Source organism: Camelus bactrianus, chromosome 6, assembly GCF_048773025.1.
Source record: "Camelus bactrianus isolate YW-2024 breed Bactrian camel chromosome 6, ASM4877302v1, whole genome shotgun sequence".
NCBI classification, from domain to species: domain Eukaryota; kingdom Metazoa; phylum Chordata; class Mammalia; order Artiodactyla; family Camelidae; genus Camelus; species Camelus bactrianus.
Window position 1 is genome coordinate 65,507,432 of NC_133544.1, and position 61,169 is coordinate 65,568,600.

At 34.1% G+C, this 61,169-nt stretch overlaps 6 protein-coding genes across 7 annotated transcripts; 5 read left to right on the top strand and 1 right to left on the bottom strand.

Moving 5' to 3' along the window:
• The first annotated feature begins 222 nt into the window (after positions 1 to 222).
• Positions 223 to 8,152, top strand: LOC105076139 (olfactory receptor 4K13-like). 2 transcript variants are annotated; one of them, XM_045523487.2, is made up of 2 exons: positions 223 to 1,120; positions 8,109 to 8,152. In XM_045523487.2, exons 1-2 carry the CDS (start codon positions 223 to 225, stop codon positions 8,150 to 8,152), a joined length of 942 nt encoding a protein of 313 aa, XP_045379443.2. The 2 variants fall into 2 exon arrangements, with proteins under 2 accessions (XP_045379443.2, XP_010962457.2); XM_010964155.2 differs by lacking the exon at positions 8,109 to 8,152 and having other exon boundaries at positions 223 to 1,164.
• A 7,819-nt stretch (positions 8,153 to 15,971) lies between these two features.
• Positions 15,972 to 16,895, top strand: LOC105076140 (olfactory receptor 4K14-like). The gene has a single exon (XM_010964156.3). The coding sequence runs from the start codon at positions 15,975 to 15,977 to the stop codon at positions 16,893 to 16,895; it is 921 nt and encodes a 306-aa protein (XP_010962458.2). The 5' UTR covers positions 15,972 to 15,974.
• An 11,757-nt stretch (positions 16,896 to 28,652) lies between these two features.
• On the bottom strand, positions 28,653 to 29,588 carry LOC105076141 (olfactory receptor 4F6-like). Its single transcript, XM_010964157.3, has one exon. The coding sequence runs from the start codon at positions 29,586 to 29,588 to the stop codon at positions 28,653 to 28,655; it is 936 nt and encodes a 311-aa protein (XP_010962459.1).
• An 11,209-nt stretch (positions 29,589 to 40,797) lies between these two features.
• On the top strand, positions 40,798 to 41,709 carry LOC105076135 (olfactory receptor 4K15-like). Its single transcript, XM_010964150.3, has one exon. The coding sequence runs from the start codon at positions 40,798 to 40,800 to the stop codon at positions 41,707 to 41,709; it is 912 nt and encodes a 303-aa protein (XP_010962452.2).
• Positions 41,710 to 50,075: 8,366 nt separating this feature from the next.
• On the top strand, positions 50,076 to 51,209 carry LOC105076142 (olfactory receptor 4F21-like). Its single transcript, XM_010964158.3, has one exon. It carries the CDS (start codon positions 50,274 to 50,276, stop codon positions 51,207 to 51,209), a length of 936 nt encoding a protein of 311 aa, XP_010962460.2. The 5' UTR covers positions 50,076 to 50,273.
• A 7,957-nt stretch (positions 51,210 to 59,166) lies between these two features.
• On the top strand, positions 59,167 to 60,105 carry LOC105076143 (olfactory receptor 4K3-like). The gene has a single exon (XM_010964159.2). The coding sequence runs from the start codon at positions 59,167 to 59,169 to the stop codon at positions 60,103 to 60,105; it is 939 nt and encodes a 312-aa protein (XP_010962461.2).
• Positions 60,106 to 61,169: the final 1,064 nt, after the last annotated feature.

Here is a 61,169-nt window from a genome sequence, read left to right on the forward strand (position 1 = left end):
TTTCTGTCTGAAAATAAATGCAATAATGTGAATGTGTATACAAGTAATGTGCTTGCATTAATCAATTAAATCTATTTTTCAAAAATGTCCATCTCTCTTTCTATAGGAATCAAGTACTACTTTCTATATGACCATATCTTCAAAACTACTACAGACTACATTGTCACCTTTTCCAGATTATCTTCATTTTAAAGAATTTCTGAAAACTCCTACATAGACTAGATGAAAATGGTGAATAGCTCAAAGATATCTGAGTTTGTTTTGTTAGGACTCACCAACACTCGGGAGCTTGAAATTATCTTTTTTTTCATATTTTTGTTGGCATATGCAGCAATTATGGCAGGAAACCTTCTCATTGTGGTCACCATAACCTTTGACTCCCATCTGCACTCCCCACCAATGTACTTCCTCCTTGGTAATCTCTCCTTTCTTGATATGTCTATTTCTACCATCACAACCCCTAAGATGGTCACAGATTTTCTCAGGGAGAATAAAATTATTTCTCTGTGGGGCTGTATGGCTCAGATGTTCTTCCTTCACTTTTTAGGGGGCAGTGAGATGACTCTTCTCATAGTTATGGCTGTTGATCGGTACATTGCAATATGCAAACCTCTTCACTACACGACCATCATGAACCGCCGGGTACTCACAGGCTCTGTGCTGTTGTCTTGGGCTATTGGTTTTGTGCATACGATGAGCCAGATGGTTTTTACAATCACTTTGCCTTTCTGTGGCCCCAATGTAGTGGACAGTATTTTTTGTGACCTTCCTTTAGTTCTAAAGCTTGCCTGCACTGAGACCTATGTTCTGGAGTTGCTAGTAATCGCTGACAGTGGACTGTTGTCTTTCATCTGCTTCATATTGTTGCTCATTTCCTACATTGTCATTCTGGTAACTGTCCAACGTCGATCCTCAGGTGGCCTCTCCAAGGCTCTGTCCACATTGTCTGCTCATATTACCGTGGTCACTCTATTCTTTGGGCCGTGCATTTTCATTTATGCTTGGCCGTTTAGTAGCTTTTCAGTGGATAAATTTCTTTCTGTGTTTTATTCAGTTATCACACCCTTACTGAACCCCATTATCTACACTCTGAGGAATCAGGAGATGAAAGCAGCCATGAGTAGACTGAGGACCCAACACGTCAGCTCCAGACAGACCTTCTAGGCAACAATCATGATGATGAAGTTTTTTAAAGCAAAACCCATATATATATAACATCTCAGAACAAGTTGCTATTAATTTTTGTTTGTAGATTTTAAAGAATATTTATAATATATATTAAAATTACCAACTGCTCCCTCATTACACCTCTATTTGGTAAAAGTGGTTCACTAACTATTGTTGGAAACCCAGAAATATCTAAGACTAAATCTCATTAAATAAAGAGAAATAGAATATGAATTTGTCCATTCTTAAATCAGAATTAAGGCTCTTTCAGCTAAATTCTTTAGTCGACTGTGCAAAAAACAGCATTAACTAAACTCACAAGCATACACACACACAAACTTACATTTTTGTGGGTCCTAAGAATTATTACTTTTTAAACAAGGCAAACAAGCTAGCTTTTATGAGTAGATAGATTCAAATAGCAACTGTCATCTGCTGGCCAGAAGTACGTATTTCTTTCTGTCTTAGGAAAACAGAAATTCCACCTGACATAAGTTACACACAGCTCATTTTACCTTACTCCATCATTCATGCTTGTACTTGTAGGTGTTCTCATATATCAAGAATCAAGTAAGAACATTAATATTGTGTCAATCCATGTGGAACAAGGAATAAATGAAGAAGCCCCTATATATTCAGTCATTCACTTTACAACAAAACACAAAGTATTCAATCTACTTATGTTGCATAATGTGTGCTAAGTTATAAAGTTTGGTCTATGATCCGTGGGCGTTAGAATAAAAAGACATTCTATGACCTCTCTGGTATCAAATTCAAATGTTCTGCTTTTCCCTAAACACTCAGTGATCCTTTTTTAGGCTTCTACCCAATATTTTTTTCTTCATTGCCTTTTGAACAGTATGTGTAATATACTAACTATAGGCTAAAGGGTGATTTAAAAATACATTCCTAGCCATATGTGTGTGACGTATTTTAGACTGAATTTTTATTTTTAAAAATGCTCTAAGGAGGATAGACACTGGGTCCCTGGGGATCACTGAACATATCTGTCTTTCTGATGAACTATTTCAATCATAGAGTTTAATGTAGACACTGACATAACATTTAGTTTTGAAAATGTTTAACATTTATTGTCATTTCCATCCCTTTTACTAAAAAAGCGGATTTTTAGAAACAGTAAAGACCCCTAAGCAACCCTCCACATTCAGTTATTTTATCATACCAAAGACAATCACTATCTTCAACTACATATTATTCCTTTGTATATTTTTAAATTATTTTTCTCATTTTTCACATATTGTGCATAATGCATTTTGCACAGCTTTAATGTGATATAAATGAAATCTATATAAATGCTACTATTCTAAAATTTATTTTTCACTCAATTTAATGTTTTAAAGATTTATCTGTTTAAATACATGCTGCTCTAGTTCACTCTTTTTTAATGTGGTAAAGAATAATATCTTAATAATTTTTAAGTGTACAATAGGGTTAACTATATGTATTTTGTTGTGCAACAGATCTCTAGAACTTTTTCATCTTGCAAAACTGAACCTCTGTACTCACTGTACAAGTGCTCTTTTCACTTCCCCCTAGTCCTTGGCAACTACCAGTCTACTTTCTGTTGCTAAGGGTTTGACTACTTTAGATACCATATATAAGTGGATCGTGTAGTATTTATCTTGTTGTGACTGGTTTATTTCACTTAGAATAATCTTCTCAAAATTCAACCATGTTGTAGCATGACAGGATTTCCTTCTTTTTAAGGTTGAATTGTATGTATATGCCACATTTTCTTTATCCAGTCGTCCATAAATGGACATTTAGGTTGTTTCCACCTCTTGACTATTGTGAGTAGTGCCGCAATGAACACGAGTGTACAAATATCTCTTCAATATCCTACATTCACTTCATTTGTTTATATACTCAGAAGTCAACTACTTGTATCATATGGTAATTCAATTTTTTAAATTCTTGAGGCAACTCCATACTGTTTTCCAGAACAGCTGCACCACCATTTTATGTTCTCATTAACAGTGCAAAGGGCTCCAATTTCTCCAGTTCTTCACATCCTCACCAGTGCTTGTTGTTTTTTGGATTTTGTTTTGACAGAGGCCATCCTAAGAGGTATACGGTAACATCTCATTGTGATTTCGATTTGCATTTCTCTGATGATTTGTAATGCTGAACATTTTTTCACATGCTTGCTGGCTATTTCTATATTGTCTTTGAATAAATATCTATTTAAGTCCTTAACCCATTTTTCACTGGGTTATTTGGTTTTGTATTTTAAGTTGCAAGAGTTTTTCTTTTACTATATTCTGATGTTAACTCCTTATAAAATATATGATTTGCAAATATTTTCTTTCATTCTGTAGGTTGCGTTTTCACTCTGTTGATTGTTTCCTTTGCTACACAGAAGTTTTTAACATTGATGTAGTCCCCTTTGTCTTATTTTTGCATTTGCTGCCTGTGCTTTTGGTGTCATATCTGACCAATAAATGCCAAAATCAGCATCTTGAAAGTTTTTTCCTGTTTCCTTCTACAAGTTTTGTAGTGTCACTTCTTACACTTACGAATTTAATTCATTTTGAGTTAATTTTTATATATGGTGTAAAAGGATGTAACATCAACTTTTATCTGTGGATATATAACTTTTTCACACCACTTCTTGAATTTAGTTCATTCATTTTAGCGGCTACAGTGTCTACTATTTCATGGATATTCCAAAATTTATTTATCTCACCTCTTGGGGAAAATTTAGAATTACCTAATTATTTACTGTTATAAATAATGTCTCAATTGAGTATACATATATATGCTTCTTTGTGTGCATGTGATAATTTCTCTAGGATATTTACCTAAAACTGAAAGTGCTGAGTTGTAAGGTATAATAAACTTCCTAACTTTACTAGAAATTACTAAAGTTCTTTTAAAGTTATAGATATTTATACCCTATGAGGGGTCCTAATTTCTCCATGACTTTTTCAATACAGGATTTTGCAAATTGTTGTGCTTTTTTTTATTTAGATGTATAAAATATTTTTACTTTAAATAAAAATTTTAAATACTAATTTTAAAATATTTATTGCATTTCCTTGGTTAATAATGAATTTGGGCATTAATCTGAGTATTTCTTTGACCCCTTCTTTCATCTTTCCAGTTCATAGTTTTGCTGATTTTTCTTTTGGGATGTTATCTTTTTTATGTTAAAAAAAAAAAAAAGATTATATAAACTGGAAATATCTTCACTCCTGTAGATTATATTAAAATTTTGTGATGTTTATAGATACACAAAATTTAACATAGTTTATCAATTTTTCCCCTTACATTTGTGAGTTTTGTCTCTTATATAGTACATTTTCTACAAATGGCAGCCCAAAATATTTTATTGACTTTACTTTTTAAAATAATTTTTAAAATTTCTTTTTCACACTTAGTTATTTACTTCAACTAGAAACTTTGTATTTATATCTTACAGGAATCTAATTTATTTTATATTGATATAAACAGTTATCCAAATATCATTTATTGAATAGTTTTTCCCTACTAATTATAATGTCATTTTTGCTATATATCAATTATTCGCATATCCTTGGGACTGTCTTAGCCTCTAATTCTGTCACTTTTTCTCTCAGATAAGATACAAAACCTTAACTATGGTTAATATTTAGCATAGTGAATCTACAAGTTCAAAATATTCTACATTATTATATCTAAGTTGTTCTTGTCAATTAACTTTTCCAGATGATTTTAGACTAAGTTGCCAAATTCCTCAAAAACAATTTTAGGACAGCAACTGAAATTGGATAGAATTTATAGATTAATTTGGGAAGAAAAGATAACTTTGTTTTGATTATTCTAATCCATTAACATAGTATATCTCTTTACTTAGTTACATTTTATTTTGTAATATTTAGTGATATTTTAATAGATTTGTTATCAGGCATTATATTTTCTTGCTATTACAATGAATTCTCTCTTACTGTGTCTTTTAGTAGGTCATTACTGATGTAGAAAAACAGCAGATTTTTGTATATTCACTTTATATTCAGCAACTATGTTGAAATTTCCTACCAATCATTTTTATTCTTTCTATAGGTTCCTCTCAATATCCTAATGAGTTTATTTAGAAAACAAATAGTTTTTTCCTGATCTTTTCCAAACCAAGTATTTGATGTTTATTTACATTTATTCATATTGCATTGGTTAGAACCACTAGTACAATGCTGAAGGGAAGATATTTTCTTTTTTCTAATTTTATAATGTTTATTTCTAAAATAGCATCATGGACTATACTTTTTTAAAATTAAGATATGTCTCTTCTATTAATATATTTCTAATCTTTTTTAAAATTATAAATGCTTCTTGAATTCATAAAATTTTTATGCATAATTTGGGATACCTATCTTTATTCATTTAATCTACATACATACACCAATGGATCAAATTATTATTGGCAACATTTCTTTCTTATATATTTTTCTTTTTTTCTAATTGAAATATTGTTGATATAGTATTAGAGTCATATTAGTTTTAGGTGTACAATATAGTGATTTTGACATTTATATACATTAAGAATTGATCACCACAATAAGTCCAATAAACATCTGTCACCATACAAAGTTGTTACAATATCATTGACTACATTTCCTAAGTTGTATATTAAATTCCTTGCCTTATTTATTTTATAACTGTAAGTTTATATCTCTTAATCCCCTTCACCTATTTTTCCAAATCCCCCACCATACTCCAGTCTGAATATAGTGGTGATCAATTCTTAATGTATATCTTAAATGAATTTAATAGATAAAAACAGAACATCCCACCACAATGTAGCAGAATATACAATCTTTTCAAGTATACATGGAATATTCTCCAGGTTAGGTCACATGTTAGGCCACAAAATAAGTCTCAATAGATTTAAGAAGATAGAAATAATATCAAGCATATTTTCTAACCACCACAGTATGAAACTAGAAATAAATTACAATAAGAAAACTGAGAAAAACACAAACACATGGAAGCTAAACATGCTACTAAAGAACCAATGGGGTTTTGATGACATCAAATAGAAAACCAAAAAATACTTTGAGACAAATGAAAATACCAACACAATATAACATAATCTATGGGATGTAGCAAAAGTAGTTCTAATAGGGAAGTTTATAGTTATACAGGCCACCTTAAGAAACAAAAATAAATCTCAGATAACCAATATAACTAGAAAAAGAACAAAGCCCAATGTTAGTAGAAGAAGGAAATAATGAAGATCAGATGAAAATAAATGAAATAGAGACTAAAGAAAATAATAGAAAAGATAAATGGAAACAAAGGTTGCTTCTTTGAAAAGATAAACAGAATTAGTGAATCTTTACCAAGTCTCACCAAGAAAAAGAGAGAAGTCAAGTAAATAAATTGAGAAATGAAAAAGGAAAAACAAATACCAACATTACAAAATTACAGATGATTATGAGACTGCAATAAACAATAATGCACCAACATATATGACTATCAGTTTAAAGCAAACAATTATAAAAATGGGTTCATATACTTAAAAAGCAGGGTAACAAAAAATCAAAAATACACAAGAGTCACAAAAGCCAAAAAGAAACCAAGAAACTACTAAAAAAAATTATCAAACCACACACACACACACACACAAAAGAAAAAAAAGAAAGAAAAAGAAAAAGATAGCAACAAAGAGGAAATATCAAATCAAGTGGAAAACTAAATTCAAAATGGCAATAAAGATACATCTATCAGTAATTACTACAAATATCAATGGACTAAACGCTCCAATCAAAAGACACAGAGCAGCAGATTGAATAATAAAACAAAAGCCTACAATATGCTGCATGCAAGAGACCCACTTTAGGGTGAGGGACACATATAGGTCAAAAGTGGGAGGACTGAATAAGATATTTCACACAAATGGAAAGGACAAGAAAATGAAAGTAGCAATATTCACATCAGACGAAATAAGACTTTAAATCAGAGACCATAAATAAAGAAGGACACTATATAATGATTAAAGGAGCAATACAAGATGATGATATTATACTCGTTAACATATCTGCACTCAATAAAAGAGCACTTAAATATATAAAGCAAATACTAACAGACATAAAGAGAGAAATTGATGGGAACACAATCACAGTAGGAGATTTCAACATCCCATTAACATTATTGGACAGATCTTCCAGACAGAAAATCAATGGAGATACTAAATGGCACAATAGAACAGTTTGAATTGGTTGATATTTTTAGGACATTACATCCCCAGAAAAACAAATATACATCCTTTTCAAGTGTGCATGGAACATTTTCTAGGATAGATCACATACTCAGGCTTAAAAGAAGTCTCAACAAATTTAAGAGAATAGACATTATTTCAAGCATCTTTTCTGACCACAATGCCATGAAACTACAAATCAACCATAAAAAGACAAATGAGAAAAAAAAAACAAAAACAAAAACAAAAAACGACTACACGGAGACTAAACAACATGCTACTAAAAAACAACAGGTCAACAATGAAATCAAAGAAATTAAAAAATACTTTGAGAAGAATGATAATGAAAACACAACCACACAAAATCTATGGGATGCACATGGAAAATGTCCTAAGAGAGAAGTTCACAGCAATACAGGTCTTCCTCAAAAAACAATAAAAATCTCAAATAAACAATCTAACCTATAACCAAAAAGAATTAGAAAAAGAAGACCAAACAAAACCTAAAGTTAGCAGAAGGAAGAAAAAAAATACAGATCAGGGAGGAAATAAATAAAATAGAGATTTAAAAAAAATAGAAAAATATCAATTAAATCAAGAGATGATCTTTTAAAAGAGAAAACAAAATTGAGAAACCTCTGGCCAAGCTCACCAAGAAGAAAAGAGAGAGAACACAAATAAACAAAATAAGAAAAGAAAATGAAGAAGTTATAACCAATACTACAGAAATACAAAAAACCATAAGAGAATACTATGAACAACTATTTGGAAACAAACTGGACAACCTGAAAGAAACTGACAAATCTATGGAAACATACAGTCCACCAAGAGTGAATCAAGAAGAAACAGACCACTTGAAAAGACCAATTACTAGAAATGAAACAGAATTAACAACTAAAAAAAAAAACAAAAAAAACCTCCCTACAAACAAAAGTCCAAGACTAGATGGCTTCACTAGGGAATTCTACCAAACATACAAAGAAAAATTCATACTGGTCCTTCTCAATTTCTTCCAAAGACTGAAAAGGAGGGAATACTCCTAAACTTATTCTATGAAGCCACCATCACCCTGATACCAAAGCCAAAGACACAACCAAAAAAGAAAATTACAGGCCAGTCTCATCCATTGATGAACATAGATGCAAAACTCTGAAACAAAATATTAGCAAACAGAATACAACAACACATAAAAAAGATCATACACCATGATCAAGTTGGATTCATCCTAGGGACACAAGGATGGTTCAACATATGCAAATCAGTATGATACACCACATCAACAAAAAAAAAGGACAAAAATCACATGATCATCTCAACAGATGCAGAAAAAGCATTTGATAAAACTCAACACCAATTTATGATTAAAAACTCCTACCAAAGTGGGTAGAGATGGAACATATTTTAACATAATAAAAGCTATTTATGACAAACCCACAGCCAGCATAATACTCAATGGTGAAAAACTTAACACCTTCCCATTAAAATCTGGAACAAGACAAGGATGCCTAACCTCACCAGTTCAATTCAACATAGTCTTGGAAGTTCTAACCGTAGCAATCAGGCAAGAAAAAGAAATAAATGGAATTCAAATTGGAACAGAAGAGGTAAAATTGTCACTACATGCAGATGACATGGTATCATATATAGACACCCTAAAAGCACCACACTTTTGAGCTGATAAGACAATTTGGCAAGGTAGCAGGATACAAGATTAACATACAGAAATTAGTTGCATTTCTTTACACCAACAATGAAATAGCAGGAAAAGAAAGTAAAGAAACAATCCCTTTTAAAATTGCATTGAAATCAATAAAATACTTAGGAATAAATCTGACCAAGGAGGTGAAAGACTTATACATGGAGAACTACAAAACACTGATTAAAGAAATTAAAGATTATTTAAAGAAATGGAAAGATATCCCACGATCTTGGATTGGAAGAATCAAAATACTTAAAATGGCCATTCTGCCCAAGGCAATCTACAGATTTAATGAGATCAGTATCAAATTACCCAGGACTTTTTTTTTTTATAGAAGTAGAACATATAATTCTAAACTTTACATGGAATCACAAAAGTCCCATAATTGCCAAAGCAATACTGAAGAAAAAGAATGAAGCTGGAAGAATAACTCTCCAAGACTTCAGACAATACTACAGAGCTAACAGTAATCAAACAGCGTGGTATTAGCAAAAAAAACAGACACATGGATCAATGGAACAGAATAGAGAGCCCAGAAATAAACCCACAGACATACAATCAACTAATCTTTGACAAAGGGGGCAAGAATATACAATGGAGAAAAGTCTCTTCAGCAAGTGGTGTTGGGAAAACTGGACAGCAGCATGTAACACGAATGGCACAGAAAAGGCTAGGTTCCCCAATCACAGGCCACCCATCGCATTCTCAAGCTCCTGCTAGAGAAGCCAAACCTTGTCTGATCCAGTTTTACTCAATTGTCTTTCATTTCTTTTCAGTTCAATGTTATTTGCATAATAAATGCCACTCATTTAAATTTTCCATGTGAGCTTTATGTTAGAAAGGACCGTTTTCTTTTTCTAACTCTAACTTAGTTTTACCTGTGTCTGAGTAGAAATATAGATTTTTAAAGATATTTCATATTTGATCATATGTACAAGTTGTCATAATGAATGATTTCATCTACCATATCAGATTTGATTCCTTCTATACGTACATTTAGCTGGATATATTTTATAAATATGCTTGTAAATTTTCAAAAAACCCTAAATCAATAAATATTATTTGATTTTAATTTTCCAATTTTATACAACAAACAGTAAAAATTACTTTTATGATTCTCCTCAGGATTTTTTCTAGTTAGTATTTTGAGATTGAATACTCTCTTACTCTATACACAAAAATAAAATTAGAATGGCTTAAAGACTTAAATATAAGACAAGACACAACAAATCTCCTAGAAGAAAACATAGGCAAAACATTCTCTGACATAAATCTTAGCAATGTTTGCCTAGGGCAGCTACCCAGGCAATAGAAATAAAAGCAAAAATAAACAAATGGGACCTAATTAAACTTATAAGCTTTTGCACAGCAAAGGAAATCACAAGCAAAACAAAATGACAACCTTCAGAATGGAAGATAATATTTGCAAATGATGTGACTAAAAAGGGCTTAGTTTCCAGAATATATAAACAACTCATATAACTTAATAAAAAAAAAAACCCAATCCAAACATTGGCAGAAGATCTAAACAAGCAATTCTCCAAAGAAGACATATAAATGGCCAATAAGCACAAGAAAAAATGCTCAATATCACTAATTATCAGAGAAATGCAAACCAAAACTACAATGAGGTATCAACTCACACCAGTCAGAATGGCCATCATTCAAAAGTTCACAAACCATAAATGCTGGAGAGGTTCGAGAGAAAAGGGAACTCTCTTACACTACTAGCTGGAATGCAGTCTGGTGCAGCCATTATGGAAAACAGTATGTAGATTCCCCAAAAAACTAAATAGACTTACCATATGATCCAGTAATCCCACTCCTGGGCATATATCCAGAGGAACTCCAATTCGAAAAGATACAAGCACCCCAATGTTTATAGCAGCACTATATACAGACATCAAGACATGGAAGCAACCTAAATGTCCTCAACAGATGACTGGATAAAGCTGTTACATATTTATACAATGGAATACTACTCAGTCATAAAAAAAGAATAAAATAATGCCACTTGCAGCAACATGGATGGAACTGGAGATCGTCATTCTAAGTGAAGTAAGCCAGAGAGAGAAAGAAAAATACCATATGATATCACTTATATGTGGAAAAAGAAAGAAAGAAGAAAGGAAAGAAAAGAAAGAAAAGAGAAGAGGACACTAATGAACTTATCTACAAAGCAGAAGCAAACTCGCAGACACAGTAAACAACCTTACGGTTACCGGGGGAAAGACGGTGGGAAGGGATAAATTTGGGAGTTTGAGATTTGTAAATATTAACCACTATACATAAAAATAGAGAAAAAACAAATTTCTTCTGTATAGCACAGGGAACTATATTCAGTATCTTGTAATAACCTTTAATGAAAAAGAATGTGAAAACTAATATATACATGTATGTGCATGACTGGGACATTATGCTGCACAGCAGAAATTTACACGTTGTAACTGATTATATTTCAATAAAAAATACTGTAGGAAAAAAGAATAGATAGATGGCAAATAAGCATATGAAAAGATGTTCAACATTATACATCATTGGGAAATTTAAATTGAAATAATGATCTATCAGTTCACATCTATTATAATGATAAATCCAAAGCACTGACACTATCAAAAGCTGGAAAGTATGCAGAGTAATACGAGCTATCATTCATTATTGATGGGAATACACAAGTAGACAAAAATTTATCACAGATGTAATATAGCTGAGAAACACTGTGAACCAATTTGACATAATTGATATTTATAGATCACTTTAACCAAAAACATCAGAATATTCATCCTTTTGAAGTTCACAAAGAACATTTACTAACTTAGACCATATTCTGGGCCATAAAATAAGTCCTAATAAAAGTTAAAGAATTCAAGCCATACATATATACATACATATATACAGATATGTATATAAATGTTCATATACATAAACATATATAAATGTTCATAACTTTATTTATAAGAGCCAAAAACTGGAAACAACTCAAAAGTCCCTCAGCAGACAAATCATTTAACAAACTGTGGAATATACATAAAATGGAATACTAGTTAGCAATAGGAAGGAACACACTATTGATACACAGAAAAACATGATAAATATCAGATTAAGTATGCTGGGTGAAAAAAGTCAGGCAACAAAAAGTACATTCTACATGTCTCAACTTTTACTAAACTCTAGAAATGCAAACTAATGTATTAGAAAGCAGATTAGGAGTCATCTGGGGAGGGAGGGATGGAAAAGGGGGATTATCAAGGAACACAAAAGCTTTTACAGGCTGATGCGTATGTTCACTATCTTAATCGTGTTTTTAAGTTTGAATATATATGTCAAATTTTATCAATTCATACACTTTTTCTTTTTGTATTGAAATATAGTTGATGCAAAATATTACATAAATTACAGGTATACAATATGGTGATTGACAATTTTTAAAGGTTATACTCAATTTATGGTAATTATAAAATACTGGCTATATTCCCTACATTGTACAATATCTTTGTAGTTTATTTTACACAGAATAGTTTGCATCTCTTAATTCTCTACCCTTGTATTGTCCCTTCTCCCTTCTCTCAAATGTTAACTACTAGTTTGTTATCTGTATCTGTGAGTCTGCTTCTTTTTTGTTATTTTCACTAATTTGTTGAAATTTTTAGATTCCACATATAAGGGATATCATACAATATTTGTCTTTCTCTGTTTATTTAACTTAGCATAATATAGTCCAAGTCCATCCATGTTGCTGCAAATGGTGACATTTCATTCTTTTTACGGCTGAATAGTATTCCATTGTATATATACAACATATCTTCATTAACTTCTCATCTGTTAATGGACACTTAAATTGCTTCCACATCTTGGCAATTGTAAATAATGCTGCTCTGAATATGGGGGTGAGTGTATCTTTTCAAATTAGTGTTTCTGTTTTCATGGATATATACCCAGGAGTGGAATTGCTGGGTCGTATGGTGATTCTATTTTTAGCTTTTAGCGAAAACTGCATACTGTTATCCACAGTGGCTGCCCCAATTTATTTTCCTACCAACAGAGTATGAGGGTTCCCTTTTTTCTGCATTCCTGCAAGCAATTTGTGTACTTTTTGATGATAGCCACTCTGACAAGTGTGAGGTAGTATCTCATTGTGATTTTGATTTGCATTTCCCTGATTAGCAATTTTCATGTGCATCTTTTCCCTGATTAGCATCTTTTCATGTGCCCATTGGCCATCTGCATGTCATCTTTGGAGAAATGTCTACTCATTTCTTCTGTTAAATTTAAACTGGGTTGTTTCTTATTTTGATGTTGAGTTGTATGAGCTATTTATATATTTTGGACATTGACCACTTTAAATACATGTGGTTTGTTATATGTTGATTACACCACAGTAAAGTTATTTTAAAAATCTAAAAGGCCAAAATGAATGTATTTTACTCTAACATCAATGTTCTTTTTTTAATCTAAAGATATCTTAATAATTTGACACTCACTGCCTATCAGGACCTCAAATAATCATAGATAATGTTGAAAGAAATCAGTCAGCCAATCAAGATTACCTGTCTGTTTATAGAACATTAGACGTGCAGTAGAGCATGCCATTCATGGCAGGGTTTTCTTTTGGTGGTTGTATATCACACTGGTTAGGATATGACTGCTCTAGAAACTGGAACTAAACCTTAATTGAATCTGATTATTTAGATCTAGTTAGAGATTAAGACTGCAGAAGACATCTTCTTAGTACTTACAGGTTAAATGAAAAACAATTTAAAACTTCACTGATGTTTAATACTTAGCTGCTTTACATACGATTTTGCTTGTCTCCCTTTTCTGATTTTCAGAATATGCAAAAATTATTACTCTTAACAAAGAAGTCCCCAAGAGATGTCCAATGTAAATTATTTTCATGATTCTTGTTCTGCCCAAAACAGAAAATAGGAAAACTTCACACAAGGGATTCCCTCCAGTGATGAATATATATCAAGCTGACGGAAACTTCTTCCATAGATACTGTCTCTACCCAACAGTGGATGTTATCTCAAGCATCTATCAGAAGAGAGAGTAAAATTTATCCGGTCCTAGAGAAAACTTGTGTATAGTAAGTTATCTCATATTCTCTGTGACTCTCTTCTTAAAAATAATTTTTTTAATATTTATATGCCTCTGTTTCATGCATGCCTATGGTTGAAGATGATTATGCCTTGTTTAGCTTCTAACCTTTAAAGAGATAATTTATGGGTTTTCTGCTCCTATTCTATTCTACTGGAATTTCTATGGTCTCTTTAACAACAGTGTACACACCACCATAATGCTGTGCCTCAGAGATGCTCCCAGGTCTACCTCAGGAGATCATGGTTCTTTGATTATTATCACAGCTACCTGATAATTAGCAACTCCCAGCTATCCTGCTAAATGATTCTTGCCTTACAATTTAAGAAGATAAAGTATTTTATATCAGAGCGAGTAATGCATAATAAGATAACATTTAGCATAGAGATAGAAATAAAATAATAGATATCCAGTGAGAAGTGATATGAAACTCAGTTACTGTAGGATTAATAGGATTTAATAGTATTAAAACTCATAACCTGAGGAAAAAAGGAAGCCAGCTTTGGGTAGAGAAAGGAAGGTAGAGTATCTCTGTATAACTTACCAGTGTATAGCTCAGGCAATCTATTAAATTTTCTCAAGTCCAAGTTTCTCTTTGTACAATTATAAATGTTGATAATCTCACAGTTTCAGGATTACTCTTATTTAAAAATTAATAGAAGGACATTGCATCTAGACCGGAATGAAAAATGTGTGGCTATATTTTAATACTCAAAAAAAAAAAAAAAAACCTCTATTTGTCTTTCTCTAACTTTTCAATGTCCCTAATCCCAAAGTTATCAGTACCTCCTTTTGTGAAAATTCACCCAGAGTTACAAGATTCCAAAGGTACTTTAAGAAAATGTGCTATTGCCTCTTGTAGGTTTCTTAAAATATTAAACCCCTCCTAGACAAAAGCAGATGTGAAAGGTGAAAAAGGTGCTAAGCGCATGGAAAGCAAGAAGCAAGTCTGCTATTTCCCTCCCACCTACATCCTATAGGGCTGCTAAGCATCTGCTTATTAATTTAGAAAAAATATAAGCAGTACGTGTTTTAAAGAAAATTGATTCCATATACTGTACTTACAGAAGATGTGTGGCCGTTAACTAAGATTGTTGCCAGTAAGCTCTGGGAACTGCAGAGCTTGAAGTTGCATTTTAATGAATAAAGAAATATCTAATATTTATTATTCATGCACTGAGTACCAGAAAACTTTCATTGCTTTCTGTATATTTTCTGGCTTGAAGACAAGTCTATTATATTGAGTATTCTCTTTATACAGATGAGGAAATGGAAACAGAAATATTTAAGTCAAGCTCACAAGGTCAACAAGTAATAGAGTTCAGACCAGATTTGACTAATTTAAAAGTCCACATTACTCTACAAGTTATCCCAAATATTGATTAATTTTAATCAAGTAATATAGTCTACCAGTATTATAAAATATTAACAACTTCAAAACTGATTTTAAAAGTAGTTATGATTTCTTATTGGTAAACTGTTCCTCAGCAATGTACACATTCACCTTTTAGCAATTTCTGCACTCAAGCACAGTTGAAATTCTGCTTTTGCTATTAGCTATCTTCTATGTCTCTATTTTTAACAGGTACAAAATTAATTACAGAAAATTAATACTGGAAAGGTTTATCTTGACAAAAAAAGTGCTAATTAACTTTTAGCACTTTCAAATACAGGTGCTAATTTTCAATGAAATTTAAACTTCACTGAGATAGAATTTCAACTGAATTTTAAAAAGTTAAGTGCCCTTTCCCATCACTTGTGAGACTAACAGTCTATCCTTCTCTGTAGGTTATTTTAGAGGACACACTGAATAAAATGGATAAAGGAAATCTGTCTGTAGTGCTTCTGGGACTTTGCTGGGATATGCAGGTCTTACTCCTATTGATATTTTTTATGCTTTACCTGATCATTGTATCTGAAAATATTGCCATCATGGTCTTAGTCATCATTGACGCCCACCTGCATTCCCCCACGTACTTCTTGTTGGTCAACCTGTCCTTTGTTGACACGTGGCTTTCTTCAGTCACCACCCCTAAGATGATTACAGACTTTGTCAGGGAGAACAAGACTACTTCCTTTGGAGGCTGCATGTGCCAGGTCCTCTTTGTGCATTTTGTTGGAGGAGGTGAGATGGTGCTATTGGTGGTAATGGCCTATGACCACTACGTGGCCATCTGCAAGCCACTCCACTATTCGACCATTATGAACCTGCAAAAGTGCATTGGGCTCGTGGCGACTTCCTGGACCATTGGCTTTGTGCATGCCATGAGTCAAATGGTTGTGATTATGCGACTGCCATTCTGTGGCCCCAGGGAAATTGACAGCTTCTTCTGTGATGTATCACTGATAATCAAGCTTGCCTGCATAGATTCCTATAACTTGGGAGTATTGATGAATGCTGACAGTGGGCTTCTAGCCATAACCTGCTTTATAGTATTGCTGATACCCTACACATATATTCTTCTCGCTGTTCGCCAAAGCTCTAAAACTGGTGCTTCCAGGGCCCTCTCTACCTGCACTGCCCACATCACAGTGGTGGTGCTCTTCTTTGGGCCCTGCATCTTCATCTATGTGTGGCCACTCAGCATCACCTGGGTGGACAAATTTCTTGTTGTGTTTTACTCTGTCTTTACACCTCTCCTAAATCCAGCCATTTATAACCTGACAAATAAAGAGATAAAAAATGCTATAAAGAGATTCAGAAGCTACTACATGCATTCCAATGGAGATATGTAATGCCCAGAAACCTCACTGTAAGCATTTCAAATTGACAATATACTGACCTTATAAAAGAGGTTGAGAATTCTAGGCACTCAATTTATATCTACATATTTTGCCTGTCTCCAAGTGCAGGAATAAGATTAATATAATTCAAGAAATTTCAACATTTAATAATCAACCACTACCATGAAATACCATGAAATATTTTCCTAAAGTTCAAACACAAACGATTCTTCTTTGTGAGGGAATTGTCTAATCAATTTTCCTATGCCTTTTAACTACGTTAAATCAGAAAGCTGAAATCCATTCAGCCAACTAATACATCCATACTGATTGTCAGCATCTTAACAAATTTCTCTTGAATTTTCTCCTAACTCCATTTGGAAAGTGTCTCTGTAACACTGAGTCCTTCCCTCAAACCTTTCATTTAACCTCTTCTCAAGAGGCAACTGAATTATTATTTAACGTAATACTTTACCCAAATACTAATGAAAAGCAGTAGGGGAGAAATAAAGAGGGAATGAAATAACAGTGGTACAGTAGATAGGGAACAATAGTGGAGGTTAGAATAACAGCTGAGGTTATTCTCTGTTTTGTTTCCAATAACTCAATAAAAGTGAAAAAATGTAAAACTTAATCATATTTATTTGGGTCATCTCGGTCTCAAGGTCTAATATTTATCCTTTAGATTATAATTAACCATTTGTATAAAGTCTTGAAATGTAAACTCCTTAATGGCTGGAGCTATATCTTACCTTGTTAATTCTTGAAATTATAGTACTTATTACAGTGGTTAACATACAATCAACATTTAAAAAATACATTTTAATTTATACATAAAGGCCGATTTTCCATTCAAATACCATACTATGTATTGATCATGGTGTATTATTTAAGAACAAGCTGTTGTCATTAAATACAGATTCCTAAAAAATTAAAATTATAAATAAAATTTACTTCTAGAATTACAAATTAAGTGGATTAAAATTCATTTATAAGAATCAACAATAAAAGTCCCAAAGTAAAAATATGGTGCATATATCACTTTTATTTCTCTTGCTATAGGAACAAAGTAGAAATAAAGGCAGAATAAAACTAATGTCCCTATCTAACAAGGAAATCTCAGAAAAAGAAAGTAAGAAAATCTGCTTAAAATTGCATCAAAGAATAAAATACCTGAGAATAAACTTAACCAAGGAGGTGAAAGACCTGTACACTGAGAACTATAAAGCATTTATAAAGGAAACCGAAAATGATTCAAAGGAATAGAAAGATACCTCATGCTCTTGGACTGAAAGAATTAATATTGTTAAAATGGCCATACTACCCAAAGCAATCTACAGATTTTCTGTGATCCCTATCAAAATACACATATTTTTCACATTACTAGAACAAATAATCTTAAAATTTATATGTAACCACAAAAGACCCAGAATTGCCAAAGCAATCCTGAGGAAAAAGAACAAAGTGAGAGGCATAACTCTTCTAGACTTCAGACAATATTGTAAAGCTACAGTAATAAAAGCAGCATGGTATTGGTACAAAAACAGACATACAGGTCAATGGAACAAAATAAAGATCCCAGAAATAAAGACATACCCTTATGGTAAATTAATCTGTGACAAAGGAGGCAAGAATATACAGTGGAGAAAGACAGTCTCTTCAAGTGGCATTAGGAAAGGTGTAAATCAATGAAATTAGAAGACTTCTCCTACTATACACAGAAATAAACTCAAACATGGTTTAAACACCTAAATATTAGACATGACACCATAGAAGTCCTTTTGTGAGTTTTATGAAGAGAATATGGGCAAAACATTCTTTGACAAATTGTAGTAATGTCTTCCTAGGTCAGTCTCCCAAGGCAAAAGAAATTAAAGCAAAAATAAACTAATGGGACCTAATTAAAGTTAAAGGCTTCTGCACCTGAAGGGAAAACATAAACAAAATGAAAAAACAACCTACAGACTGGAAGAAAATATTTGCAAACAATGTGAACAACAAGAGGTTAATATCCAGAATATACAAATAGGTCATAGAACTCAATATCCGCCCCCCACCAAAAGCAACCCACTCAAGAAATCAGCAGTAGACCTAAATAGACGTATCTCCAAAGACATACAGATGGCCAACAGAGACATGAAAAGATGCTCAATATCACTAATCATCATGGGAATGCAAATCAAAATCACATTGAGATATCACCTCACACCTGTCAGAGTGGCTATTATAAAAAAAAGTACACAAATGAAAAACATTGGCAAGGATGTGGAGAAAAGGGAAACTTCCTGCATTGGTAGTGGGAATGTAAATTGGTGCACTCACTATGAAAAACAATAATGAAGTTAAAAAACTAAAAATAGAGCTACCATATAAACCAGCAATCCCACTCCTGGGCATATATCCAGAAAATATGAAAACTCTAGTTAGAAAAGCTACATGCACCAAATGTTCACAGTAGTATTATTTACAATAGCTAAGACATGGAAACAACCCAAGTGCCTATCAACAGACAACTGGTTTAAGATGTAGTGTGTGTGCGCACACACACACAATGGAATATTACTCAGCTATATTAAAGAATGAAATATTGCCATTTTCAGCAACATGGATGAACGCAGAGAAAATCATGCTAAGTTAAGTGACTCAGACAAAGGAAAACAAGCATTACATGCTACAACTAATGTGTAGTCTTAAAAATAATACAAATGAATCCAAAATGCAAAACAAAGGCAAACTCACAGACATAGAAAACAAACTTATGGTTACCAAGGAGGAAAGGGGAGGGGGGAGGAATAAATGAGGAGTATGGGATTAACAGACAAAAACTACTATACATAAAATAGATAAGCAACAAGGATTTTCTGTATAGCAAAGGGAATTATACTGAATATCTTGTAATAATCTACAGTGGAAAATAATCTGAAATATATATACACTGAATCACTTTGCTAAGTGAAGCTGCATCACTTTGCTGTACACTTGAAATTAATACAATATTTGTAAATCAGCTATACTTCAACTTAAAAAGTGAAAAAATTAAAACAATTTTTAACAAAAAAAAGTACTTACCTGTCTGTGCCTGCTCTATGCCATTATGTTATGAGTATTACTTTATATGAGTTTATTATTCTTCCCAAATTATGAATAAGAAATTGAGACTCAGAAATATGAAAGAAAGTTCCTTAAGATAACAGAATCTTATTTTTTTCTTCTCTTAGGGTGTTAAAGATCAATTTGATTTCCAAAACTACTCACTTATTAAATGACACTACACAATAGAAAATTATATCCTACGAGAGTGAAAAAATAAATTATGCCAAGAATAACATGAGTACCTCTATCAACCTAACAATTTAAAAAATATTGGAAATACCCTAATTTGCAAGTTAATTTGATTTTAAAGTGTAAACTGAGAACAAGAGAAACATCATCAAGGACATTCCTGCACACAGATCATACCAAAGGACTAAGAGTCAACTACGTGGCTAACTCTATCTTGGGCTGTAGCCTCAGTTCATCCTCATGGGTAAACCCATTCATTCTCTGCACTGTCATCACTGTATTTTTTTAAGTATCTTTTTTCCTACCCAGAATATTGAGTATCTTTTTACTTCTGTCCGTCCTTAAAAACTAAATCTGAGTGTTAAGTACTATTTGTATGGATTTTCTATATCTAAAAGTAGAAGGGCATAAGAATGAAAAATGCAACTTATATTATTTTGTAATGTAATTTGCCACAACAAAATTAAAGTATTACATGCTCTCAACTCAAACATTTTAGTCACTTACTGCCATGCTAAGTAAGGTTATTATTTAGACATTTACCAGAAAGGAAAATTCTCCTTATCTCTCTGGCTTATTTTATAATCATCCTCACAGATATTAATCTAGAATCTTACTGTCATACACATTCTCTAGCCAAGTTTCAAATGGCCAGAATTCAGTCTTAATTTCCAATTTAATAAAAATATTATCTACTCTGGTGGAAGCATTCCTTCCTTAAGAGCTAAGACCTCTCACCCAGCAGAGCTCAAGGTGGTGAAGACAGGGAGTAAACATTTTGTGAGTGAGTTAGCTATAACTGAGAGGATCTACTACCAATTCCACATCTTGATTCCAGAATCAGAGAATGAAGTTCTCATCTCCCAAAATACCCATGAAGAAGTCTTCAGTTTGCCATTCCACCATTCTATTAGACCAGCTGTTCACTGGTGATCAATATATGTTATGATCAGTAAATTCCATGGTCAAAAGCCCATTGCTATACTTGTTTTGCTGTAAAATAAATTTCTTGATCAAATGCAATGTTTAGCAATACCTAATCTCCAACTCTGGTCATTTTGAACAGAAGCCCATTGAGCAAGCCCTGAAGGTGTCTAGAAAAAGAGGTTAACCCGCACAGAACGTGTCATTTGTCTACCTTATTACTAAAGTTTCCTCTGCTGTGGATACCCTATGGTGACAGTTCACATGAGACATATTTTTCATAATCTGTGTCCATTCTGAGAGATCTATTTCCAGAATTCTTCTCCAGGAATTCTTTGCCACCAGTCTCCCAATTCTATTTATCCTAAGCCCTTACTATCTAACCAAACCACTAGCAACTTATCATGAATCAGTATATATACATGCTTCTAGCCAAAGTGGACAACCGCATGTATTTCTTCCCAAAGGGAGAATTTCTCCTCATCACTGTTTTTCATAGCCATAATCACAGTACTAACCATAACTAATATTTAACCATAATACTTCACTAAACTGGGGCTGTACAGCTGCAAACTTTCACTTCTAGTTTCTGCCAACATATCATACAAAACCAATTGCAGATTCAGGACCAAATGTGAAATTTTCAGTCCACTGGTTATAAGGAATTCTCTATGTAGCCATAGGTGTACGTTGAGGGGGAGAAGACAACTGGACAGTAGCAGTTGTTATAGGAATTGAGTTATAAGCTAATGCAACTTCTTTATGCCTCTGGACCTGTTTAAGCCTAATCTCTTATGTACCATTTCCTCTTGATGACATAATGCTCCTTTTTCAGCTCAAGTTAATGGTCTGAATAGTGAGATAGCATCCACTTCCTGATGGTGTTGAGGAAGGTCATCAAGAAGAAGTGACCATCACTGTGGATCCAGACAGTTGAAGGCTTTTCATCCTCTCACCTGCCATTGCAATGTGTGTTCCACTTGCTTTTCCTGCACTGGAAGTTGCCCCAAGGATACATCCTTGAGACAGCAATGTGGTGTTGAGACTATCTGGGCTTTGTACATGCCTGAGCCCAGTTAAGGCCTCTACGTAAATGTTTAAGATTTGGCAGGCAGGTGCTAAAATCTACTCATCTCACAGACACTCAAGACAAGCCTCATATGCAAGTTTCCTTGCTTATTCAACCTGCTACCAACCAATTAAGAGTGGTCTGTCTCTTTCTTCTCTCCTTGCCCTCAGTGAGTACAGCACCAGTTTCTGATCACAATGAAAAGCTCCCAAGAAGGCTGCAGCCCAACAGATAGGTAGCTTAGATCATACAATCACTTGAGGTCCAAATTCAGGTATTTAATAACTACCAGAGCTCAGCAGGATACTAACCTTTGTACTCTTAGAAACTTTACTGAGGTGGTTTATCTCTCACCATCGGTTCAGATATGTCTAAGGCACCCAAAATACTTGCTTTTTTCTCATCATTAGATCAATTAAAATAACCACATCAATGTAGTTGATTGGTAATGTTTCATGGAATGTCAAGACAATTAAGATTTCTGCAGAAAAAAAAAGATTTCTTCAGAATATAAAACAAACAGATGAATTTTATAGTATGTGAATTATATTGCTATAGTAAAAAATACATATATCTCTGGAACTTGAAAAACTGTGTGCATGTTTAATTCCAAATATAGTCCCATTATTTACTAAGAAATGCCTTTAACTTCAGAAGCCAAATTGTAATTCTGCAATGTTAAATTCTGTGACTGATTTCAGCAAGATTACATCTGTAACTACAATAAACAAGATATTCTTTAAGAGCTTCCATTGAATTTTTCTGGTTCTCAGACTCTAACCTGGAATGAACACTTAAGATTTGAGCTTGTCATTTCTTTCTCAAAGCATTCAGAAAAATCCATCACATTCCACACTACTTATAATTATCATCAGTAATGAAATGGTCAAATGCATTAGTCATGTGCTCCAGTTGGCACTTTAATACAATTAACACAATATTCATGATGCCACTGCTTGCCTGTAATGGGGTGACTAGCCTCCTATTTCACACTGGCAAGGAGCTCAGCACTTGGAGATCACTCTGAAGGACAAGACCAATTCAGTTTCAAAACCCCATATTTAAGGGTCTGTTTCCTGGGGAAAATTCTGTTTCAAATTTCTGAATTAGTCAGGAGACAGAAACTTATCCTAGTTCTTTTAATAAAATAATATCATTTAGAGAAGATGGTTAACTAGGTAGGTATTAAAGAACTAAAAATAATAGACATTCTAAAACACTAAGAGATCATTTAAAAATCAACTAAAGAAAAAAAGTGCCAGCTCTGGTGCTAGAGAAATTAAGGGAAGAGTTTGTCATGATTAAAACTTAGAAGCTCAGAGAAGGAGCCCACGGACTTGAAATTCAGACCAATGAAAAGAGGGGAGTAGATGGTATTAGTATTTTTGAGAAGCATAACTTCTCTCAGCCACTTTCTATAAAATATCACTTCATTCTCATGATATATTAAGGATAAAATGCATAATTTATGTAATTGCTTAACAACCTCTTACACATAATAAACACACATACTTATAAAACCTCCCAAAAGCTAGCTATTATTGTTAGGATAAAATTTAAACTGTGATGTTTTCCAAAACCTAAGGACTGTGTATAATGTGATTTCTGTCTGTTAGCCACATCTCAAACCACACTCCTCCTCCTCATTTCAGTATCCCTAGGATATGAAAAGAATCCAGATGATACAATCCTGTAAGTATATAGTACATGCCCAGAGAAAAGATATTTATTTATTTAGGACAATGGTTTCTTTAAAATAACACCAAAGTACACCTAACAAAAGGAAAAACAGATAAATTGGACTTCATCAAAACTAAAATCTTATGTGTGTCAAGGGATTCAATCAAGAGAGTAAAAAGAAAATGTACAGATGAGAGAAAATATTTCTAAATCACATATCTGATAAGGGTCTTGTAGTGGGTTGAATGAAGGCCCTCAAAAAGATAGTTCTACATCCTAACTCCTGAAACTGTTAATGAAACCTTATTTGGAAAAAGGGTCTTTGCAAATATAATAAGGATCTTGAGATCATCCTGGAGAACCTGAATAATAAATGTCCTAATAAGAAACATAAATGTCCTAATAAGAAACAGGAGAATACAAGGATACAGAGGTGAAGCCACATGGAGATGAAGTAGAGGTTGGAGTTATGTAGACACAAACCAGGAAACACCTAGAGTCACCAGCAATCGGAAGTGACAAGGAAGGATTCTCCCCTAGAGCCTTAGGAGGGAGCTTAGCCCTGCCAGCACATTGATTTCCAATTCTAGCCTCCAAAACTGTGAGAGAATAAATTCATGTTGTTTTAAACCACCAAGTTTGTAGTAAATTTTTATTGCAGCCTTAGAAAACTAAACAGGCATGGTAATCAAAATATATAGAGAACTATTAAAACTCAGCAATAAAAAGACAAACAACCCAATTTAAACATGAGAGAAGGATTTGAATAAACATTCCACTCAAGAAGATATACAAATGGCCAACCAACAAGCACATGAAAAGCTGCTCAACCTCATTAGTCATTACAGGAATGAAAATTAAAAGGACAATGATATATAATTTCACACCCAGTAGATTGGCCATAATAAAAACTAATGAAATAAAACATCAAGTGTGGATAAGAATATGGAGAAATTGGATTGCTCATACAGTATTAGAGAGAATGTAAAATTTTATAGGCACTGTGAAAAACAGTTTGATGGTGTCTCAATATGTTGAACATAAAGTTACCATATGACCCAGAAGTTCCACTCGAGAGAACTGAAAACAGGTGTTGAAACAAAAAATTGTACACAGATGTTTTTAGTAACACTATTCACAAGAACCAAAAGGTAGAGACAACCCAAACATCCATCAACTGATGAATAGATAGACAAATAAGGTATATCCATACAATGGAATATTATTCAACCATTAAAAGGGATGACATTCTGATACATGTGACAACATGGATGAACCTTGAAAACATGCTAAGTGAAAGAAGCCATACACACAAAATGCCACATAATATAAGATTCCATTTCTATGGAATTTTTGACCAAAAAAATTTGACCAAAATAGTCAAATCCATAAAGACAGAAAATGGATTAATGGTTGCCAGGAAATGGAAGAAGAAGAAATTTGGGTTTGAATGCTTAACAGGTACAAAGTTTTTAGGGGTGATAAGAATGTTTTTAAAAATATGAAAGGCAGCTAGGAAGTCCTATATTAGCCAGAAGTTATAAAGGTCCAGGAATATCAGTTGTATACCACAAACTATTTTTCTCTAGTTATTGATATTCTGTTTATATAAAATTCCTTATATAAAAGAAAAAACTAAAACTAAGTCTGTTAGAAATGTTGAAAGAAGATTTAAATTGGTTTCAAACTGTGTACTTTAAAAAAGTTATACTACCTGGCACAAGGTGCTTTTTAAAACTTTTAAATTTAAACTTTTAAAATCCATTTATTCAATAAGCTTTCACTGATAGCTCACTGAAAGTACCCAACATATACCACCTGCCTCCAGGAAAGTTACTCTTTGGTGAAGGAACTAGACATTAAATAACCAATAACTGATATGTGCAGTTACATGAACTTGAACATCAAAAAATTCTCCACTGGACCTGGAACACAAATCTGATAAATATCCATACACCCAGAAATCTAGATTTGGGTGATTATATTATTTGGAAATTTTTATTTTCACTTATAGTTCCCACTTGACCTGTCTTAGGTTGAACCAATTCTCATTTGAACACCATCCAGTCAAGCTTTTACATCCACCATTCCACTGATACTTTCTTTTCCAGAGTCACCAATGACCTCCTCATTTTTCAATTCAGTCATTCATTTCCTCTTCCAAAAATGGTTTGTCAGTGCCAGTTAATAGATCTGTCCTATTTTGTTTTTTGTGAAGCTTTGTTTTATGTTATTATTAGCATGTCTTTCATAATTTTGTTCCTTTTATTTCACTTAATTCTTTTAAATTAATTTTTGTATTGTTTTGGTATAAAATTTTATCATTTGTAGCATCTATCTTTCTGTAATTCTCTTAGTTATTACTTCATTTTAAAATATCGGCTTTCATTATTTGCGTTGCCAGTTATTTTTGGACACTTACTGCTGCTGAGAACATCAACACATTTTTCTACTTTTTGCTTCTCTATCTCTCCTCCATTAAAAATGTTTAATTTATCAGATTTAACACTTAACATTCCATTCTTTCATGTGCAGCCTCACTTTTAAGTCCTAAGTCTTTAATAGAAAGTGTTAAATTTTAGGCCCCAGTATTGCTGAAGTTTCCCAAATAGCTCTTGTTGGGATGGAGCTGGTCCTTTAGATGGTTTCCCAGGAAGGGCTTATGCACACAGTCTTCAACAAAAGCTTTCGTACTTAAAATATGTTTAATTAATTTTTATGTACATGAAGGACAGATTGGCTTTACATTAATTTTTTATCTCACATTTTATTTCCTTGACTCTTTTGGAAATGTAGTTCAATCATTATCTCTCTTTATATACTACTATCAGGAAGTCTGACACCAACTCAATTTTCTCTCCTCTATAAGTTACTTATGTTACTTTGATAGGAAGCTCAGAAGATACTGTATTTTAAATACTTAATAATTTTACTAAAATATGTCTTGGAATTAACCATCTAAGGTCAACTATCCCAAGGTGATTATAAGCTATTTCATTAAATAGATTCTGGTCTTTCATTTCACACACGTTAATAAAAGTTTGAAATATTATTTCTATTGCAAAGTCTCATTTTCAGATTATATAATATTAAATATTATTTGCATGGTTCTATAAAACTTTCTCTCTGAAACTTTTTTTACTTCTTTCTTTAATTGGTTTCACTTCTTGGTTCTTTTCACCTTTATTTCCTGTATCATTCATTGTAATTTTGAATATTCTAGTCTCTTTGGGTACGTTGTATTTTGGTGTTCATTTTTGAAATGATTTCTTCTTGTTCAAATTTTGTTCTGAGTTTAAGTTGGCTCTTACTTTTAATTTATTTTTTAATTGAGATTACACTGGTTTGCAACATTATATGTTTCAAATGTACAATATGATATTTCTACTTCTGTGTGTATATAGCATGCTCACCACCAAAAATTTAGTTTCCATCCATCAACTCTCATTTTTAATTTTAATATTTTTAGTCATTTTCATTCAAAGATTTGAGTTTCTGATTCAAGTGTTCTTACATATTTTAGATTTCAGGTTTAATGAGATTTCCTTTATTATGGGCTATTATATGGTTGTCTAGCTGGAATCAGTGTCTGCTTAGGCCCAGAATCCAACAGAAATAGATTTTAACATAAAGTTAAAGCTGATATTTCAGGTTTACTCATAATTAAAAACAAACAAAAAAACCTCTCATGAAATTTTCAAAATGAATTTTGCCTAAAAAGATTTAGGACTCAATATGTTTAGCCTGAGGAGTATTTAACCTTAAAAGAAGATATAGAATCATTTTTTTCCAAACATAAAAAAGACAGTATAGAAGATATTTTACTCTGCACAATTCCAGATTACAAAAAGAAGAACACAGTATGAAATATCTAGGGAAGCAAATTCCATCTCAGTATAAGAATACAATTTCAACAGGTAAAAGAATTTCAAAAGATGTTTTGCTTTGTATGGTGGTGAGTCTCAGGTCCGTATGTCTAAAAGCATAGGCTTCATGCTTAAACACAGAGTGGGGTTCAGTACTGCACTGTATCCATGGTCGAGAAACACTACATCTGAGTTTCCTCTCTTTCATTAAACATTTTTTCACTCCCAGCCCAGCTCTACCCTTTGATGAATGTTACTGCTTAATTCATACCCTTTTACTGTCAGCACACAATAAAAGGGGAGAGTTAAAAGCAAAGTGGAGAGGAAGAAGACATAACTTTGCCTTCTTAGAGAACAGATCCAAAAAAAATTTCAAACTGTTTAACTATTTTTGTCCACTGTATTGTTTTCAGCATATGTGACTATTAGTGAATATTTAATCTAATAAAGAAATTAAACTTCTTTCCAAAGCTATATTCATGTAATTGAGTATATCACAGTAACAGAGTAAAGGAAGGGAAAGAAGCAAAAGCAACCAGAATCACTTTAGAAAATAATACTGCATTCCTTGGTCAAAAATTCTTAAGACAGAACCAATCATTCTCTTTAACTGAGAATTTTTTACAATGATTACGAAGGACAATATGCCAATACAGCACTGTGAACCGGAATTCATAAAAAATATTTAAGATATTTTATAGATTATTCAAAATGTAGGTCTCACAAAGTACATTTCATATATTTAATAATCTCAAAACTGTGTAAAATAGCCTACAGATAAATAATAAAAATATACAATCACATTTTTGGTCATTAATTTGGAATGATCTATCCAAGGATTTTCAAGCTGCTGGATTAAAGACAATAAATTGCCTTAACATGATATAATTTGTTTTAATGTTTACAACAGTGCTTACAGAAGGTACCATTTGTGCTCTCCTGAGTTATTTAGATGATCCTCCAACTCAGGAGCTGACTACTCAATCGCCTCATTGCCATCTTCATGTCCTTGTTCCTCAATGTGTAAATGGCAGGATTCAGGATGGGCGTAATCATAAAGTCCAAAATGGCAAGAAACTTATCCACTGGCACCGTGGGAAATGGCCACATGTAAACAAAGATGCATGGTCCAAAGAACAAAACCACCACAGTGATGTGAGCTGACAGAGTAGAGAGGGCCTTACACAAACCACCTGAAGAACGTTTCCATATGGTGACCAGGATGAAAACATAAGAGACAATCAACAAGAAGAAAGTGCCCACAGAAATGAACCCACTGTTGGCAGTTACCAGGAATTCCATTCTATAGGTGTCTATGCAGGCAAGTTTGATAAACCAAGGTAGGTCACAGTAAAAGCTATCTATTTCATTAGGACCACAAAAAGGCAGATGGACAACAAAAGCTAACTGGACCACTGAGTGAATGAGGCCAGTAGTCCAAGCACCACACAGAAGCAGAAGGCACATCCGTGGGCTCATGATGGTCAGGTAGTGCAGGGGCTTACATATGGCCACATATCGGTCTAAGGCCATGGCAGTAAGCAGCACCATCTCAGATCCACCCAGGATGTGAAGGACAAATATCTGGATGACACACCCTTGGAAGGATATGATTTTGTGCCCAGAGTACAGGTCAGAGATCATCTTTGGAACAGTTAAGGTGGAAAAACACAAATCAATAAATGAGAGGTTGGCTAAAAGGAAGTACATGGGGGAATGTAGATGAGGGTCAAAGGTCACTGCAAACACAACAAGGAGGTTTCCTAGAAGAATTGTTACATATAACACTGTAGAGAAGGCAAGGAGGAAATGCTGCACAGGTCTAGAGTTAGAAAGTCCCAGGAACACAAATTCAGACACCAAAGAGTAATTTGCTTCATACATTGGCTTTGTCTGGTGATACCTAAAGATCAAAAACAAAATCATAACCAAAGGATTTATCAAAATTAAAATAAACAGATATATGCTTTTATTTAAATCTAGTTTTAAGAAAAGCAATCTTTACTAACAGCCATTAAGATGTCTTGAAAAATTCATGCATTAATTTATTCCTTCAGCTAACCTACCTAGTGAGCGTTAACTGATATTCCTAATGAGTATCTACCATACTCCAGGTACTACATCAAGGTCTGAGGTAAAATACTAATTCTGACTTTCTGAGGTGTACAGGCTAATGGTGGAGCTAGACATTAAGTAACTGTAAATACACATACAACTCTGACAATTGATTTGAAGGAAAAGAACAGAGGACTACGAGGACAACATGACTCATCACTGTGGTGCTTGAACAGATTCTGCTAAACAGGGAGTTACTACTGAAGAGTAAGTGGAGGAGTCCAGACTTTGGAAATGCCATGTGCAAAGACCCTGGGACAGGAAGGCCAGTGAGACTTGAGAATGAATGATTGCCCATTAGGTGGAGTAATACACCAGACAGGATGGACTCTTGTATCCATGATAAGAACTTTGCTTTTTATCCTAAGAGCAATAGAAAATTTGGGGTGACTTTCAGCAGTAGCTGATCATGCTTTCAAATAGTTACCCAAAGCTTCAATGTAAAGAATGGATTGAGGGCTAGAGTAAACTTAGAGTGACCTCAAGAGACTACTGAGATCGTATCACATCAGTGTGGACAGGGTGCATTATTTAGCCAGTGGTGTTGGTACAACAGATAAACTTTGGAAAAATGTAAATTTTGCCTCACACAATAAACTCAAAGAAGTTTCAGATGGATATTTAAACATTAAAAAGAGAGACAAGCCAAAAGAAAGTAAAAGAATATTTAAACCCACATTAAGGTGGAAAATTCATTCTTAGCATATCCCATATTAATAAATCAGGGAAGAAATAATACTTGGCAGTATCCAAAGTATTAAATTCATCTTGTACATAAATTTGGATAGATACATAAAGACAGTGTATAAAGATATACATACAGATATCTTATATGGAGATATAAGCACTATAAAAATAAAAGTAAAAACACACTTTGGAAAATTGTTTTAAAATATCAGCCAAATGATTCACATTTTTAATATGAAATTAGCTCTTCCAAACAGATAAAGTGTGGTGTACCAATTTTAAAATGAGCAAAACATAAAACTACTGACAAAAAAAGAAATCCTAGTAGTCGATAATCATCTGAAGAGTAAAACCCTCTTTAGTAATCAACGAAATGTACATAATATTGCCTTGGGGTGCTATTTTCTACTAACAAGTTTCAAAGGCTTAAAAATTGATGACTTATCATGGATGAGGCTGTGAGGAAAAGGCCACATTCATACACTGATAATGAGAGTAAAAATTGATACAGTTTCTTTAGAAGGTACATTCAAAATAGATACCAAAAGTTGAAAATTTTCCTTAACTTGTGACTAAGAATCTCACTTCAAGAAATTTGCTTAGTGTAATAATAATGGGTAAGCTAAAAATTAAGCTATAAGGGGCACCTATTATACCACTGTTGATAAAAAGAAAAATAAGAAATAACATCAATGCTCACAATAGAGACTTAAAATATTCATAGTTCTTCCTCCTGGAGAAGGCATTATTCTTCATATATAGAAACAAAAATCAGTGCTATGAAATAAGTGAATAATAGACAATTGAAAAAAAAGAAAAATTTACAAGAAAAATGTATAGGAAATCTATTTTTTAAAACTTAATATATCTAGGGGAAAATAGAAAGATGCTTATCTTTAATTTTTGTCAATAAATTGTTCATCTCTGGGCTTATACGCTTTTATTAGTTTGAATCATATGAAGTTCTTCCTTTGGTAAGTTCAAAGAAGGTCAAGTATCAATTTTATACAATTCAATATAATATAGTAACGTATCTTTTTCCATACATGATTGTCTAAACTCCCTTATCTCTAAATAACTAAACCCAGTTACTGATGCTTGTTCCACACCTGAACTGAATACCACGGGTCCCCCATTTGCACTGCCAACAATAAGCTTCCCTCCATGCCCTGCACCACTAACCACCATTCTCTCCCATGTTGTCCCTCCTCCCTGTGTCACTCCCCTCTGCCCGGGCTCTCCCTTGGGCACAGCCCTGCACTGCCTAAACAAGAAGGCATCATAAGTAGGCTGGAGCACCTTGAGCCTGCTGTAGCCAAGAACAGACTTGAAGGTAGCCAGGCTAGTCAGGAAGGACACCGTGAGGGTTATGGACATGGAGAAGGTATAACAGCCAAAAAGAAACACTACAGGGATGGTACTACGAGGCCCTGACAGAAGGGCACTAGATAGAGAATTTAAAGCCAATAACTGAGAAAATAAACAGAACAGGACTGAGCAAGGGAGAATGGGACAATCACCAAGGTTAACGGCAGTGGATGTGACATTTCAAAAGAGCTATAACCAAAACTATCAAAAAGCTTTGATCATACAACATGTAGATTTTAAAATACACATATTCTAGTACACACAAAAAGTATATTCAGTATATTCCCAATTGTGCAAAATAAATAAATACGTTTCAAAGAACAAAAGAAATGTTAGTTAAAAAAAAAAGTACTGATTGATTTTTTTCTTAGTAGGAAAATTAGATGATTCTTTTTTCTGTTTTTCTCTATTTTTTAAATGTTAAAAATTCATTTATTAATACAAACTATCTTCATTTGATACATTTCAATAGGAAGCGGAAATACTGGCATCAGTCAAACAAAGGATTATATTTGATAGAAAGGTCAATATATTAACTCTACAAGGAGAAGGTCTTACTTGAAAAAGCGAGGAAACATACACATGTAACTGACAATAGGAAAAGTAAGATGCACAAGTGGCCAATAAACATATTTATTGATGCTCAGCCTCACCATTAGAGGTGATTAGGAGATTCATAGTTTTGTTGTACCACTTGATAAGGAAAAAGAAAGAAAAAGAGAAGAGACAGGTGAGAATAAAAAGGAATTTCCAGTGTTAGCAAGACGTCAGTATAAAAGCTACTCTTATACATTGTTGAAGATGTGTAACAATTGACAGTATTTATTAGAAATTAAATTGTACAAATCTATTTCTAGACATACTAGCACAAGGGCAAATATTATGTATATGTAGCATCTGTATTTATATAACATGTATATAGTAACACACACATTCACACATACATATTGAGAATGTTGTTGACATATGTCAATCATTAAAGAAGGAATTCCTCACATTGTAGTACATATATACCATGGAATATTATGATGCTATTAAATAAAATAAATAGGTCTACATACACAGATCTGGAAAGATTTTCAATTTAAGTGAAAATAAGAAAGTGCATTAAAAACAATACTATGCCTGCCATTATAGAAAAACAATGTTGATGTTCTCAAAAAATTATTAGAGTTTAATATGTTTGTCTATGTATACTCATGGCCAACATTAATTCCTGCAAGAAATTGCTGCATAATAACCAGTACTATGTGTTACCTTGGTAAAATGCTGAGAAAGGTCAGTTTATTACATGTCCTTAAAGATCTGGAAACAAATACTGAATAAAAGCAAGAACATCCAACAGCCATATATATACATATACACACACACACACACACACACACACACACATATATATATATATATATATATATATATATATATATATATATATATACACACACACACACTTCATTGTATATATACATATATACAATGAAGAGTGTATGTTTGAATTTAAAAAACAGATTCCAAGAATGCACACCAAATATTACCAGTAGTCAATCCTGAAAAGTAGAAATACATATGGCTTTTCACTTCCTAAGGTCTACATTTCTGTTACTTAAATGGCATTAACCTGGAATTGCTTTTGACTTTAAACTGGATTTCTAAATATAAAATAAGAGGTTCGAGATGCACAGCACTTCAAATTCAGAGTGTAGTGATGATGTCAATGCCATACAAATAAGCATTTAAAAATTGAAATAAAGCTTTACAAGTGTGTCAACAACTGTTTACTCATTAAAAAAATTACAATAGCCCCTTAATAGAAAATGTTCTCTTTAAGTGCTTAATAGCCACAGATAAAACTTCCTATTGGCAACTGTCTACTGATAGTTTCTTTAAAATCTATTTACTGTCTAGTTGCTTGATACCAGTAAGGAAGGAGATGACATGAAAAGAAAAGAGAAGGGAGTGGAGAGAAGGGATAGGGACAAGGTGAGAAAAGAAATGGGAGAGAAGAATAGAAGCAAGCAAGAAGGAATACCATGCAAGTTAAACAGGAAGCAGTTAAAACAGCACACCTAGGGAGGGGTTCCCAGCTCTTGTTGCCTGCTCACTGCTTACAAACCCTCAATAACTTACCCTGCCTTCACAACATCTCAGCATGGCTCATAAAGCTCCAGGGGACTGTTTACAATCCACTTCCTGGCTTCTTATCTCACCTCTTCATCTCACAAACCTCATGAATTACAAGGACCCTTGTTCTTTCATTAACATTAGGTTTACCCATATTTTGTTCTGCACTAAAGGTATCCTTGACCTTCTGGCTGATTAGTTCTTGTTCTAAAAATTCCATCTCTGCAGGAGTTACTCAAGGACGTCTCCCTCTCTCTTCCAGTCTGGTTTACGTATCCCTCCACTACGCTCTCACATCATACATGCAAATCTCTCATAATACTTTTTTCATGACATTATAATTTACAGTTGACCAGTCTGTCTGTCTCCCCTGCTAGGAGTATGAGTTTCTTTAGAGCAGGGACCATGTCTTAGTCATAAGTCCTGACCAACCTAAGTGTTGTGAGTTTCAGAGAGAAGCCAAGCGGCTGGATGTGGCCATGTATATGCATATAAATGCATGGACAGTTGACAGTAATTGTTTCTTGGTAAAGACTGTTGTACTTTATATCTTAGTACTATTGAAAACTGATGCCAGTAGAATTAAAAAAACAATTGTCATTCTAGAAATCGCCACAAACGGTCAAAGGCAATTCACATTAAAACCAATTTCCAAGGTCCTTTCTAGTTCCTAGTGAAATAAAGTCCAAGTACAAAAATCTCCCTGTAAATCGAGTCACAATCTAAGTACAGGGAGCACTCCATGCAACCTAACATTGAAAAGTCTATCTTCCCCTTGGAAAGACTCATATGGTGGTTCAACAAATGCTTGTTGAACTGAAAAAATATGAATAGAGACAAGAAAGAGTGGGAGGGAAGGCTGAGGGGGATGCAATTTTTGTAATGTTGGCAGAGGTGCTATGCTTTACCCACATCGGGAAAAGAGCTGGTAATTTTAGCAGGCTCTTCACTTACATTACACTGCCCCCACTTACCTGACCAAAAACAAACAAACAAACAACAGAAAACAAACGACAACAACCAAAAAATACCAGGCCTCAGAAAACAATACTTTCCCTAGTATTGGACCTTTTAAGAAATGTTTCCCTCTTTGATCTCTGCAGTTAGTGCTCCTCACAACTGCTCCAGTGCCAACAACAGCCTTTGGTAACAACCTGGTAACTCAAGTGACCTGAGTCCCTAGGTCATTTATCATGAGAACTCTACTTTGAATTCCCATGACATTAAGAGAAGAAAAAAGTATTAGAGTTTGGTTACAAAAGTAAACGGAAAAAAAGGAAGCTGTGGCTAACAACATGATAGCCAAGTATCTTCAAGGAAAATCAGCAACTCCTAACATTTTAATGCCTATGTACAAATTAAATACTACTTAGACTAATACCAGTGAAAAAGAATACCTATTAACAAACATTAGAAAGTTATTTAGAATTCTGTTGAAAGCATATTCATGCAACATCCTTAGAAACACTGTACCTGCTTTTTACCTCAAATATACAATTACCATCCCCATTTGGGAGACAGTAACATTAAATAATACGGAAAGACAACATGTTGGCAAAGGTCACTATGCTAAAGTCAGATCCAATATTCAAATATGATTATTTCTGATTTCAAAGTCCATGGATTTAATCCCTACACTATGCTGCCTCGTTTCTGTATTACTGTTGTGACAGATAAATAAGATTTCACAGATCTATTTAGCTTTTTACTTTTTTGAGTATTTTTACCTATATTATTTAATTTCTTCTTTCTAACAGTGAGATGAAAATGCAGTATTGTTCCCGATCAGATGAAGAAATAAGGTTGTGACTTATCAGTTGGTAGTAGAAAAGGGGCTAGAATTTGTGTGCCTTGGGATTCAGCCCAGTGATTTTTTTTTCAATTAACTAAATCCAGAGATACTGAATATCTGTAATTCTGTAAGGCTTGCTCAGAAAAGCAATGTACACACAGAGAAGACCAAATATCATACATTCTTACATCATTTAACACTATTATAAGAGCTCCAATTCAGCATGTTGTTTTGACAAACTTGATTTTTGTTAGTTAAATTGCTTTTAGTGATTTACATTTTACAATATTTTAGACTCAGTTCTACATAGCATTTAAGCTGGAGACAAATGAAAAACAAAAACAAAAAAAACCCTAGTGTGTGATTATACCAAAAGTACATTTTTTACCTAAAAAAAGGGAAAGGTAAACCTAAGCCAAGTATGACTGAAAAAAAAATGAGCTAAAACAAAGTAGATAACTAAAATATTAATTTATAATGAAAAAAATTCCTCATTTATTTTTCTTTTAGTATTAAATTTTGTTATCAAGGTAAAATTCACATAATGGAAAATCAGTCATTTGAAAGGTACAATCCAATGGCATTTAGTACATTCATAATATTGCAATCACACCTCTATCTAGCTTCAACATATTTTCATCACCCCAAGGAAAACCCCATATCCATTGAGCAGTCACTGTCCATTCCCCTCTCTCTCAGCTCCTGGAAATCACTAATCTGCTTTCTATCTCTACGGATTTATCCAATCTGGATACTTTATATAAAGAGAATTAAAACAACATGTGACCTTAAGAGTCTGGCTTCTTTCATTTAGCATAATGTTTTCAAGTTCATCCATGTTGAAGTGTGTATCAAGACACCATTCCTTCTTATAGATAAATAATATTCCTTTGTATGTATTACCACAGTTGTTGATTCATTCATCAGCTGATGAAAATGTGCCATCTTTGGCCATTGTGAATAGTTCTACTATGACATTTGTGTACAAGTTTTTGTTTGAACAGTTGTTTTTAACTCTTTGGGGTAAATACCTAGGAGTAGAATTGATGAGTCAAATGACTAGCTCATCTCCTACTGCTGGTCATCCCCTGTCCACTCACCGAAGTCATCTGGGACTAGAAATGGCAAGTTAATTCTGAAATAATGTTTTTCTTTAAAAAAAAAAAAAAGTTAACCAAAGAAGTGCTTTAAAACTGTGCTTAACTTCCATCATTAGAACTTTTATAACCGTACACACCAGGTCTCTCTCTCAGACCTGAGAAAAGGCACACTTTCCAGGTGATACTCTCAATTCTGAGAAACTCCAAAATTGAGAGGTCCCAAAGGAACACAGCATGGGTAGCTTGAAAGCTGCCTACCCCAGAGGCCACCCTCTACAGTAAATATATGCCTCACACACTCCCATGAACACTGGTCACGACAGAAGTGGATTATTTGTTTTGGTGCAATATGGTTTTATTTCAGATTCTAATTACAATATGGAAAATGCTTTACCCCTGGAAAAGAATCTGATCAAATATGGTGTTTCTCTGGTAAGAAGCTATGGCCTATACTCTGTAAATTTCTTAACTTCTCCCTTAGTTTGCTTCCTCTATCACATGTAAGAGACAATGTCACAATGTTTTAATACCATATTTCCATACATATTAATTAGAATGAGTTGGAATGGCTGCATAGCTTCCAGAAATATCAAAGATTTCTTCTCCCACCTACATCTTGGGACTTCTGGATTTTACAGCATCAAAAGGAATGCCTTCTACACAGTCTCATAGCTCCCTAAATACGTTTAGGAGGTCCTCATGTTCTCACAGAGCCACAATCATCAGGGTCCACAGTTTCCTTGAGTTAAGGAAAACTGTGTTCGATACACAGATATTTGACTATAATTAACAGAAACCCCGAAACACTGGAGAAAGTGATTGTTACTAATTTAGCTCAGAAAGAAACCTGACAGAGAATATGTAGAGAAACCTCTCAAAAGTTATAAGTCAGTAGTTACCATGGAAATGGAATTATGCTCTTGGAACTGAACAGAGGAGACACAGAATGACACCACAGAAGCACTGGAGTTAGAGAACACTGGGTGTGCACCCCAGTTACACTATTTCTCAGCTCTGAGCCTTGTAACAGGTTACACTAAGAGCCAAACTCTCAATAAGACCTATTTCATGGGGTTATTGTGAACACTACCTTAGACAACGTTAGAGAAACTTTCTAACACATGGGAGGTATTCGGAGAGAGAAAGAAAAACAGGGAGACACAATGAAACCGATTGATTTAGTTTTCAAATGACCCTAAAATTAGCAGCTCAAAAAAGAAAATGGAAATTGTCTCATTTTCTTTTATCTTTTCCTTTTATATTTTGCTAAATTTTGATTCTTCCTCGTAAGTTCTACTTTGTTATTTGATTTTACAGTTATATTTTTAGAATCTTTAGATTTACCTCTCATCTATGATTGAAAATTATTTATAACAGTATTATTAATATTGCTATTGCCATTAATATAATTATTTCAGCAGTAATATTTTGTCTTTTGTAATTCAACTAAAATAATATTAAACAATTTTAAAGCAAGTATTAGCTGAAAAAGCAGGCACAGGCTTTTACTTTGGTATAACCAACAATATCTACAGCCTATTTCTTTTTCACCGAAGTACTCAAAAGTAATCAGAGTACACAGTAAGAAAATATTTAATAAATTCTTACTTATCATACCAGAAAAAATTAAAAGCCCCTCCTACATCTAGTACTTTCTAATTCCATTCTTATTTTTGTCCCTGGTATCTGATAACTACATAGACTTAAGCAACAACAATATCATCAACAGCTCCAACCATAGAGAACAGTGACGGTAAACCCGTCTATCATTTGTTGACTTGGCTTTTTCAGCAGTGAATCGGATTGTTACCACTGTAACAGAACAGTGATTTAAAATGTTTAATATACCTCTGAGTGAAATAGAAAATGGTTCCCAATTTTGATAGAGAGCTATGAACACCAATCATCAAGAATTAGTAATGACTGTTGGAAATAATTGACCCATGAGGCAAAGCACTTGAGAGCCAGACATTTTTAAAAGAAAAAGGAGGAGGAGGAGGGAGAAGATAAGGAGGAGAAGAAAAAAAGAAAAAGATGAAGACAGAGGAGAGAAAATTAAAGTAAAAAGGGAGAGAGTAAGAAAGAATATAAATCTATTTTTCAGCTTTATAATATTGTTAGATTTTTAAAGGAATGAATTTCAATTGCAGCAAATGCGTAGTTTAAAGACAAAGTTTCTCTAACTTGTTAATAAGAAGTCTAATTAGCTTGTATATGCCATTTACAATGTTACTGTAAAAGTAAATCTTCTGTCAATAATTGTTAGGGAGAACATAATGCACTTCAAAAATTATGGCTTCTCAGGCTAAGGCATGTGAGACTGAATGGAAATAGCTTTCTATGGAAATAATGGAAATGGAGAGATTTACTAACTATGAAAATGTGTAGCCAGAGTCTCAAGTCCAAAGAACCTTCTCATTTGTAACACAAAATTGTTTTTCTCAAGTAACTTGGGGCATAGTCTCTGTCCAAGTCTTAATCACAGATTTTGGACCATTTCAGTCCATGCAGAGATTCCTAGATTTCAGTTTCTCGGAGACGATCTTGTTTTGAATCAGAAACGTACAAGCAGATTGTGTATTCTATGGTTCTAGATCATGTCTGGCAAAAGGGGCTTTCCAATACTAAAATATTTTCAAGCCCGATATTCAAGACTAAATCTCAGGAGTCTCTGTGGTTGATGTATACCTCAGGCTTTGTGTAATTTCTTATAGGTTATGTAGCTTCGAGTTTCACAAACAGAAAATATTTCTTCCTGATGCTCGTGATTTATTCCTTATGCCTGGAACATTTATTCTTCCACTGATTGTTAACCATCCTCTTTTTGATTAGTTTATCTGCTCTTATATTTAGTTAACTATGTTGGTGAGAAAGTTTTCTCATTTGTCAAAACTAGTGCTAATATCTCTTTTCAACTGATTACTTTATTAATGTATTTATTAACAAAAACATTACTAACCTTCAATAATGTGCTAAAAATGTTCATTTATATTTAGATGCTATCTTTCTACTCTACAACCCCCAAACAATAAAATGTCATTTTTGTTATTATTTTTTAGATTCCATGTTTAGGACATACCATACAGTTATTTGTCTTTCTCTTTCTCATATCACTAAGTGTAGTATTTTCTAGGTCCATCCATATTGCTGCAAATGGAGAATTTATTGTAAATCAACTATAATTCAATAACACATGACATTCTTAAAAAATGCTATTTTACCTCAGATCCACAGTATTTGAATTAATCATAATTCTTGATTTATAGCACAGTCTCACTGTTTTTCCATGCCATTTTGAGTTTGTTTGCTTGTTTATTTAATAATAAAGTTATGCCTGTGAAAACATGATCTAATATAAGACCTAAACAGTTGATAATAACATACAACTTATTTGCTCATCCTCATCCTGACCCATGGACTCCCCACAGCTGAGGTTATTTACATCTTATTTTTACATAGTTTTATAGTTTATACAAGTTCCTGCAAAATAGGTTATTTTTCTTATGGCTTTTCACCTTATAAAAATTGTGCTGAGTGGATCCATTTTGAACTTTTTTTCTTCATTAGTGTATTTTATATCCATTTATGCTATTTTGTATTGTTGTACTTTATTTATTATGGTTCTAAATAATATTCCACTGTCCTGCTTACAAGCATAATTATAAATTTCTCCTTATATACATACACAACAGTTTATCTTGGGCATGTAAGTGGGAGGGAAATTGCTGGACCATAAAATGTGTAAATATTGAGCTTTACAAGAAAAGGCCAGCTTTTTTTCCAGAGTAATGGCTGAAGTATACCCTTCCATCAGCAATGTCTGAGAAACCCTCTCAGTGAACATACTGTTCATTCAGAAAATCTATTTTTATGACTTTTCTTCAGATAAATTCAGAACAAACTGAACTAAATGGAAGAAGTAAACCAGACTGTGGTGTCTGAATTTATTATTCTTGGACTTTGTAATTCATGGGAGCTCCAGGCCTTCCTCCTGCTGATATTTTCTTCACTTTACTTGATCACCATTTTAGGCAACATCTTCATTGTGCTCCTAATTACTGCTGATCTTCATCTTCACTCCCCTATGTACTTCTTGTTAGCCAATCTTTCGTTCATTGACTTCTGCCTTTCCTCAGTAATCACCCCAAAAATGATCACAGACTTTCTCAAAGAAAATAAGACCATCTCCTTTGGAGGCTGCATGTGTCAGATTTTTTTTGGACATTTCTTTGGAGGGGGTGAGATGATACTGCTTGTGTCAATGGCCTATGACCGTTATGTGGCCATCTGCAAGCCACTCCATTACTCCAGCATCATGGACAGGCAAAAGTGCACTGGGCTAGTGATGACATCATGGATCATTGGCTTTGTGCATTCAATAAGCCAACTAGCTCTAATTATAAAGCTGCCCTTCTGTGGACCCAGGGAACTGGATAGCTTTTTCTGTGATATTCCACTGGTGATCAGGCTAGCCTGTATGGATACTTATAGTCTAGAAATGTTGATAAATGCTGACAGTGGGGTACTGGCAACCATCTGCTTCATTCTGTTGCTACTCTCTTACTTTTATATCCTGCTTACTGTCCGCCTTCACTCTAAAGAAGGGGCATCCATGGCTCTCTCCACCTGCACAGCCCACATCACAGTGGTGGTGTTATTCTTTGGACCCTGCATCTTCATCTATCTGTGGCCACTCCATATCACCTGGGTGGACAAGTTTCTTGCTGTATTTTATGCAGTCATCACACCCGTCCTAAATCCAGCCATTTACACGTTAAGAAACAAAGAGATTAAAAATGCCATCCAGAGACTGCGATGTTAGCCTATGGATTTCTGTTGGTACTTAAGGACCTTACATTATCAGAATGTCCACTGTGAGCTCCCTAAACTAGCCACACCTGTCCTGTTACTTGGGCTTGGGATGCACTCCCCAATTCACATATGAAAATTATGTGTATCACCAGATGTAAGTTTTGTGTCAATTCCATTATATTTCACAATCATTTATTGATCATTGAATGTAAAATTATTTCCTATTTTGGAATCTGGCTAGTCTTTATAACCATGATTTTGGTTGTTCTCAAGGATAACTTTAAATTAGTAAAAATGTTAATATTACTTATTATAGTTGTTACTGCTACTTCAACACCGACCACCACATTTTGAAATTTTCTATTCTACTGAGCATTTCTTTTAGCAAAGCATTTCACACAGATCTTCTCTAAATTTTTTTCAAAAAGCCAGTGCACTGAATATTGCTGGCTGTATTTTTACAAATTGCTTAATTAACCTATCAACTAGTTAACATTCTAGCTACCTTCTGGAGAGACAGCTATAAAAGGTAATCATTAAGTATTCACCATCGAATTATCACTGTAATCTGGAGAGAGTGCTGTTCCCTCAATACCATGTTTTAGTCATTTGTGAACCAGTGTAATTATCTTTATTTTAGAAGATATACATTAAATACAAAGATGGATGTATCAATAAACTTCAGGGATTTTGCTTCCTCCCTTTTTATTTAAAAATGGGTTAGGGATTTCATTATCTACACCATGTAAGAGCAGGGGGAAAGTGTTATGAAGATAGGACAAAAAGTTTAAATTTAGGAAAAACTATCCATTTAATTCATTTCGGCATCCAGATAGACTGTAAGAACTAGATTATATACAGAGTTTGAGAATTATTCATTACTACATATAACAAAACTTTCTTAAGAAATCTTCCTACTCCAGGCCTCAAAATTATATAAAGCAAAAATAAACAAATGGGACCTAATTAAACTTACAAGCTTTTGCACAGCAAAAGAAACCATAAGCAAAACAAAATGACAGCCTACAGAATGGAAGATATTTGCAAATGATGTGACTAACAAGGGCTTAATTTCCCGAGTATATAAACAACTCATATAACTTAGTAACAAAAAACAAACAATCCAATCCAAAAATGAGCAAAAGATCTAAACAAGCAATTCTCCAATGAAGACATAAAAATGGCCAGTAGGCACATGAAAAAATGCTCAATATCACTAATTATCAGAGAAATGCATATCAAACCACAACGAGGTATCACCTCACACCAGTCAAAACGGCCATCATTCAGAACTCCATAAACAAATGCTGGAGAGGCTGTGGAGAAAAGGGGACCTTCCTATACTGTTGGTGGGAATGTAGTTTGGTGCAGCCATTATGGAAAACACTATGGAGATTCCTCAAAAAACTAAAAATAGACTTACCATATGATCCAGCAATCCCACTCCTGGGCATATATCCAGAGGGAACCTTAATTCAAAAAGATACATGCACCCCAGTGTTTATAGCAGCATTATTTACAATAGCCAAGACATAGAAACAGCCTAAATGTTGACAAATGACTGGATAAAGAAGCTATGGTATATTTATACAATGGAACACTACTCAGCCATGAAAAATAATAAAATAATACCATTTGCAGCAATATGGATAGAGCTGGAGAATGTCATTCTATGTGAAGTCAGCCAGAAAGAGAAAGAAAAATACCATATGATATCACTTATATGTGTAATCTTAAAAAAATAAAAGACAAATGAACTTATTTACAAAACAGAACCAGACTCACGGACATAGAAAACAAACTTATGGTTACCAGGGACGAATTGGGTGGGAAGGGATAAACTGGGAGTATGAGATTTGCAGATACTAACTAATATATATAAAATAGATAAATAGTTTATACTATATAGCACAGGGAACTATATTCAGTATCTTCTAGTAACTTATGGTGAAAAAGAATATGAAAACGAATATATGTATTTTCCTATATGACTGAAGCATTGTGCTGTACACCAGAAATTGACACAACATTGTAAGCTGACTATAGTTCAGTAAAAATACATTAAAAGTTAATTATATATATTATGTATACAAAAAAAGACATGGTATATTTATATAATGGAATATTACTCAGCCATAAAAAAGAATGAAATAATGCCATTTGCAGAAACATGGATGGACCCAGATATTATCATATTCAGTGAAGTAAAAGACAGAGAAAGACAAACATCATATGATATCACCTATATGTGGAATCTTGAAAAAAAAGATACAAATTTTATTTACAAACCAGAAATAGCCTCACAGACATAGAAAACAAAGAAAACAGACTGTGGTTACCAAAGGGGAAAGGGTCAGGGAGGGATAAATTAGGAGTTTGGGATTAACAGATACATATTACTATATATAAACAGATAAACAACAAGGACCTACTGTATGGCACAGGGAAATATATTGAATTTCTTGTTACAAGCTATAATGGAAAAGAATCTGAAAAAATATATATGTATGTATGTATATGTGTAACTGAATGCTTTGCTGTACACCTGAAGCTAACATTGTAAATCAACTACACTTCAATAAAAAATAAAATTTAAAAAAAGACTAGTGAAGATCACTTAGCCTCTTTTTGCCTGTTTTCTCCTCTGTAAATGTATCTAAGTGTCATCATGATTATGTAAGATGATGCCTGAAAAGGGTGTTGTAACACTCAAGAAAATGAACAAGCATGGAATTTTTATGTTCTCAGACTCAGATGGTCAGACCTCAGGGCACAAAATGGCTGGTCGAGCAATAAATTCATTTACATTTTTTGAGATCTAGAAATTTAAAATATAAACAAAACTTGGAGAGACTGAAAATGAGACAGTAAAGAGGGAGGGAGGGAGGAGAGGGGCAGGGACAGTAACAGCCAAGAGAAAAGAAAGAAATGGGGATCTAGTAATAACAGCCTTTCACATACAACTTATTTAAACACAAAGCTGAAAACAAAAAAGGATAAAGAAAAACTGTCTCCAATGGCATATGTTATGTACACTTACCACTATTGACAGGAATAGTAACAGAAGGATGATGCACTAGGAGATTGATAGTTGTTACCTCCAAGGGTAGATTAGGGGAAAGATAAAGGGGGCCCTCAATATTTGCTCCAAGTACATCTAATCAATTGTTTGAATCTATTAAATTAGACTGCATCTGTGTATTACTTATTTAATAAAGCAGTGAATTGAAAGTAACCTTGCATTATCTTTTCATCTCTTAAAGAAGTACCTATAACATGGTTTATACTCAAACAGTGCATTTTCAGTGTCAAGGAAGCACTAAGGCTGTTGAGACATACTCCTCTGAAGTACCAAGAAGCAGAAGTTCATATCAGTCCTTAAGTCATGAGCACAGGTGCAACATGCCAGTGACGAGCTACGGTCACCTACCCGTCTACATAACTCATCTCACTTCTGCTGGAACTGGAACTTCTTAATTCACTTTATGACATTGTAGATACAGAACAAAAGAAAAAAACATTATATACTTCCAATAAACAGAACAGACATATTTTAAACTTCCTTTTCTTACATTTAATAACCTTTTTAGTTGTATTTAACTGCTGCAACGTAGAAAAGGGTACATTATTACATGATGCCCCCAATTCAGAGAAATTAGGAAGCTAAAGTACCCTGGGGAGAATGATAGCGAAAGTCCTTCCAAATACATGGCTCTATTTAAACACAGATGGAAAGTTTCAAAGCCCAGACGCTGCACTTTACAGTGTATATTTGCCACACTGAGAAGATGCACTACCACCAGCACTGGTCACAGCAGAGAATTAACTGGACTACAGGTAGAATCTAGAGCGAGCCTTCTCAGTCGAAGACAAGAGTCTGGTGTCAGAGGTGATCTCTACAGAGTAAGTATATCCCAGATAACTGATTACTGTTGTTATTGGAGGTACTGGGGATTGAACCTAGGACCTCGTGCAGGCTGGGCATGCTAAGCAGGTGCTCTACCGACTGAGCTATACCCCTATCCCTCCTAGATAACCGATTTTTGAACTTTCACTTTCAATGCCTCTCCTCTATTTTAAGACTAAGTTGTCTTTCCTGTAGTGTTTTTCACACTTCCCTATAGAACTTACGAGTTCTAAATGTGTTACGCAGTTAATGCACTTGCAGGAATTTTATGTTTTCTCCCAACTAATCCCTGAGACTTCTGGATTACTAACAGCAGTTACACATACTGAAAAACAACACTGCCTTCATTGTTTGTCTTCATTGGATTGTACTTAATCCCATTAATGTTAATGACTGAGGCTTTTCCTGCTACCACTTTGATCAAATGATTAAACAAGCAAAATCTAAAAACAGAAAACATCAGGATAAGTTGGAGGGTCTGTGAGAAATGACCTTTCCCAATGTGGATATCTGTGGGAACTGCTAAATATTACCTCTAAAAAATACAGCAAACAAGTTGGAGATAAAGAAACAAACATAAGTTTATTTAAAATCTCACTACATGTAGAAATTGGGGACAAATTCTAAACATTTACTAATGCAAAATGCCAGTTGCACCACCCTTAAATAAAAGGATCTTTTTCTCTACAAATGTTTTCTTGACTTATCAATATCTTTACATGCTAACGTATACTTAATCTTTTTAAATATTTGTGCTGTATAAATGTATTCACTTAATCCCTTATTCTAAAGAAGTTTGTATTATAAGAAATGCTGATAAGTAAAGTAAAGTAGCATTATACATTTTGTATATTTGCCTACTGATTTCCTTTTAATTCATTCCAAGACATACAATTAATGAGTCAGAGTCAAAATAATTTTTTACTCTATTACTCAGTTGCCCTCTGGAATGACTATACCACTTCACATAACCATCAGCTGAGAATGAGGCACATTGCTTCCCGAGTCCCATAGCAACAAGTTTATTCATTCTGCTGAGGGGAAAAAAAAACACAAAAATGGAAACTTCTTTCTGAATTTGTAGGAAACATTTAAAAACCTCTTCAACCTCAAGTTTTAAAACTTAACTATAACATATTTTATTAAAATTTTATCATTTTACTATTACATTTAAGCCTTCTATCATCTAGAACTTACTTTTCTGTTAGATATCCATAGAGATACAACTTTATGTTTCCAATGTTGAGTTACATGTTTAACAACCACTGAATACTCCAAATTTACTGAGTAATCCTTCATCATCCTATATAACTGTAATGCCTCCTTCATTATACACTATTACCTAATTTGTATCTCATTCTTAACTGTGTTTTGTTAATTTACCTGTTCAACATTACTCAATTTGATCACTGTTCAATTAGTATAGGCTTATAATATATTCCAGTTTTTTACAGTATATATTCTCTTTCCTCCCCTAACTCTCACTTTGTTTCCTTTTCAAAATTTCCCTGGGCTTTAAATAGAGTTTGACTCACTTTGTAATGTTCCAGAAGATTTCCACTGGACTTTAAAACTGAGCACTACAGTTACTGCTCAGAATAGTTTAGTGAGAATTGGTGTTTTTACCACTTTGAATCTTTTTTATCAATTAGCATGATTTTATCGTCCATTTAAACCAGGGTTTCAAATCTTCCAGGGAAGTTTTTCAATAAAAAGCATACATTGCCTATTTGTTTCATTTATAAATGAGATCTCTGTTATATTTTACCAAGGTATCATTAACACTTCACTATATTTGTCAAAATTATTTTGCTACATTTAAGTTTCCACGTAATTGTCTTAAGTTTTTGAGATGGATAATTGTATGACTTGTTAATAACTGTAGTTTAGATAACTTTCTTTAATAGTTTTATTTATTTAATCTTCTTGTCTGTAGTATGTGATGGAACATGGTGCTGCAGGCTTCCTTCTTCATGCTTTTGATTTTAATGTTTCATCTATAATCAGCTGTTGACTGTTGGTTTAAAAATTCTATTAAAAGTGGTATGTTCAAAGTAATTCTTAATCCTTCCTATTTTACTAAGAGTTTTTATAGAAATCAATTTTGAAAATTACCCACTGACTATTTAATACATTCATTTCCTAAAAGTTTTATAAAAATACCCTCTCTGAAATAAAATATTACTCATCTCTCAGGGTCTTATGTGATATGCTGTGGGATCAAGAATTTTCTCTTGACAGTTCCACCAAAGGCTTTAAGTAGAAAATCCATGTGATCATATTTGAGCTCTGGATGGATAGCTCTGGAAATTCTATATAATGGACTGGACTCAGGGACAAATGGTCCAGAGAGATCATTTAGTAGCCTTTTCAAATGTCAAGACAGGAAAATATGTAGACTAGAAACAAGACAAAGTGACAATGGAAATGAGGAAGGAACTGAAGTGAGGAATATTTGAGAATAAAAATTGTACAATTGGAGATGGAAATTAAAGGACAGAGACAAGTGCCCCATGGGTGTCTAAACTGGGCACCTGGAAGAACGATAACAGTATTACTAAGGTGTTGGAGTTATGAACTCAGTTTTAACATGTTAACTTGAAGATGGAGGTTTGGCTTTCACTTATGTGTATGGCTTTAAAATATTACTCTGGAGTCCAGGGATGAAGCTACAGATTCAGAATTCAAAATGCAGGAATTAGTTAAAATGAGTAAATTGACATTGAATGAAAAACACTTATCACAAATCTCTGAGTCACACCAAAAATTAAGAATGAGCAGAGAACTGATCACTGAGTTAGTGAGAGGTATAGTGAAGTCAGAAAGTTAGGAGAATAATTATGGGAGGGCTGTTGTAGAAATGGTCTAACTGCATTCAGCAAATTGACAGAAAACCTGGTTTTTAGTGGACCAAACAAGTTGGGGTTTATTTTTCTCACTTTATAAGAATAATCTGAAGGGAGACTATTGCTGACTCTGGTTAAGTGACTCAATATGCCCTTTGGTTGTTAGGTCCTCCCTAAATTCTCACTGTTATTTGTATTTATATATGGGATTTAGAACTCTGTAGTTGCTGCATCTTTAGTCCCATTAGCATTAAATGCAGGGGAAAAAATGGACCATGAAAAGAACCTTCTCTACATGAAGTTTTGTCTTTTCATTGGGGAAGGAAAGCCCTCCAGACACAACATTTGTTTACATCTCATTGAACAGTTCTAGGCAACGTGTGCCATCTTAGACTACCATGGCCAAGGAAAATGGGATTATAGTAACTGGTTTAGAAAAATCATACATCATGCTCTAGACTTGGATAGGGCTATTCTTTCCTAAAATTTAGAGATGTCAGTCCACTACTTGAGCAAATGGGATGTCTGTTGGCAATAAGTGAGAAGACAGGCTATATAAAAGCCAAGAAGCCAACAGCAAAAAGTTACAGAAGCAAGCTCATGATAAACAGTACGATCAAGGAAAATGATGACTGAAAATTGATTATTATATGATGTATTCATAATCCAGGGGTTTTTCTAGAAACAAGAAATCTTGGGAACTGAATTGTTTTGACATTGATGAATGAATGAAAAGTGAGAGTTGCTGATGAAGACTTAGGGAAAGAAACAAAAATTAGAAAGGGACACAAGATTAGCAATTTAATTTTTTTAAAGAAGTGAACTAATGGTAATAAGTCAAAGGAAACAAAAAGTTTAAGTAAATTTTAGTAAATGATGGATCATTGGGTCAGATTCAGGGTATATCTGAAGATGCTGGCCTTGGAGTGCATACTGCCATGATTAGGAGCATGGATTATGATGGCCTATAGCTCTGGATAAAAGCCCTGGTTCTGACACTTGGTCCATCTAGGACTCAGTTTCTTCATTAATAAAATAAATCTCATAAAACAGCATTTCTATATCGAATTCTATGAGGTTTAAATGAGATAATGTGATTAGTACAAAGTTTTGCATAGAGGATGTACTGATAAATGGCATCTGTTAATATTTGTTTAATTAACATTTTTATTAACAGGTATTCAGGCTTCATATTCAATATTTTTATTGAATATAGAGGTATGTACATGCACTATGATGCTGTTTCATGAACCAAACATTATGAGTAATCACAATCTGAGGACCTTACTTACATGGTAAATCATATTAAAAGAACAAAAACAAAATACATAGGTGAAGCAAGGTGAAACACAAAACAGTTTCAGCCTGGAGATTTCCATTTGACCAGTGAAAAGAGAAATACACTAAAGGGAATTTCCAATTTGGTGTGAGAACATTAGTGTGAAGGTGACAGAATGACTAAGATAACTCACATGGGAGAACACCTAGGTAAGTGGTCAGGGGAAATGTCTAGAAACTTGAGAGGCAAAACAAAACAAAAAAGTAGGAAACTGAAATAAGAAGGGAAGTAACCACATTTACCTGCATTCAAAGTATTCAGTTTTTAATATAATTATTCTTCTGATCACCATAATGTTTCCATATTGTCTTTTTTTCCTTTTTCAATTTTCAATTTCAATTTCAATTTTCCTTTTTCAAAAACCAACCTCAAAAAACAAGCTAGCAGGATGAATAGGAAATCTACTTTTATAGCACTGATTCTGACTTTTCATTACTTTCTCTCCTAAGGTGAACTGAACATCAGATCTTCTGCCCAAGTCAATGGATGGACCAAATGATTCCGTGGTTTCTGAGTTTGTATTGCTGGGACTCTCTGGTTCTTGGGAAACCAAAGTTTTTCTCACACTGATATTCTCCTTCATCTATTTGGGGATCATCCTGGGAAATCTCTTCATTTTGTTTTTGGTAATTTTTGATTCTCATTTACATTCTCCTATGTACTTCCTGCTTGCCAACTTGTCTTTTATTGATGTGGGCGTTGCCTCTACCACAGTGCCCAAGATGATTACAGACCTTTTAAATGGATACAAGATAATCTCTTTCCAAGGTTGTATGACACAAATATGCTTCATCCACATCATGGGAGGAGTGGAGATGGTGTTACTCATAGCCATGGCATTTGACAGGTACACGGCAATCTGCAAGCCTCTTCACTACTTGAACATCATGAACCCTAAAATATGTGTTTCATTTGTACTCACTGGCTGGGTAACTGGGGTGATCCATGCTATGTCTCAGTTTGTTTTCATTATAAACTTGCCCTTTTGTGGTCCTAACAAAGTGGACAGCTTTTATTGTGACTTTCCCAGGATCATAAAACTTGCGTGCACAGATGGAGCCAAGTTTGAGTTCATTGTTGCTGCCAACAGTAGCTTCATGACTATGGGCACCTTCTTCCTGCTAATCCTTTCCTACATCTTCATTTTGGCCACTGTCTGGAAACGTTCTTCGGGAGATTTATCCAAGGCATTTGTCACTTTGTCAGCTCATATCACTGTGGTGGTTCTTTTTTTCACTCCATGCATGTTTCTCTATGTATGGCCTTTCCCCAGATCATCAATTGACAAATATCTGTTCATTGCTGACTTTGCTATTACCCCTGTCTTAAATCCCATTATATATACATTAAGGAACAAAGATATAAAGGCAGCCATAAAAAGACTGAGCAAACAAAAACATTGTATCAAATTTTGCTGATTGGATCTGAGTTTGGAGCTTGAAAACTGTATATCCATCTGCCTTTTGGACATCTCCACTTAGGCATCTTAGATTTAAAACGGACAAAATTGGATGTATCATCTACCTCAATGAACAAAATTCTACTGCTTCTGTAGAGCATTTATTCATTACATTTGCCACCATGGGAAATGTGACTCTACCATGTAAGGTTATTTATTTTATTATTTTAGCAGACAGCAGCAGTATCTACTAAATAATATTTTAGATTGAAATTGTGACTATTTAGACAATAACAAAACATATAATAAAATCCCCTCAGCTTTCCATAAAATTGGAAATAAGCTACAAGCTTGCTTTGGGAAATGTCAGGAATCATCACACTGAATGGGTATATTTGTAGGACATAAATAGCTCTACCTACTTACTTACTTAGGTTGCTTTCCCTTAGAAGACCAAATGACAAAATGTGATTGCAGGTAGTTTAATTGGAAGCTGATCTTTGGAAGCATCAGTAAGGGAATGGAGAACTGATACTGGGAAGGGAAGGATCCTTATATGTTAACGTAACAGTGCAAGCTTATTGTGGTCCTTCAGGAGACTCTATAGATTCTATGACTTAGAATTCTCCCAATTGAAGGGCAAGGTATTTGGAGTATTGTTCATGATTTGAGGATGCACTAACTTCTGGGCATGGCCAGCATTTCCCACAGCAAATATTGTGCATCTATGCTGGGGAACCAGAGAAAAGAGGTGAGATTGACTTTCTGGTGCTGCTGGCAATAAAAGGAAACTTAAAAGCAGCCTCCCATTACTGCCTTGTTACTTAGAGAAGTGCAAATTAAACTTTTTTGTTTTTACTCTAATGAACCCCAAACTGGTAATTGAGCACAGAGAATCAGTGATATAAAATACTTCTCTGCTTTCCACAATTCCCATGAAACCAGAGTTAAAGGTGGACCATTCAGCCATGGGCATGGTTCTGCAAGTCATGACCAGACTCTGAGATCAGCTCCTACAGATGACTATCACCTGTTACACATAAAAGCCAAATGACTTCTGCAAGAAAAAGTGAAATCTTAGTTGCAATACAAAAACCACAGCTATAGATCAAAGTAAAAATTTTGTCACACCTACAAAAAAAAATCAAATGAACCAAAGAACATTTTAAAATTCTACTTTACTTTCATCTCTCGAACTGTTATAACTAAATTCACTTTGAAATTTTGGCTGGCTCTGAATTTGAGAAAAGTACATTATCAGAAATGCTTTCAATTTTGAGAAACACAGAAACTTAAAGATCCCACAAAGCAAAACATGGACAGTGTTTAAACTTTGTTCTACCCACAACACAAAGCTCTAAAGTTTCCCACCCCAGAAGCTACTCTCCACAGTAAATACCTAACACACTGAGGATAACACTATCCCATAAACACTTGTCCAAACAGAAAATGCATTGTTTGTTTTACTGCAATCTGACTGTATTTCAGGCCCTAATTAAAATTTTAAATCAGTTTTATGCGTGAAGAAGAATCCAATCACAGACAATGATGTTTCCAAATGTTATATATCTTATCCTCTAGAACAATCTCAGCTTCTTCCTTTTCTTCTTCCCTCACATTTAAGCCAAATTTCTCAGTATTTCAATGTCAACTTTCCATATATGCCAACTGGGATTTCCTGGAAGTTTGTAAAGTTTCTAAAAACATAAAGAGTTTCTTCTCAGCTACTTCCTGGAACTTCTGGACTCTCTAAGAGCAAAAGACCTCCCTATACCAAAAGCGGTGCCTCTGTACAGTCCTAGAGCTCCCTAGATGTTAAGATTCAGTAAGGTTTGTTCTCACTTTTTGATGCACAATTCTATAGGCAGATGGTCCCAGGCAGAGATATATAATGCTAATTTCCACAAATTTCCAAACAGGAAATTAGTTGATAATGGTAGTGTTTGCCAACAGTTTCTTCAGGAAGAACTTGAATGAACAATACAGAGGGAAACCTCAGAAAGCTATGAAAATCAGTTAGCTGCCATGGAAACAGAATTAAGCTTTTAAAACTTGACAGAACCAGAATGGCACCATGGAAGCAGAAGTCAGAAGAACTTAGCTGTGCAGCGCAGTCCCAGGCTTCCTAACTCTGTGACTTCTTGCAGGATATGCTGCAAGACATAGCACTTAGCACTTCAACGAGAGACCCATTCCATGGGGTCATCACAAAGATCAGGCCCTGCAACGTGAGTGGGACCTTGGCAGGGAAGCATATTCAGGCTCTCTTCCCCTGATTTTTCCTTTGACCTCCACGCATTTCACCCCCTCTTTATGGAAAGTTTTGTCTTGAGTATTTGAAGATAAAAATATAAAATCTTGGAACATAAAGGTGTATTTGTCCAACCTTAAATATCCTGTGCTTCTAAAAATTAATTACTACAGTATCCTTTATCTGACTATTCATATAAATTAATTTTGTAGTATTATTAATACTCTGTCATTTGTAAATCAACATAAAATACTAGTAACACCTTTAAAGGAAAAAATTGAGGGAATATAAAGCAGGCATGGTCTTTGGTGTAATACATGGCACCCAGGATCTCTTTCATCTGAAGCATCTGGGAGTGATTAGACTATGATCTATGAAAATATTCAGTATACCCTTTTGACCTCACTAGAGAAAATTAGATACTTCAACTTCTGATATTTTTAAATTCCAGTCTCATTTTCCAAACTTTGCCACCTGGCAGCACTGTTGAAGGCAGAAAACTATTTTTACATACTATGAGGGTGAGCATAGCCTAAATTAGACAAAACTTTTAAACAACAGTAGCAACATTAATGATAAACACACTTATATAACATATTTTTCTATGGATATTGGCCATTCACTTCATCATTTTGAATATAATTCTTATGAAGATTTGCATTATTATATGAACAATTAACCTTGTGACCCCAAAATCCCACTCTGTGATACTCCAGTGGAAAAAAAAAAAAGTTTAACACATAAAACCGGTACAAGAATGCTCACATAGCTTTACTCTTAATCACTAAAAATTGGAAACAACTCTAGTGTTTCTAAACCAGAGAGCACATAAGTTGACTTGGTGCATCTATACAATGGAACACTACTTACCAATAAAAAGAAACTACTAGCACATGCATCAAAGTGGATGAATCTCAAGTGCAGAGTGAGAAAAGCCAGATGCAAAAAGCAAAAAACTGTATGCTTCCATTTTTAAGGTATTTTGGAAAGAAGGAAACTACACAGATAGAAAAGAGACCAGTGGTTTCCTAAGACAGAGGTATTGTGCATGGTTGAGCAAAAGGACCACAGGAGGATTTGATGTGAAATGAGACTGCAGTGTATCTGGGTGCAATGGTAACCCAAATATATATGTGCAACTACAAAACTCTCACTGGTCTTCCACTTAATAACTATAAGACCTAGGGAAGTCATTTAGCCTCTTTTGCCTGTATTTTTCCTCAGTAAGTGGATATATATGCCATTATGATAACTGTAAAGTGTGCTGAAGCACAAAAGCAACTGAATAAGCATGGAATCTTTATGTTCTCATAAACTTAAAGGTTATGGATTCTAGACCTCAGGATGCAAAATGGCTGGTAAACCAAATAAAGTCATTTGAATGTTTTGAGATCTAGAAATGAAAGAGATAAACAAAACTCAAGAGAGGGAGAAAATGAGACAGTAACGAAGGAGGAGAGGGGCAGGGACAGTAGTGGACAAGAGAAAAGAAAGAAATGGGATTTAGTAAAATAGCCTTTCACATGTAAGTTATTTAAACTCAAAACTGCAAACAAAAAAAATTTAAGAAAAAAAACAAAAACTGTCTCCAACGGAATATGTTGAAATGTACACTTACTGCTATTGACAGAAATAGTAACAGAAGGATGTACTACATGACTAATAGTTGTTACCTCCAAAAGTGGATGAGATTGGGAGGGGACAGATAAAGGGGGCCTTCAATATTTGCTCCAAATACATCTAATTAATTGTTTTCATCTTACTAAATAACTGTATACATATATTATTTCTCTAATAAAGTAGCAAATTAAAAAACATCTATCTACTATCTTTCAATCACCTAGAGGAATGCCTATAATATGGTTCACACTCAAACCATTAACATTAGAACTCTGCTCAAGGTAACATTGAGAATACTGAGAACTAATTTCCTCTTGAGTCCCTGGAAGCAGTTCAAGTAGGTTCCTAAGTCACAGGCGTAGCTTCTAAATGACAAGGACAAGCTGCCTGTCACCCGCCCACCCACATAAATCATCCCACTTCCGCTGGGACTGGATCTGACATTAGTTTACCTTATGACATGGTAGTTACAGAGAAGAAGACAAGTTATAGCCTCCTAATAAACAAAAAATGTAAAACACGTTAAACTTCCTTCCACTACATTTTCAGGTGTCATTAACTGAACTAACTGTAATCTTGCTTTGAAAAGGTGCATTATAGTATTATGCTCTCAAAGTCCAACTTTTCCACAGGAAAAGGGGAAAACTAAGGATCCCCAAGGCGCATGATAGGCAAAGTCTTTCCACATACTTGGCTTTACTTAAGACACAGACATGAAAGTTTCCAAGCTCAGAGTGTACTCTAGAGCGTACATTTGCCATAAGGAGGAGGACGCACTCCCATCAACACTTGCCATGGCAAAAATTAATTGGATTTCATTTCAGACTAAAGGTAAGTCTAGAGTAAGCCTTCTCAGTCAGGGACAGGGATCGGGTTTCAGAGGTGACCTGTGCAGGGTGAGTATATCCCAAACTATCTGATTTTTGAGCTTTCACTTTCAATGCCTTCCCCTATTTTAAGATTTAACTCCCCCCCTACAGCAGGTTTTCCATACTTATCTACGGTGATTACAGTTCTGAATGTGCTATTTAGTTAATGTGCTTATAGGAAAGATTATGAGTTTTCTCTTCCAACTAATCCCTGGGACTTCTGGATTCCTAACAGTATTTCCACACGCTAACAAAAAACACTGCCTTTCTACAATCTTAAAAGTTCCCAGATGCTCAGGTTGATGAGATCAGTTCTCACAGACTCTCCAACTTATCCTGATGTTTTCCTAATTCCTTTTGGATTTTACGTGTTCTACCATTGATCAAAGTACTAAATGGAGAAGAGCCTCAGTCTAATATTAATAGGGCTATTTACATTTGTTTGTGTCTTAGTTACCTCCTTATAGAACAAAATGCCTTATTTTAGAAATCTGTTTTACTTTTCTTAGTCTTCTTAAAATCAGATTCCTACTAGAAGCCATTTTTAGTGGGGAAGTTATACTGGAAACTTTGAAGTCAGACAAACCTCAGTTTATATTCCAGTTCTAGTACTTTCAAACTTAAGACTTGGCAAAATCAAGTTTCTCACCTGCAAAAGGGCAAGAAACATGATTATTAAAATAATATGTGTGTACATAGTTTATGTGATATGATGTTATGTGATGTGATGTTCTTACCAAAAATAACAAAATAAAATAATTAAATTTACTGGTGAGATGATAGTCACAAGGACATAACCCACATGTTGATTTTCATTTATTAAAAAAAGTCTTACTTGTTCTGAGAAAAAGAAATTGAGAAAATAAAAGTAAAACCCAGTAGGAAAATGTACCAAAAAACAAACAAAAAAAATGGTAGCAGGCACTTTAAACAAAAAGAAAGGCAAACAGTCTTTAAAAGTAGGGGGGAATGCCTAATTTCACAATAAGAAATTAAATCTACATTTAGATGCCATTTCTCATCGCCATATTAACAAAACATTGTGTTAACAAAGAGTGGAAAACCAGGCAATTCTGTACATTGCTGGTTGAAACACAAAATGTTTTAAGCCCTATGGAAGGAATATCTAACAAAATAGACAAAGGTTTATAAAATGCTTAACATAGATGGTATGTTACATTTTGGTAACATTTTGGTACATAGATGGTACATAAAATGTGCTATCTAGTCAACTTTAACACTTCTCAGTCTCTAAACTGAAAATAATAATAGGATAACAGAGAGTGATGAAGAGAGACTAAAGAAGAAAGATCTAAGTGTCTATGTGAAAGGATCAGTATGACCAGCACTGGAAAGGTGAAGCTGCAGGGCATAAGTAGGAAATGGTCAGTTTAATTTAAACCATGAGCAGAAGAAAGGAGTTTGGAACCATGGATGCCAGCAAATATGTCTGTAGAGAGAAAAAGTCCTGCTTGGATACGTCTTATAGCTATTCTATGGCCTCTTCCCCTTTAGATTATACTGAATCTTCAAAGAGGTATAAACAGGTCATCATTCACTTAACAAATATTTATTGGTTGCCTACAAAAAGACATGGCTCCCTCTAGCCACCAAGAATACTGTAGTGACCAAGAAACAAAATTACTTTCCTTTTGGAGCTTACACAATAAACACATCAAATAAATAATTCAATAAAATAAGAAAGAATGGGAAAAAAGAGGGAAGGAAAAAACCCAGGAAGACAGAAAAGCAGGAAGGAAGGGAGGGAGGAAGGGAGAGAAGAAGGAAAGAAAAAGGACTTTGCTTTCTGACTTAAAGAAAATAGGCAATACATACATTTCCATAGAGCTCAATTTAAATAATCTAAATGAACAGTTTAAGAACAAATGAAGTTAGACTTTATATTTTCTCCCATTAAGAATAGTCATGTGTGATTTCCAGTCAAGGTAGAGAGTAGTAGGACCACGAACTTGCCTTTCCTCACAACTACAACAAAGCCACAACCGACTTCTGAACAACCATCGAGAAAAAAGACTGGAGCCTAGCAAAAAAGATCTGCTTCAACTGGAAACATTGAGGCAGAACCACAACAGGAAGACCTCTCTCTCCAGAAGGATTCACAGAGAGGCAGCCAAGCAAGAGCGCACAGACCCTGGAGCCAGGCTCTCTAGTTTGCAGACTAGCTGGGCCACTTGCTGAGCAACTCCAGGTAAGCCATGAATGTCAGTATGTTTCAGTTTCCTCATCTGAAAAACAGGGATAGTAATAGAATCTTTTGTGAAGACTGAATTAGGTCACATGTGTCAAGTGCTTGGAAGAGTGCCTGGCATATAATAAGAATGATAAAAGTGTCAAAAATTATTATTATAACCATTGAGAAGAAAAATCAACACAGAGAAATATGTAGATAAAAGAAACATGGACGAGTGTTTAAAAAAAAGTCATGTGTAAAACTAGCTTTCATTCGTCTGTCCTTTAAGCTACTCTCAAAAAAGAAATCTCTGTTACCAGTGAGGGCAAAGGACCAGTCAATTTATGTTAAGTAAGTAGAGTTACTCAGGCTATGGAATATATAATATTATGGATATACTCTCTCAAGGGGGGATTCAAAATGCATTGAAATATTTTGCACTAGAAAAGTCAGTACCTGAGGTCTCTTTAAAACATAATAATTTTTTCTCAAGTCAATTAATGAACAGTTTTTCCCAGAATTTGTAAATGACTTTGGTTCAATTCAGTCTCCTCATATATATCAACTTAGCAATAGATTTGTTTCTAAGAAGCATGTATTGTATGAGAAATGTAGCATTAGGTTATTGCCCTAAATATAACTTGAAAAATTAAAACCCTCTAAATATGTTTTAGGCCTATGCATTCTCCCTGCAGAAGAACTAGATTCAGGCATTAGATAAATTGTTTATGGAATACATTACAATTAACACTTTTAATCAGAATATTCATTTTTGACCCCCATAAGAACAATACTTCAGATGGATAAAGGTTTTGACCTGCCCTTCTACACTTAGCTCGCCTCCTTAGTCACAAGACTGTGTCCATCTATAAATTCGATAAAACTTTATTTTCAATTTCGAATTTAGTACAATGCTAATGTTTCAGTTTTGCACTTGAAAAGTATTTGTCTGCTCTACTCTCTAGCATCTGAATATTAAGTTCCTCTTTCCATTCTAGAAGTTCTTAGTTCATCTCTTCTTCTGGTTGCACTACAACTGTACTAAATGGAGGAAGCAAACCAGTCTGTGGTGTCTGAGTTTATTTTCCATGGACTCTGTAACTCAAGAGAGCTCCAGACCCTCCTCTTATTGCCATTTTCTACACTCTACCTGATGACTGTCATGGGCAACCTTTTTGTTGTGTTCCTAATCATCACCCACTCTCATCTGCATTCCCCAATGTACTTCCTCTTAGCCAACCTCTCATTTGTTGACTTCTGCCTTTCCTCAGTAACCACCCCTAAACTGACCACAGACTTCCTAAAGGTTAATAAAACCATCTCCTTTGGGGGCTGCATGAGCCAGATCCTCTGCGTACACTTCTTTGGAGGGGGTGAGATGGTACTGCTTGTGTCAATGGCCTATGACCGTTATGTGGCCATCTGCAAGCCACTCCATTACTCCAGCATCATGGACAGGCAAAGGTGCATCTGGCTAGTTTTCATATCATGGATCATTGGCTTTGTGCATGCCATCAGTCAACTAGCTATGATTTTAGAACTTCCCTTCTGTGGGCCCACAATAGTGGACAGCTTCTTCTGTGACATCCCTCTGGTGATCAAACTAGCCTGCATAGATACTCATACTCTAGGAATATTGATAAATGCTGACAGTGGGGTCTTGGCTACAACTTGCTTCATTCTCTTGTTCATCTCCTACACCTATATTCTAGTAATTGTCCGCCTTCACTCGAAGGATGGGGCATCCAAGGCTCTCTCTACTTGTACTTCCCACATCATAGTGGTGGTGCTGTTCTTTGGACCCTGCATCTTCATCTATCTGTGGCCACTTAACATAACTTGGGTGGACAAGTTTCTTGCTGTGTTTTACACAGTAATCACGCCTCTCCTGAATCCGGCCATTTACACACTTAGAAACAAAGAGATTAAGAATGCCATAAAGAGACTGATAAGTCAGCATATGAATTCAAGGGATAAGTTTTAGATTTTTCATGTAATCACCAATTCCACAGTGGGCTCCCCAATTTGGCCACATTCTGACCTGTAAACTAAACTGGAAATATGTTCATATCTGTAAGCTGTAAGTATTCCCAGGTAATATGGCTTGATTTATTCCATTAAGAAAATATATTCAAATCCAACATTTATATTTTTACTGCCTGGAGGGAATAATAATTAGCTTAAATATTCCTTTGTATGTGATAAAAAATTACTATATGATAACAATAATGATAATGATAGTTTTAAAATAATAATTTCTACAATGTACTAAACACTACTGTGTTCCCAAAACCATACTATGCATTTACGTAGGTTATGATTACTTACTAAATCACTTCGAGTTAGTTATCATTATTCTTATTCCCAAAAATACATTATTTATCCACTGTAACTTGAACTTTGCTAGAGAAGATATTTGAGTGGTCTGTATCCAGTTATAAAACAAAAAGATAAGTGAATCAAGTCATAATACTATTGCACTTACATTCCACAGCAGAATCACTATGATTCAAGTCTCCAAGTCTTAACTGTTGATTTAAAGGTGGAGTTTCCCTTAAATTTTTCTCCAGAATAAGACATGGAGAAGTATTTGTAATCCCTTGAAACATTATTTTTTCTTAAGTTAATAAATGATTTTTATGATTATTGTTTTACCTTACATTAAAGAACTCATAAGGATGCATTGCTTCAAAGCAAAGGATATTTAAAGTGAAGAGAAAAAAAAGCCAAAAGAAACCATTAAAAAAAAACAATAATTTAAGAAGATGTGGTATATTTATACAATGGAATACTACTCAGCCATAAAAACCGACAACATAACGCCATTTGCAGCAACATGGATGCACCTGGAGAATTTATTCTAAGTGAAGTAAGCCAGAAAGAGAAAGAAAAATACCATATGAGATCGCTCATATGTGGAATCTGAAAAAAAAAACAAAAAACAAAAACAAAGCATAAATACAAAACAGAAATAGACTCATAGACATAGAATACAAACTTGTGGTTGACAAGGGGGCGGAGGGTGGGAAGGGACAGACGGGATTTCAA

Excerpts from the sequence above, each read along its gene's own strand:
- LOC105076139 (XM_045523487.2), top strand. The coding sequence starts at position 223 with ATGAAAATGGTGAATAGCTCAAAGATATCTGAGTTTGTTTTGTTAGGA. Across the intron at positions 1,121-8,108 it reads GGAGATGAAAGCAGCCATGA|AGAATACTATGAACAACTAT; the intron begins GTAGACTGAGGA and ends AAAAACCATAAG.
- LOC105076140 (XM_010964156.3), top strand. The coding sequence starts at position 15,975 with ATGGATAAAGGAAATCTGTCTGTAGTGCTTCTGGGACTTTGCTGGGAT.
- LOC105076141 (XM_010964157.3), bottom strand. The coding sequence starts at position 29,588 with ATGTATGAAGCAAATTACTCTTTGGTGTCTGAATTTGTGTTCCTGGGA.
- LOC105076135 (XM_010964150.3), top strand. The coding sequence starts at position 40,798 with ATGGAAGAAGTAAACCAGACTGTGGTGTCTGAATTTATTATTCTTGGA.
- LOC105076142 (XM_010964158.3), top strand. The coding sequence starts at position 50,274 with ATGGATGGACCAAATGATTCCGTGGTTTCTGAGTTTGTATTGCTGGGA.
- LOC105076143 (XM_010964159.2), top strand. The coding sequence starts at position 59,167 with ATGGAGGAAGCAAACCAGTCTGTGGTGTCTGAGTTTATTTTCCATGGA.